The 59,490-nt window shown below is 43.7% G+C and overlaps 1 protein-coding gene across 1 annotated transcript; it reads left to right on the top strand.

Moving 5' to 3' along the window:
* Positions 1 to 1,661: 1,661 nt before the first annotated feature.
* KLHL6 (kelch like family member 6) lies at positions 1,662 to 56,106 on the top strand. Its single transcript, XM_036447212.2, has 7 exons — positions 1,662 to 2,094; positions 21,138 to 21,303; positions 40,491 to 40,940; positions 45,393 to 45,630; positions 50,709 to 50,911; positions 52,666 to 52,879; positions 54,754 to 56,106. The coding sequence occupies exons 1-7, from the start codon at positions 1,802 to 1,804 to the stop codon at positions 55,053 to 55,055; spliced, it is 1,866 nt and encodes a 621-aa protein (XP_036303105.1). The 5' UTR covers positions 1,662 to 1,801; the 3' UTR covers positions 55,056 to 56,106.
* The last annotated feature ends 3,384 nt before the right edge of the window (positions 56,107 to 59,490 follow it).

Here is a 59,490-nt window from a genome sequence, read left to right as displayed (position 1 = left end):
GGGCATAGCTTGTGGGTGTAGCAGAGGTATGGTCAATTTGCATATTATCTTTTTATTAGATAGGATAATGGGAATGTATGCCTATAAAAATATTTTTATTGATTTTAGAGAGGAAAGAAGACGGAGAGAGAGATAGAAACTTTAGTGTTGAGAGAGAATCATTGATCTGTTGCCTCCTGCATGCCTCCTACTGGGGATTGAGCCCAAAACCCGGGCATGTGCCCTTGACCTGAATTGAACCTGGTTTGCAGGCCGATGCTCTATTCACTGAGCCAAACCAGGTAGGGCCAAAGATCCTGATTTTAAGAGTAACTATCTGTGGGAGCGGAGAACTGAGGCACAATCAGGACTCCTGGAGCAGGACAGGGAGAGGATCGAACTCCTGTGGATCAGGAGGCCTGGTAGTGCTCCCCACATCTAGAAGGCGAGTGAGAGTAGGAGTGAGACTGAAAGGCCCCAGGATAGTGCAGCCATGGCAGGCAGGCCTTACAGTTCTCTCCGCGGGAGACTCAGGAGTGAGGGTCAGCATGATGTTGCAGCTCTGAGAGCCTGATGGTGGCGGAGAAAAGAGTGGCCTTGGAGCCCAATGAAACGGGGCCCTGCCACTCCCTGGAGCAGAGCTTCAGTTTCCTTAGCTGTAAAACGAGGAAAGTCCTGTCTACCCGCAGTGGGTTGTTACAAAGATTGAAATACACTAACTTCTAGAGCTGCCCTAGGATACAGTGGAAGTTGAATAATAAAAGGTAGTATTGCCGGGACCGGTTTGGCTCAGTGGATAGAGCATCGGCCTGCGGACTGAAAAGTCCCGGGTTCAATTCCGGTCAAGGGCATGTACCTTGGTTGTGGGCACATCCCCAGTGGGGAGTGTGCAAGAGGCAGCTGGTCGGTGTTTCTCTCTCATCGACGTTTCTAGCTCTCTGTCCCTCTCAATTCCTCTCTGTGTAAAATCAATAAAATATATTAAAAAATAATAATAAAAGGTAGTATTACTATTCAGTGGAGACCTGCAGGGGTAATGGAAATGCTTCATGATTCACTACTATAATAGATGCTTGACCAATAGATGCTGGGTGAGATCAGGCTGATTAGAGACTCGCTAAGGGCAATCCGAAGATTTATCCTGATTGGTCTTCTGAGAGAGAAGACCCTGGGGATGGAGTTTCCGGAGACAACTCCTCTGCCCCGCATATCTAAAACAACAGACATTTTGGAAAGGGGGGAGGGGAATGTTAACATTTGCCATGACATTGTTTTCCCCTGAGCAGGGAAGAAGGCAAAGACTGAAGATGTGCAGTGCCTGATAGGAATGAGAATGCCAGCGATAAGCATGTTTTCCAAGGTTCCCAAGAGACTCTGTGGGGCTCACCGTGGGGTCTTAGACTCCTGGGAGGATGGCGGGTGGAGAACTGCAGAGCGCCCCCTACCCATCTCCTCATGGACAGCTTCAGTTGCAGAAGCACCAGGAGCACCAGATGTAATAACCAGAACCAGAGGCTTCCTGCTTACGGATATGAGGGGGGAGATGGACCAAAATAGCTGAACCACACCAAGAAGCCACCCCTTCCCTCCCGGAGCCCCTTCCTACACACCCCGTTCTAAGTAACGTCCACCCTCCCTGTGAATATCCGCAGAAAGAAGAAGAATAGACATTCTTGGCGTTTGTAGTAACAGGATGAGAAAGTGCGAGACTTCCTGTTATGCGTGTGTGACAGCTGGTGATAAGTGCAGGGCCCTTACACAGGAAATCCGCTCAGCTTCTGCAATGTGACCTGCCTGAAACTTGGGCGCTTCTCCAGTCTGGATGTTGATGGCAGGACAAAGGGGCATCTGGGCTATGGGTGACGTGGTGGAGAAGAGTTTGGAAGAGCCACTGGCACCTCCTGCGGACGAACCCTCCCAGAAGAGGGGAGACCTGGTGGAAATCTTAAACGGTGATAAGGCAAAATTTGACGACACGGGACTCTCCTTGATTCTGCAGAACGGCCTGGAGACCCTCCGCGTGGAGAACGCTCTGACAGATGTCATCTTGTGTGTGGACATCCAGGAATTCTCCTGCCACCGCGTGGTGCTTGCTGCGGCCAGCAACTATTTCAGGTCAGCCCGCCTCAGGCCGGGGTCACGTTGGGGCGTGAGTTATCGGGAATCTCTGTGTCCATGCGAGAGCCCAGCCTAACGAGTTGGCTGTTGAAGTTATGGCTTGTCTATCTAGGTAGGCTTGTGTGTCTAGTCAAGATATAAGAACGAAAGCCATCCAACCTTAGATTTTTAGAACGTAAGCCATGTTAAAAGAGATTAGTGTTACTTCAAAGCAATGTTTATCTATTTTGGTAAACCTTCTGTGTGATATGTCCTTGTTCCCGAGGATGGAAAATTACCGAAGTCATGGGGATTTCCCACCCGCTTTGGTCTGACGAGTATGTTGGAAACATGATGTTGTATTTTTCACCAGTGGAGGTAGAAAAAAGGATAGGGCCCCTCTTGTGCAGTTTTCAAATGACTTGCTGAAAATCAGGGATTTCTGTGTGTGCTGAGGGGGTGGGTGGGAAGGGAGAGCTGTTGCAAAGGTGCTTTAGGAGAGAGAGGCTCCTACTTACAACCAAGTCGGAGGCCTGGGCTGCATGCCACTCTGCCCCTTCCTGACCATGGGACTTCATGCAAGTCACTCACTGCTCCAAGTTTCTGTTTTGTTGTCTGCAGGATGGGATTGTTGTGATAATCTGAGACACACTCGCCTAGTGTATAGTAGATGCTCACTGTAACTGTGGAGATTTGTCACCTCCTTCTGCTTGGTGGAACTAAGAACCAATTATTGAGTGGCTACCATAAGCAGATGCCTAGGGTAGGAATGGGGGAGAATCAGGAACCCAGTGGATCCACCTGATCCAGATTAATGTAGTCACGATGGGAACAGGTCCCCCAAGGAAATATGGATGAAGAGCTATTTTGGGGGATTTGAAAAAGAAATAGCCTTATAAATATTCTCAAAGAGATTGTCCTTCACTCTTGTTTCTGGCTGAGGAAATGAAAAACCATTTACCTTTGTACATATCATCAAAGTGCTTTCTTTAAAAAAATTTTTTTTGAGATGCTTAAGAGAATATTTTTCGTTGGAATTCAAAGAACAGGGTGAGGAGGTTGTTGTGGAACTGATTAAACCCCATCTGCAGACAAGGCAAGAGGAGGGCTGGGCTTGTGGGAAGTGGTGCTTGCTAAGTGCCAGACAGACAGCCACCTGATTTTATTTTTGCAGCAGCACCATGAAGGCGGCTGATGTGCCCTCTTACCGAGGAGGAAATGGCAACCCAGTTATTACATATCTGGCCGTTGTTGGAGCAGGATTGGGCACGTTCTGGAAATACTTGTTTTTACTCCAGCACAAACTGCTACTAAGTTTTGGGCTTCATTCCACAGGAAGCATATAAAAAGTAAAGCATAGGCCCGGCGGTAACGATGGGTTGACATGATAAACACATCACTTACTCCATCAATATTGACCACATGCTTTCACATGGATCACAACCTCATTGCGAAGTGAATGAAAGCTAGCTTAGCTCTGTGGCCCCAGGACTCACTTTGAGAATGTTTCTTTCTCTTTTGAGCGCTGGAAAACGCTATCATAAAATGTATACCCGATTGGCAGTTCCTGCCAGCTGTGGCACAGGACTGCTGGCTGTGTGTTCTTGAGTACATCGGTGGCTTCTCTGATCCTTGGGATTCTCATCCTAAACCAAGGGTGTGTGTGTGCTCAGTCCTCCCCATCCTTCTGTGTAGGCTGCTTAGGGAAGAAGAGACTCTGCCAGTCCCCTGAGGAGGTGAAGGCAAGGAGAAGCTGGAGGTGCCCACATGGCACTTCTGCCTGTGGTTGGAGAGTCTCTTCCAAAGCTGCCTGGTCATGAAGGGAAATCCCTTCTACTCTTTTCTTCATTGCAGGGCCTTGATTCTGACCTTGGTATTTCCAAGATGGTTGTCCTCTTCTCCTGAACACATTAATCCTGGAGACAGACTCCTTTTGCTGGTTCTTCTAGTAACAACTTCTGCTGTTCAGCATTCATTTCGGGCCAGGCCCCGGTGCCCCCTACACTGTCCCACAAGGACCTGGGGAGGGAGGGAATGTCGCCCTTGCGTACAGATGAGGAACCAAGGCCTGGGTCTCAGTTAACAAAGCGCCAAGAGGGATCTGAACCTGGACCCACGCTAACTCTGACATTGCCTCACTGCCCGTTTGCTTTGTTTCTAAGATTTTGAAAGGGGTGGAGCGCCAAGTTCCCTCTATGCTCCGCCTTTGAAAGGGCAGAGTGTTTGCTTTGTATGAGAGGCACCGACAGCCCTCGGAGCTGAGGTGGGCCTGGAAGCTGCTTGTAAAATTATGTGTGTGTGTGTGTGTGTGTGTGTTTAAATAAAGCTTTATTCATTGAGAACATAAATATGTTCCCTGAGTGATGGAACCATAATTTATTTAATCAGTCACCTACTGACAGGCATTTGGGTTGTTTTCAATCCCTTGCTTTTACAAACAGTATTGTAATGAATAACCTTAGACACATGTCATTTCACTGGCACTCAAGAGTGACTGGGGTACGTTTCTAGAGGAGGGTTTGCTGAATCAACGAGAAATTCATCTGCACTCATAGTGGCTATTACCCGGTTCTATCGTTTTATACTCCCCACAGTCTTGCCAAAAGAGGATGGCCTCAAACTTGGATTTCCCCCCCTCAGTTTGGTTGATGAGAAACAGTAGCTTCAATGTAGCTTTAATTTGCATTTCTCTTATTTTAAAGAAGTTCTTTTTCTGTGAATTGTCTCTTCATAGCCTTTCAAAGGTTCACATATTTTTTAAAGTTAAAATTTATTTTTATCAAAGTATTACATGCAAGTAGTTATCAGAGCTAAATAGTACTTAAAGGCTTATCATAAAAAAAACAAAAATTTATCTTCACCTCCTTTACCCCAGTATTTTCACAAATATGTCCACCACGCCCCACCATTTTCAACATTTATCTGTTTATTTTGATAGCAAATTTACATTTCTACCAAATATGCTTATATTGCTCTTTCTTGATTTATCAGCGTTAGATGTTTATGAATTCCTAGTATGTCTAATAAGAACTTAGCACTTATACTTAATTCTTTTACCATACACTTTACTTCTCTATAATCTCTTAATATAATATTATCACCTTTTTTGATAAATTTGTAATTAAGAGTTTACATTATGTCCTTAAAAACATTGTTTTCTGTTGAGCCAAATTGTGTGATATGATTACATTTTCTTTCTTGCAAATCTTTTGCTTTTCCTGAAGTTAACAATTCACTTTTTCCATTTGCTTTGGGGATGTCATTTGTTCACAGCCTCTCCATAATAATCTTTCACGTGGTCCAATGAACCAGAAAACCCACCAGTCCCATTTCCCTCCAGAATCTTCCTCACTTCCATCACCCTATACATGTTTTCTGGGCCCGCTGCCCAACTGTTATCTAACTGCATATGAAAACCATGGCAGCAGCCGAAACTGGTTTGGCTCAGTGGATAGAGCATCGATCTGCGGATTGAAAGGTCATGGGTTCGATTCTGGTCAAGGGCATGTACCTTGGTTGCGTGCATATCCCCAATAGGGGGTGTGCAAGAGACAGCTGATCGATGACTCTCTCTCATCAATGTTTCTAACTCTCTGTATCTCTCCCTTCCTCTCTGTAAAAAATCAATAAAATATATTTAAAAAAAGAAAAGAAAAAGAAAACCATGGCGGCAGTAAACAAAGACGAAGTAGTTCCCTTCGAGAGCCTATTCAAAAGTTTCAAGTGGAATGAGGAAGTTGGGAAAATATGTAGAGTTGAGACTGAGAAAAGGGTGAGGGTGAACAAAGCTTTGAAAGTAGCTCATAACATACCTTAAATGTCAGAGAGCCAAATGCCAAGGAGTTCAAGTATGTTCGGGCCACCTTCCAAAGGGTCTCCGTTCAGACCAGGGGTTCTCTCCACTTGGTGGGAGAGGAACTCACTGATGACTATGACACACTCCATACATGATGTTGACCTGTGAGAGCAACCATGTCATGATTCCCAGAGTGGACAGAGGGAGGGGAGTCCTGGTGATAAAAAGAGGGGTCCTTAGGCTTACTGAAGACTGGCTTCTCTTACATAACTATAAAAGCTTCTAGGCTGAGTCAATAGTAAGCTCCTTTGTTGCAGTCAATGTTGAAATCCCTGCCTGGGCTTGGTCCCTGCCTTGTACCTCAGTACTTGTCTCCGGGTTTGGTTCCCTGAGGATATGATGAGGGGACTTTGACTACTTGCTACAAAAATCAAACATGAGGCTAGGACTGGGGAGGGTATTGTGGACACAATCTATTAATCATTATTATATATTAACCAATTACTGGATGGCAGGAAGTGAGAGATTATTCTTTTTAAAAAATATATATTTTATTGATTTTTTTTTTTTTTTACAGAGAGGAAGTGAGAGGGATAGAGAGTTAGAAACATTGATCAGCTGCCTCCTGCATGCCTCCTACTGGGGATGTGCCTGCAACCAAGGTACCGTACATATCCTTGACCAGAATCGAACCCGGAACCCTTCAGTCCACAGGCTGAAGCTCTATTCACTGAGCCAAACCGGTTTCGGCGAGTTTAGATGTTGTAATCCTTTGGTTTTTTCCTCTATAATATGTAAGGTGTCTAAAAAGGAGCCAGCAAGTGTAGGTGATAGAATTAATGTAAAGGAAAACAAGAATGAGTTAAGGCCTTCTGGGTCTGGATTAAAAACCTCGATAATGGCAAAAGTGTTGAGAATTGCTACTGCCACAATTGGTATGCCTGGCAAACTCCAGTGAACTACTGTTTGTACTTTTAGCATTGGGCTCTGTATTTTATATTTTTAATATTTTCTTTTTGGCAGAACCACTAAGGTGGTTATATGTAAGTTCTATAGATCTATGATCCTTGATCTGCCTTCCAATCCCCAAAAAGGTCTTCTCAGTGGGGTTGCAGCCCCAGGGTGGAAGTGCAATCAGGTCCTTTGAATTTTCAATAAAATGTCATCTCCATCCCTGGTGTTTAGGGCATGTGAATCTTCTTTCAATTAAGACCAGAAAATCTAGTTTTCTCTTTATTTTTTTTATAATTTTTTTTTTAAAATTTTTATTTCAGAGAGGAAGAGAGAGGGAGTGATAGAAACATCAATGATGAAAGAGTATCATTGATCAGCTGCCTCCTGTACACTCCCCACTGGGGATTCAGCCCACAACTCAGGCAGGTGTCCTTGACCGAAATTGAACCCGGGACCCTTCAGTCTGCAAGCTTATGCTCTACCCACTGAACAAACTAGCCAGAGCAGTCTTCTCTTTTGAATAATGTTTCATGCAGCTCTCCACTAAAACACAACAGAGAAATACTTTTGTCATGAGTATATCAAGTTCTGAGCTTTATCCCTGCATCAAGGGCATGGATATGTACCATCCCTGCATGAAAAATGTCTTTACAGAATTAGATTCTAATATAGTAAACATCAAACAGTCCTTGGGAAAAGCTGGCCCAGTGCAGTTCTGTGCTTTTTGTAAAACTGCCTTGGAGCTCAACAAGATCACATTGTTCAATACTCTATATTAGTCAGCATTCTTTTGGTTGTAAGTGATAGGAACTCAACTTAAATCAGCTCAGGCAAAAGAGGAAGATATCTGGCCACATAACCAAATCATATGAAGAGCCAGGAGGCAGCGAAGCCCAGGGGGAAGAGGAACCAGGGCCTTGAATGCAGTCAAGGGCTTTCTCTCCACCTTCATTCAGCTTCTCTTTCAGGTGGCGTTTCTCAGATGGATCTGCCACATGTTTGGGAGTTTGCCTGTTGGCAGCTCTGAAACTTTGATTCCAGAGAGAAACTGGAGGGCTAGCTTCAGTTTTAAACCCCAGAGAAAGACTCTGATTGGCCCAGCTCCATTCAATTACCCAATCTTAGACCAATCACTGTGCCAGGGAGATGGGGCACAATGATCAGTCCAGCTTGATTCAAGAGTCCACCTTTGGCCAAAGACTTGAGGGTGTGTGTGTGCACCCTTTGAACCAGAATATTACCCAGAAGGGGAAGGCATTGGACAAAAGGAAAACAAATGTTCTTTACAGAGGGATAGCAAACCCTGGTTTATTTTCTTTTATTAGTCAATTTATTATACTTTTATTTTGCTTTGGCTATCAGGAAGCTCATTGCATTGGCACTTTTTTTTTTTTAAGTCTAGGTTTCAGTGTTATATTCTCCTCCAACTTTAATTACTTATTTTTTATCTTTTAAAAAATATCTTTATTGATTTCAGAGAGGAAGGGAGTAGGAGAGAGAGATAGAAACATCAATGATGAGAGAAAATCATTGATCGGCTGCCTCCTGCATGACTGGGGATCAGGCCTGTAACCTGGGCATATGCCCTGACTGGGAATTGAGCTGTGACCTCCTAGTTCATAGGTCAATGCTTGACCACTAAGCCACCATGGCTGGGCCTTATTTCTTTTTTTTCCTAAAATATATTTTATTGATTTTTTTACAGAGAGTAAGGGAGAGAGTTAAAAAACACTGATTAGAGAGAAACATCCATTAGCTGCTTCCTGCAAACCTACTGGGAATGTGCCCACAACCAAGGTACATGCCCTTAACTGGAATCGAACTTGGGACCCTTTAGTCTGCAGGCCAACGCTTTATCTACTGAGCCAAACCAGTTAGGGCTGGGCCTTATTTCTTATCTTATTGTTTTGTATTTTATCATATTTCTGCTGCTTTACTATAAGCCACCTTACATTCTTTTGGAGAAGCTATTTCTGTAAACAGATAAGTCTCCCTTACTTTGAAGGAATATTATTTAGGCAACCTATATGTTCTAAACCAGCTAAGGGTAAGCATTCTTTTATTACATTAAACTTTTTCATGGAAACCTGAAAAAAGCCACAATAATTAAAGAAGTGTTGATACTCTATGACTTTAAAACACAATCAACCCTAGTGAAGATCTGGGGAGGTGGGTGAGCATGGACTGGAAGGAGTTAGGGTAAAGGGGGAAATGGGAGATATCTATAATACTATCAACAATAAAAATATATTAAAAGAAGAAACAAACCCCCAATCAACCCAAAAATTGCATCATAGCTCTTTCTGGTGGGCTATAAGATTAACCACCAGCAGGTTTACATATAATGATTTAGGTCCAGGGACAAGTAAGAGCTGACTGGCATTCTAGAGATCATGATGGGCGCTAGCTGGTTTGGCTCAGTGGATAGAGTGTTGGCTTGCGAACTGAAGGGTCCCAGGTTCGATTCTGGTAAAGGGCACATGCTTGGGTTATGGGCTTGATCCCCAGTTGGGGGCGTGCAGGAGGCAGCCAATTGATAATTCTCTCTCATCATTGATGTTTCTATCTCTTTCTCCTTTCCTCTCTGAAAACAATAAAAATGGTGTTTTTTGTTTTTGTTAGTTTGTTGTGTGTGTTTTTTTTTTTTTTTTTTTTTAAAAGAGATCAGGATGTGTTTTATGTAGAGTAAGTTCAGCCTTATAAGGAGCTGGATATCAAGGGCATTTTGGTGTTAGGGAATTAAGGGAGGGACAGATGTCCAGTGAATAATTCCTGGAAGGTGTGGTTAATGAATATAACACACACACACATACACACACAAGACAAAGAGAATGGAGATTAGGAAATTTAGCAAAGTTCTAGGTAACTGGCAGTATCCTCAAAGCTCAGGATAGCAGACTGGGTTGGCAGAAGATGTCTATCTCATTAACAAATTAACTGGAGATGGAGGGGAAGGGGATTCTTAGTAATTGCTATGAAAATCTACACTCTTTCCAGACTTCTTCAGTATACCACCAGTGATTTGGCCTTTAATTGAGTAATAATGGGTCATTTACACTGAATGGAGAGATTACTATGATCTCTGAATGCATAATAATCTGACCACTCAGTGTATATCCTATATAATAAAAGAAAAGGCTAATATGCAATTGTTCCTTTGACCAGGAGTTCAACCAGCAGGCAGGCCGGCCAGCTGCCCATGTCCACCCCACGCCCTAGCCAGGCTGGTCGGACCTCACCCATGCACAAATTCATGCACCAGGCTTTATACACACACACACACACACACACACACACACACACACACACACACACAGACTGGCCAAATTATTATGCATTGATCATAACAATCTGACCACTTAGTGTATATAACTTCTCACCTATCTTAAGGTGCAAATGTCTAGGTGGAGGGAGTGGCACAAAATATTAAGCTTTCAGTAGTAGTGCTGAGTGGGGTTAGTGAAATTCCATTTATCTATCCATTGATGTATTCATTTAATTGACATGAATCTGTTAAGTGCCTACTCTATGCCAGGTAATGAGTCTACAAAGATGAATGAGTTATGGTTTCTGCTTGACCTTGAAATCATAGTCACTTAGTGGAGAAAGACAGGTATAAATTAGCGTTTCAGTCAAAGGTGATAAGTGCTATGATGAAGCTTTACTTATTAAATCAGACTGGAGAGAAAGCAGTCAGAGAAGTCTTCCTGAAAGAGGTAATAGCTGAATGGAGTGTTAGGGGATGAATAGGCATTGGCCAGAAGAGACCAAATAAAGTAGAGAAGGCAGGCAGCATTCCAGGCGAAAGAATACTCATCTGGGAAGATATCATGCAATGTGAGCATGGGAACCAGAGCAGAAGAGCAGGGCTGGAGTAAAGGATATGTCTGGACCAATAAAGCTGAAGAATGGGCAGGGTCAGACCTTGAAAGATTTTATTGGGTCAAGATGAAGTGTTTGAAATGTATCTTATAGGCAGTGGGAAGCCTTGGGAGGGTTTATAAGCAGGAAAGTGATCTGAGATCTCGGTTAAAATTATTAAAAGTTCTGTCTGGTAGAACCAATTAGAAATAGAAACATTATGGTGCAAGGCTTGGTGAGTGTAGCAGGCCCCCGCCTGGGCACCTCTGAATGTAGGCCAACCTTGGTGGCTGCTTTTTCACCTCTGGCTTTAAAATTCCTCCCTAGCTGTAACCAGTTTGGCTCAGTGGATAGAGTGTTGGTCTGTGGACTGAAGGGTCCCAGGTTAGATTCCGGTCAAGGGCATGTGCCTTGGTTGTGGGCACATCCCTGGTAGAGGGTGGGCGGGGGGCAGCTGGTCGATGTTTCTCTCTCATCGATGTTTCTGGCTCTCTATCCCTCTCCCTTCCTCTCTGTGGAAAATCAATAAAAAATATTTTTAAAAAATAAAAAATAAAACTCCTCCCTGGCTGGAGGATCTCCTATCTTCCTCCCCCTTTTCTCTGGGTGAAAAACAGGCTTGGCAGTACAGACTGCTCTGTGGTTGCTGGCAGAGGGATAAGTCTGGAATACATGTATCACAATAGGGATAACATCTATGCCTGAGGAAGCGCCAACATTTGCATACTTGGGGGAGAAGACGGACCAGCGCAGGTTCATGCATCCCTGAGTGGTCAGAATCAGGGAATGCTCATAAAAATCTTTAAGCAGAGGTTGGTCTTTGGCTTCTGGATAATGAATGACTGGGAGGTCGTAAGAAATCCAGCATGGGGGCATGGCTGGGGTGAAAAAGACGGTGATAAGGAGCCTCAGGGCAACAGCCTGGCCAGGATGTGGCAGTGGACAGTGAGCACAATGCTGATCCAGCTCCCTGCTTAGTGGGAAGTGAGAATCAGACCAGACATCGCTGAAGAGGCTGTGAGGGAAGTGGCGTTTTGTTAGGGGAAGCCAGGTTTCATCTCCAGCAAGGAGGTAGAAGATGAACAAAAGCAAATTAAAGGTGAAGAACCACCCCATCTATAATAATAAAAGCATAATATGCTAATTAGGTGGGATCTCCTGCTACTAGGGAAGCCTGGGTCCCTCCCTGGGTCCTGGGTGCCAGAGGGAAGCTGGTGCGGTGGGAGGAAGGCCTTAATCTCCCCCCCCCCCCCCCACACACACACACAACCTCATTAAACTCTGTTATTTTAATGGTCTCAAAATTCTGTGACAGGTTTTTGGTCATGTTTCCATTAAAAAGTACTGATTTGAAAAACTAATAACTTAAAAACTGCCACACACACACACACACACACATACACACACACACACACACATGAACCAAATGGTTCACATTATTCCAGGAAGGCCTACCCTTGCACGAATTTCATGCATCAGGCCTCTAGTGTTTTATAATGTAAAATCTCAGGCAGGAGAGCTTGGGATAAACATCCTGGGCCTGGGGTACCAGTTTTGAGAATTACTAGGTAATACAGTTCTCCACACATATGCTTCGTTCCTGGTCACTCTGTCTTGGAGCTCCTCATTACTTATTCTCATGGTAGTTAGAGGAGAAATGTGTGATTGGAGAGTGTGGGGTAAAATAAAAAAATCCTCTTGGCCTACTTGAAGTACAGGATTGCACTGTATGTGCAGATGGGTGCACCTATCCATCCATCCATCCATCCATCCATCCATCCATCCATCCATCCATCCAACAAACATTAAGTGTGTACTGTGGCCCAGTAAATAAGAATTAAGAGAGAAATAAAATACAACCCTGCCCTTCAGATGCTTTATAATCTAATAGAAGAGGAGACATATTAAAAAATAGACTCAAGAGAACGTACATAGAAAAACCTATCTGGAGCCCAAGGGTGTTGATGTAACAGAGGCATACGATGGGAGGGGAAGGGGACAGACAAGACTGTGAACGGCCTTCTATGCCAGCATTGAGAGTATTTTAACATTTCTTTTCCTGGCACTTTTTAGACAATCTTCTTTGGCATTTAGGCCCATTTGTTGTTCAGGGTTTCTCCTGTCAGGTGTACCAGTCAGGATTCTGCATTCCAAATGGCAGATATACTCAGACCAAACTGATTTAAGAATAAAAACAATTATTTGCTCACCTAATTTAAATGTCCAGGAGTATTGATTTCAGGCCTAATTGGATCCTTGTACTCAAATAATGTCACCGGACTCAGTTTCTCTCTGAAGATCTTGGCTCTACTTCCCTCTGTGTTGAAGTAGACCCTCTCCCAGGGAGGGTCCCCACACATGGAGGCAGAAAGAGATTCAGCAGCTCTAGACTTTTATTCCTCCCAGCTCAGCGATTCCAGTGGGAAGAGACCTTCTCTTTCCCAATTAATTCCAGAGAAAGTTCTAAAATGGGCCTCACTTGGACCAATTTTTTCCTGTGCCAAAACATGACTCAATCACTTTTCTTTTTAAAAATATTTTTATTGATTTTCCACAGAGAGAAAGGTTGAGGAATAGAGAGCCAGAAACGTCGATGAGAGAGAAACATCGAACAGCCGCCTCCTGCACATCCCTACTAGGGATGTGCCTGCAACCAATGTACATGCCCTTGACCAGAATAGAACCTGGGACCTTTCAGTCCACAGACCGACGCTCTATCCACTGAGCCAAACCAGTTTCGACTGACTCAATCACTTTGGCTTGGGAGGCATAATATGTGACTTGGACCGTGCTCATCCCTGGTCTAAGAAATGGTACCAGCTCCATCTAGACTCCCCAGACTGATGTTGGAAGAGGGACAGTTCCCAAAGGAAAATCTGAGTGCTCCTACTAAACAATGGGGAAAAATGTTGGGCAGGCAAAATAAGAGGTGCCCATTATTTCTGCGGCTGAATCATTGTGGAATCCTAACCTCAAGCTTTGTTGTGATTGATGTTCTATCCTGGGTTTGCAGGACAGAACAAGCCCTGCTTTCTCTCATAAACTTGGATGGGCCGAGTTACATGACATGCTGAGGTTTCTGCAATAGGCCAGTGGGTGAGAGGGACTCTGGTTCTATAGGAACATGGCTGGAGTTCTGGTCCCCACAAGGTGCCTGAGCAGTGTCCTTAAAGCAGTGTTTTTCAACCTTTTTTGGGCAAAGGCACACTTGTTTCATGAAAAAAATCACGAGGCACACCACCATTAGAAAATGTTAAAAAATTTAACTCTGTGCCTATATTGACTATATATAAAGTACTTCTCTTGAATAGGAATCAAATAAACACAAAGAAAGTATTTTATAATTACTTTATTATGAAATATTAAGTAAACAAAATAGTGAAAAATTATAAAATTCTTGTCTTGTCTGCACCTATGGCACACCAGGCAACATCTCGCGGCACACTAGTGTGCCGCGGAACAGCGGTTGAAAAACGCTGCCTTAAAGGATGGTGAAGTTGGGCAAGGAGCTTGGCAGAAGGCACTTTTAAAAAATATATATATATATTTTTATTGATTTTTCACAGAGAGGAAGGGAGAGGGATAGAAAGCTAGAAACATCTCCTAGATCAGCTGCTTCCTGCACACCCCCTACTGGGGATGTGCCCACAACCAAGTATATGCCCTTGACCGGAATCGAACCTGGGACCTTTCAGTCCGCAGGCTGATGCTCTATCCACTGAGCCAAATTGGTTTTGGCAGAAGGCAGTTCTTTTGAGGTCTGATGGTGTTCAGAGTCAGGCGACGGCAGCTTTGGAGTTCCAGCTCCTCTCTCAGTTTGGAACAAAGACTCAGCCGGCAGCAGGGATTGATTCAAGGAGCTGCCTTCAGGTCTTGGAGAGAGATGGCAGAGTGCTGTTAGTCATGTCTCTGGTGTAGGAAAGAGAGATGGCCATGAACCCCTAAGTGCTTTTCTGAAAGCATCCTCCAAGGGTGTGGAATTTGCATGTGCACAGGCAGTAAGAACAGATAATTGCACATTATTACTAGTAAGGCTTTGCCATGTCATCCTGTTTCAGAATGAGCTCTCATGAACAATGTTACTTGACTTTAAGCTGCAGGGGTTCTATCTATGCAGCCAAACTAGAGAAAGACTTAAGAGGCCAGGACAAGGTCTGCTTCCATCTGAATCTCCTTACTCCCTCCTCCCTACAATTTGTGATGCAGCCCCAGGCCTGGTGAAATTTTAGAAGTGAATCTCAGAAGACAAAAGGGACAATCCACCGGGAGGCAGGGCTTTCAAGGGCCTGTCTGCTTCCTGTCCACTGTTCCCTTGCACCTGGACCTTTGTCTAATACCCTCATTCTCAGGGTGAGCCAAGGGGCCCTTGTGTTGGGAAGTGAGGTGATCTCTCTGTAGGGCAATGGTTCTTAAATTTTGGTTTGCAAACAAATTATGAGTGAGATTTTGGTGAGCTTAATACAATTCATAGTCCTAGCTTTCAGATTAGAGGTGCTGGGATCATAGACAATGATGTCAGTGCACTGTAGGTCACCTTTGCATCTGCTGACTCCTTGCTTTCTTTCTTGGCAGTGAAAACCCTTTCGATCGTTTTTTCACATTAGGTTTATATCCAATAATCCTTTCTTTTTTATATATATATATTATTGTTTTTTTTTACAGAGAGGAAGAGAGAGGGTCAGAGAGTTAGAAACATGGATGAGAGAGAATCATTGATCAGCTGCCTCTTGCACACTCCCTACTGGGGATGTGCCTGCAACCAAGGTACGTGCCCTTGACCGGAATCGAACCTGGGACCTTTCAGTTCACAGGCCCACGCTCTATCTGCTGAGTCAAACCAGTTTTGGCCAATAATCCTTTCTTAATGATAGTGTTCATTAAGCAGCACATTAATTCAATTTTTTTAATTAAAAAATTTTAACCATTTGTATACATAAGGACACACATTCCTTAAAAAAATAATTTTAGCATTTAACAGGGTTTTATTATTTATTTATTTTATTATTATTTTTTAAAAATATATTTTTATTGATTTTTTTTACAGAGAGGAAGAGAGAGGGATAGAGAGTTAGAAACATCAATTCAGCTGCCTTCTGCACACCTCCTACTGGGGATGTGCCCGCAACCAAGGTACATGTCCTTGACCAGAATCGAACCGGGGATCCTTCAGTCTACAGGCCGACGCTCTATCTACTGAGCCAAACCAGTTTTGGCAGGACACATATTCTTAAGTAGAATTTGACTCAGTTTGCAAACAATGTTACAGCCACTCCAACCCAGGATATGTCCCTGATGCAGAGGAGTTAGTTCCCCAGGATGGTAAAGGGCTTGGAGCAGGCGTCTTCAAACTACGGCCCACAGGCCACATGCGGCCCGCAGAGGAGTCTGATCCTGCCCGCCAGGTTTTTTGGGCAGTGAGCGCAGCCGAGGTGTTACAGTAGGAATTAGTAGTTCATATAGTCCGGCCCTCCAGCTCTCTGAGGGACCGTGATCTGGCCCCCACTTTAAAAAGTTTGAGGACCCCTGGAACCTTGGAGGAAGAACAAAGCAGGGGCAACGCGGGTGGAGCCAGTCTAGGAATGAGATAGTGGGGGAGGGAATGGAGGTGGGCATTGGTTTTTAGGACTGAGGTGGGGTTAGAAGTACAGGAGGCTGAGAGTTCAGAGACAGGTGTGGAGGCTGGGGGAGCGTGAGCCATAGGGCATTTGGGCTGGGTGAAAAATTCTGGACTGGTGACATTTAGGAACTGCAGGAGCATGGAGAGCTCACCAACGTTGTAAATGGAATGTTCCAGTGTGGGCGTGTCTTCTTCAAGATCCAGGCCTTGGACCTGAGGGTATGATGCAAGTCCTCTGTGGGGATGGAGAACACAGGAGGCAGGCTCCCCCTCAGCCTCATTCTTCAAGGGGTGTTTGCTCACTTTTGGAGGTGCAGATTCCTGACACAATCAAACACCAGGGGCTAGGAAAGACAAGTTAATTCATTTAATCATTCACTTTAAAATATATATATATATTTTATTGATTTCAGAGAGGAAGAGGGAGAGATGGAAATATTAGTGATGAGAGAAAATAATTGATCAGCTGCCTCCTGCACGCCCCATACTGGCGATCGAGCTTGCAACCCCAGCACATGCCCTTGACTGGTATCGAATCCGGGACCCTTCAGTCTGCAGGCTGATGCTCTATCCACTGAGTCAAAGCAGCTAGGGTTATTCATTCACTTCTTAGTTTATTTATTCAGTTATTCATTCCCCCCCCTGAATATTTACTGCATTTCTACTAGGTTACAGGCACTGTTCTAACCCTAGAGCTACAGTAGTGAGCATGGCCATACCCATGTCTTCACTCAGCTTACATTCTAGTGGGAGACAATACTTAAACTAGTTAACAAACAGATATATAATATAACTTCAAGTTAGCACAAGGTTATGAAGAAAAACAAAGGAGATAAAGATGGTAGGGAGTGACTGTTTGGGTGGGGGCAGTGTCAATGAGGGCTACTCTAAGGAGGTGACATCTGGATGAGATAAGAAGTGAGGCCTGCAGAGCTCAGAGGGAAGTGTGGCCCAGGCAGTGTTTGGGGCCCTGGAATGCCTTCATGGCTGTTGTGGGAAATAAGCTCACTCACCCAACCTCTATTTTGGGGTCCGAGCTGACTCAAATATTGGGCAACTGGCTTCCTACTCCAAGACTGTTTCTACTGTAAAATGAGGATTTTAATAGCTACCTCTGTTTTACGAGAGTCTCATGAGAATTGGTCAGTGTCTGGCTAGAAAGTATTTTTTATTGCACACACAAATTTTTTATTTATATCCTGTATAAGCTAAGGGGAAATGGTCAGCAACTAACTCAGCTGTGTTCTCAGAGAGCAAAGCTTGATCTGGTTCACTCAGTGCTGAAACTCAGTTGACCCCTAAAGATGACCTTGAACTCCTGCTGATTTTCTTGGTTTCATGTCCCGTTGAGCTCCAGACGAAGAGCCCAGAGCCCTAGGTTCTGGCCCCCATTTTATTGCTGACAACCTGTGATGTCTTGGGCAATTTACTTAACTTCTACCACAGTCTGTCACCTATAAAATGGGTGTAATATTCAAAGAAAATAATGTTGTTTGCCCTACAAAGTGCTATAAACGTAAATGTAAAAGATTATTGTTATTAAAGGGAAACTTCAGGGTGGCCCACCTTGTCCAGCTTATGCACATTGATGGGGTCCCAGCTTTGCCCACATGTTTCCATGGATCTCCTGGGAGAGTGGCAGAGGCCACAGAGTTTGGTCCATGAGAAATACATAGTTTCTCCTTAGTTTCGCCTTATCTATGTTCGGCCTGATACTTGTGGCCCAGGAGAGTGTATTTACGTGGCAGAAAATCAGTGAAAAAGTCTCAGAGGAGAGCAGAGAAATGCTGTTTGGGAGCTAAAGCAGGCAAGAGAGGGACTATCTTTAGGGCACTTCCTTCCTCTCTCTTCCAGGAACATCTATTGAGGTTCTTGGTGCCCAGCGCCACGCTAATATTTCTAGACCAGTTTGTGTGCAGCCTGTCCCTAACTCTACTCTGGATGGGTGGTGGGCCACTGTGCAGTGACTGACACCCACTTACTGGCCTGGACTTGGGCATCGAGGGTTGCAAGCCAGAATGTGATGGACCCACCGACCCCAAGAGTCCCTCACCAGCCTGCCCAGAATCCTCTCCTCTGGTCCAAAATGCTTTCCCTTAGTGAGTATCGGGTACTTTGGGTACATTATCTGACTTATTCTTTCTAACAACTCTCTGGCATAGGGGCTATTATTAAACTGTGTCACAAAGGAGGAAACTGAGGTTTGCTCACTTGTACAAAGTCACACAGTGAGCTAGCATTAGAGCCTAGACCAGACCACAGCCCCCTCTCCACCTGCTGACAGCCACTCCTGCAGTCTTCTCTCCCCCTCCCGAGGCTCCCAGAGCCCCGTTGCTTGTGCACATGAACACTCACCCACTGAAAACCAGAAGTGCTGAGAATTTACCTCCTCAGCTGAGAATGCCAGCAGGTGCTGGCACAGCACAGTCCATCCAGCTTAACAGCTCCGGAGAGTATTCTTCAGCGGTTCCCTGCAGAATAAAATGACTTTCTAGCCTAGCTTGGTGTGGCTCAGTGGTTGAGCTCGACCCATGAACCAAGAGGTCCCCAGTTCAATTCCCAGTCAGGCACATGCCCAGGTTTTGGGCTCAATCTGTAATTGGGGGGAAGGGATACTTTTAGGAAGCAGCTGATTGACACCTCTCTCTCACTGATGTTTCTATCTCTCCATCCCTCTCCCACTCTCTCTCAAATCAATAAAAACATATTAAAAAATAAGATGACTTTCTATACAACGTTTGTCTTGCTTGTTCTCCTCCTCTTTTCAATCCTACTCCCCTCGTGCCCCTAAAACATCACTAGCTCACAAAGGTTGGCTCCTGGTGAACCCAGTTAGGTATGGGCTGAGCTGGGGCAAAATATTATTTAGTGACCAAGTCCAAGAGAGAATTCAGAAGCTAGGTCTGGGTGACAGCCCCAACAAGAGTCCAGATGACCCCAGTAATTGTGTCACAGGGGGAAGGCTTCCTTTAAGAGCCCTTCAGAGTGCAAGGCACTGAATCAGACAATTTTCATATCTACTCTATTTAATATTAAAACATCTACCTATTAGACTTTTCCAGTTTTCATTGGATTTTTTGAGATTATACAGATTCAATAAAATTCAACTTTGACTAATCTCAAAACCTCACTCTAGGTGAAATATCATTTTGAAATTGCACCTTGGTGGGACTCTGTAATAAGGCCCTTCATTTGACCTCATCCTCACTGCCCACCCTTTCCCACTAAATGTCCTGTTTCTCACATATTCATGTACGTGGCTCTCATGCGGGTGACACTCACTTTGCCCTCTGGCATGATTGCGGATCTGGATGTCTCAGCTCCAGAGTTCATGACTGATGCTCTCTAGCTGCACCATCTAATACTGTAGCCACTAGTCACATCTGGCCACCAAGCATTTGTATCATGGCTCATCTGAATTGAGGTGTGCTTTAAGTATAAAATACATAGGAAGGATTTTGAAGACTTAGTATGAAAAAAAAAAAAGAATGTAAATTATCTCACTAATACTTTAAAATATTTATTGGATGATGAAATGATAATATTTGAGGTATATTAAATAAAGGGTATTAAAATTAATGTTACTTCTTTTTACTTAAAAAAATAAAGTTACTGGAAAATTTAAAATGGCACATGTGGTTCTCATCATGTTTCTAATGGGGTGTGCTGCTCTACAAACTCAAACAGAGGAGGCTGGGAGAGTGAACTTGTCCAGTGCCTCCCGGGAAGACAGGCTGAGCTGGGAAGGAATTGTGTGGTTGCTTTGATGGCAGGGTTCTTTATGGAATCAGGAGGCAGCAAGCTAAGTACTATGTGACATTAAAAGGTGTGTGCTCCTGTAGACAGCTCTGTGCCCCTCTGGCCAAGAGGATTTATGACTGAAGAGAGTGGCCATCAGTTCAAATGACATCACTGCACCTCTGGTTCCAGGCTGGGGCTTGTTAACATTTCAGAATTCACATCTGCTCTTTTTTTCATATGATCATATTCTGTGAGGAGAAAGAGGGAAGGAAAGCCCTAGTTGCTTTGGCTCAGTGGATAGAGCATCCGCCTGCGGACCAAAGGGTCCTTGGTTCGATTCCCATCAAGGGCATGCACCTCAGTTGTAGACTCCTCCCCAGCCCAGGCCCTGGTCGGGGCTCACACAGGAGGCAACCAACTGATGTGTTTCTCTCACATTGATGTTTCTTTCTGTCTTTCCCTCTCTCTTCCATTCTCTCTAAAAAAACCAGTGGAAAAATCATTGGGTGAGGATTAACAACAACAACAAAATAATAATAATAAAGGGGGGGGGGGGAGAAAGAAAGAGGGAAGGAAAGAGAGAAGAGGAGGGAGGAAAGAAGAGCTGGGGATTATTATTGATAAGGATGGAGGAAGAAGGACAGAGGAAACCAGTGAGAGAACATCTCATTAACTAAAATAAAAGGTTCAAAAGTAGGCTAGTCAAGTAACTTAAACTGATGAGTGCTTTCCAGTTTTGGGATGCACATTCCATCACTAGGGCTCCTCTTTGGGACCTTCCCATTTCAGTGATGTGGCACCTGTTCTCATAATTTTAGAGGCTAGGAGCCCAAGATCATGGTGCCAGCCAGCATGGTCTGTCTCTGTGAAGACTCCCATCCTGGCTTATGGATGCCCACTGTGTCACATGGCAGAGAGAGAGTTCTGGTCTCGCTTCCTCTTTTGATAATGACAACAATCCTATCAGATTAGGATTCCTTTCCCATGACTTCGTTCATCTGTTCCACGGGGCAGACAGGTCTGAAGGGAGTCTTTATAGTCCTGGAACCAAGGGTCACAGTGGGGCTCACATTCTCATGTCCCTTCCTTCAGGGCCATGTTCTGCAATGACTTAAAGGAAAAGTATGAGAAGAGGATCATTATCAAAGGAGTCGATGCCGAGACCATGCACACTCTCCTGGACTACACCTACACCAGCAAGGCGCTGATCACCAAGCAGAACGTCCAGCGGGTCCTGGAAGCTGCTAACCTCTTCCAGGTGAGTCAACAAACAGGCTCCTTGCTCTCTTCCGCATGGTTCCCCAGAGACCTGCCTGGACTGGCTTCCCAGGCCTGTACCTGGGACACACATGCATAATTAGCCGGGCCTGTGCTTACTTGAAAGACAGAAGGTGCTTCTTTGGTGAGATGAGGCAGTGACTCCGTAATGCGACGAAACCGGGGGAGCTTGGTGCCTAATACCTACACTTGGTTCCTGACTCCAGGATCAATGACTATAATTTGCAGAAGCCCAGTTGGAGCCAGGGCCTGAAGTCACCAGTTCATATGCTTAACTTCTAAGCCTTAGCACAACTTTTTGTGTGAGGAAAGCAAGGCAAATTGAGGATACATGACGAGGCTGGGATTTGAGCCCTGGGCTCTCTGAGTCTATAGGCCACATGCTTGCCAACACACCAAGCAGCCTCTTGAGGAGGAGTGTGTAGGTTCTGGGGAAAGCAGGACCTGGACTGGTCAGCACTTTGTGGTGGGTGTGAAAGAAGAGCATCTCTCGTGAGGGGTATAAAAGAAGATGAGATAGAGAACCCTCAGAATTAAGTTTCATTGTTGGCATTTGGCTATCTTTGTTTCAATCCAATTATAATAACTATATTTAATTAATAGAATAACTAGACCTATAGATGATGTCAATTGTATCCACAATTATCACAGGGCTCCTATCCCCAGATAACCAACTTTGCCTAGGTCTAAGATTACACTTTGAACTTAGTTCCACTGGATTACAACCGAGTTCATCTCACTGAAAGATGATTTTTTTTCTTCTTTTTCATTCTCACCCAAGGATATTTTCCCATTGATTTTTAGAGAGAATGGAAGAGAGAGGGAAAGACAGAGAGAAACATTGATGTGAGAGAAACACATTGATTGGTTGCCTCCTGCACCCAGGGCCTGGGTGGGAGAGGAGCCTGCAACCAATGTACATGCCCTAGACTGGAAGCAAACCCGGGACCCATTGGCCAGCAGGTCAACGCTCTATCCACCGAGCCAAACCGGCTAGGGCTGAAGATTATTTTTATGATAAATCCAGGGTCAGATCTTATCCATGGTTTGGGACTTTAGGTGGTGACATCCTCTTAGATCATCATTAGCTCAGCCATTGAGGGGAACAGAAAACCAAGTCTGGGAAGGGAAGGAATGAGGAGTCCAGGGTCAAGAACATGGGTAGTGGGATTATCTTGGCTGAGGCTGGGAACTGTGCAGGGTTTATGAAACCAGCAAGGAAGAAAGAGGGGAAAGAGGGAGCAAAATCAGCCATGAAACAGCACTGATGAATTCTGAGGAATGGCTTGCTGCAGTGCAGCCAATTTTATTGTCTCATTTACCTCAGGGAACTTTAAAGATACAGAGAAAAATACTTCCAACAAGGCTGGTCACACCTTACCTGGTGGTTGTGGGGGTGTTTTTCACTCTTTTCTGAGTCCATCTCCATCACAGAAAAGGAAACAGTCAGGTTCCTGAGTGGAGGAGCTGGGGATTAAGAAATTAAAAAGAGAAAGAGACCAAGAGGCAGAAATGGATTCATAAGGCTGGGAGCTAGGTGGGTGCCATTCTCTCTGATGGAGAGGCAGCAAAACGACGACAACCCCTCCCAGTGCATTTATTTTATTCCCAACACCAGGAAGTTATCATAAACCTATTTGCATTCTTAAGTAGGCCCTAGCATGTCTGGATGTACATATCTAGTCCCACCCCTGCCGACACCTGGGCTGATATGAAGGCCAAGCTGACAACATGTCCACCATCTTGGGGAAACATGTTCCCAAGGCATGGCTCTGCCTATGCCTTGAGTTCAGCATACCATAATTAAGGAAAATGTCCATGTGTCTTCCCAGGCGGCCCTCTACAGGTGGTATCTCCAAGTTAGTTACTACTCACACCCCCAGTCCCTCACCTGCTCTCTGTCCATACCTGCTTACACACCCAGGCTTCTGATTGTTAGGAAAATACTTCTCGTTATGTGGAGGAGGAGTTAGCAACTTGACGCTCAGTACCCTCTCCTCATCGCCTCCACCCAACACTCCAACAATCTGACTTGGGGGGAAGTTCCTCCCATGTCATGAAGAGGCCTCTATCTAGTACAGCTGTTATGCTTTTTCTGAACCTTCTATTCAAAGGTAACACCCCCCACACTCTGCAGCACCTCCCCCTAAGTGGCCAATAACCTTTAGTAGAATCACCCCATTCACCTTTATTCAATCCAGCCACAGCCGCCATTGCCATCTTCATGCTAACCTCCTTTCCTAGGGCCCAGCGAGGATTGCTGACATCTAAAGATGGACAGGTAACACTGACAATAATAATAGTAATAGCATTCATGGCTTCAAGTATGACACCAAAATAGATGCTCAATGAATACAAATTTTTTGAGCACTTACTATGGACCTCGAGTGACAAAGTTGGGGCTCGTAACCACGTCCCCTGTTTTCCCACTAGTTGAAGTTAGTTCCTGTATGATGATAGATTTTATTTTTCTCAAATGCAGTTTTTAATAATTTTAAATTGCAATAACATTCAAACTCATTTCAGGAAAATCAGAAATGCATATAAACAAAAGGAATGTAAAATGACCTACAACCCCTCCTATTTTAAGACACTAGGGCAGCTTGCTTGCTTAGGTATCCAACTTCTATCTTAGAGGGTAGACCAATTTTCTGTTAGGTTGCTACCATAACAAATTACCACAAACTGGGTGCCTTAAAACGACAGAAATTTATTTTCTCAGAGTTCTGGAGGCCAGATGTTCAAAATCAATACTCCTTTTGGAGACTCTAGGGGAAGAATCTGTTCTTTGCCTTCTCCAGTTTCTGCTGGCTGCTGGCATCCCTTCATTGTGGCCACACCACTCTGACCTCTGCATTCCTGGTCCCATTGCCTTCTCCTCTTCTGTGTGTCTTCTCTTTTGTGTGTCTATTTTATAAGGATACCCGTGATTGCATTTAGAAGCCACCAGATAAGCTCCTCCTAAGTTCTTCAACTTAATCATACAATTTTGTCATATAAGGCAATAGGGTTTGGGGATTATGACATGCACATATCTTTTTTGGGGGCACCATTCAACCACTAGAGAGGGTTTCTTCAAATATCCTTTTGGTGATTTGGTCCTTGGCTGTTCATCTTTAAGATTGAAGCCTTAACACACTGGTTTGAAGCTCAGTGCACATGAAGCAGGATGGGGTGCTAGAAGACTAAAGAGTTTTACCAGGGTTATCAGGTGACCTGCCAGTTTTTTGTTTTTGTTTTTTAATTGAAGATCCCTAAATGTCACCATCTGTTGGACTGTTCCTAGGATTGTTCATTTCCCCCCAGATAAGGATCTTCATTCTCCTGCCCAGGGGTTATATGATAGCTACATGTGTTCTTGACTGGGTGTGTAAGTGTGGCTGTCTGTGCAAATCTTTACTTAACCTCCTTATGTTAAGTCATGTTTCTGGTGTTCCTGAGTCTGGAACCTCTTTGATGTGGTTTTTCCTGAGGATAAGTCGTCTTGTCCAGGAGTGAGAGGGGGAGTGGTTAGGTGAGAAGAAAAACCAGGAAGCTTCACTTCTTAAACTGACACCATTTTGTCAGTCCCTCCTACCCCTTCTGGCTCCTTGGGACTTTATATTCCTGCCTTTGTGGGTTCTGAGGGACAAATTGGTTCCTCTATCGGTCCTCTCAGCAAAGTCACTCACCAGTCTTCACAGTCTGTGGTTTGGGGTTACTGTGTCTCCTGCTTTCATTGGGGATGGAGTTTATTTATGCTTCTGTTTCTTGTTCTCCTTTCAGTTTTGGGTGGTTTCTCAAGAGGCCATGAGAGCTCTTTAGATTAGGGGTGTCGAACTCAATCAGAGAAGGGGCCAAAATCTAAAATCCAGCCTAAATCACGGGCCGAATGGTTTACTGAACAGTCATAAACTGTCATTGTGATGGAAACGCAGCGGAGTGCAGTGATGACAGCGCGGTGCGGGCCACATTGCAAGGCCTGGCGGGACGGATTTGGCCCGCGGGCCTTGTGTTTGACACATGTGCTTTAGATAGTAAACACTGTAATCTTTCATAATAGCATTGCAAATATTTTCCATTGGTCATTTAACTCATCATTTTAGTTACAGCTTTTTATGTAGAAAAGTTTAAAACTGGTATTGAGTTGATTCTATTGATCATTTGCTTGATGATTTGTGTCATTGGTGTGCATGTTTAAAAAGATCTTTCCCGTTGCATGATTATATACTTAATCACTTATAATTTCATTTAGTTTTGTTTCATTTACAGCTTTGATATTTAAATCTTTTATATAGCTGGAAATTATTTTGGTATAAAGTTGTTTTTTCTTCTTTGTCTTCTTCCTCTTCTTTTCATTTCCTCCCAATTGGTGAGCTTCAGCAGGGAGTTTAGACTTAATGAGCAAGGTGGGAGAGGAGGAAGAGACAAATGAGAGATAAAGCAAGCTCTGTTTATTGTTGATTCCCATTTTCTGGTAATCCTTCACCTCAGATCTTTCCATATCTTGTTCACTTTTCAGGCAAAAAAATGACAAATTTCTCTCTGCGGCCATTTTATTCATTTTCCTATAAGTGTTAATTTTTATGAAAATACAAGAAGCATGCTGTGGGCTTCTGGATATCTAGTTAACCCACTTTCTGATTTCTCTTGCTTCTAGACTTTTCTTTTGAAGTCTCAGCCATAGAAAGCTGGGGATATTTTCATACTTGAGGGTACCGTAAGGGATAGAAGTTCCTAGGTTGTTGAAATAACTTTGTGGTTTTAAAAATTTATTAATTTTTGAATGGATAAAACACATCTCTGTTCCAAATTCAGAAACACAAAAGGGGAGACAGTGAAACATTTCTTCGCTGTTTGCAGTCTCACTGTCCTTTTTATTCCACACACATACCAGTATATATGTGAGGATCACTCTCATTCATGGCCTCCATTTAAAAAAAATACATTTTATTATTTTTTTATAGAGAGAAAGGGAGAAGGATAGAGAGTTAGAAACATCGATGAGAGAGAAATATCAATCAGCTGCCTCCTGCACACTACCTACTGGGTATGTGCCCGTAACCAAGGTACATGCTCTTGACCAGAATCGAACCTGGGATCCTTGAGTCTGCAGGCCAATGTTCTGTCCACTAAGCCAAACCGGTTAGGGAATGGCCTCTATTTTTGAAATACAAATGTTAGCAGACTATATATTTGGTTTTTTTTGTTTGTTTGTTTGTTTTGGCTTCACAGTATATTTTGAAGATTGTTACAGGTCAGAATGTGTAGTGCAACCTCTCCTTGCAATGGCTGTGTAATGCTGCTGGGGTCTCTTTAGACATGAAATATGCTATTATCTGTAATGGTTTCTTATAAGACAGAGTGGCAGAGTGGAAAGAACATGGGTTTCGGTGATAAGAATCTGTGATTAAATTCCTATTTAGTCACTTATTTGCTGTGTGGCTGTAGACAAATTACTCAGATTTTTTAAAGCCTCTTTTTCTCATTTGTAAAATTAGGATGATAAGAATAGATGCCTTATCAGGGAGAGTTATTATGAGGTTTAAATGAGGTGATATTTGTAAAGTACCTGATATGGAATAGATATCATTTGTGAGTTGCTTTTTATCCTTACTTTGGACAGTTTATTTTGCCTTGGATAAAATAAGCTGACACTGAACTATGGAAACATTTCCTTAAGCCATCCCTATATATATTTTCCCCCCTGAATTAGGATGATAAGAAACCATTATTTAAAGTTTTATTTTATCACATTCATATGATACATGACTAATACAATGAGCTGGAATGTGCTGTAGTTTCAGTAACTCTGAATTACAGATAGAGAAAAGTGTGTTAGAGTTGGCATTTTATCTTGTCATTTTAGAACATCCCACAGAAGCTGAAATCAGTGGGAGTCCGATTTTCTTGGTGTTCTCCACCCATCCAGTAGTAAAGGTTTCATTACTTTCGTCCCTTTGATGTGACTCAGCCTCTCCCTCATTTTCTGCTTCTCTTTTCAGGCGTCTTTCTGTCATGCATTGGTTGCTTCTCTCCCATCCAGAAAGAGAGAAGTCTGTTCACCTAGTCCCATGGTCGGCAAACTGCAGCTCGCGAGCCACGTGCAGCTTTTGGCTCCTTGAGTGTGGCCCTTCCACAAAATACCTCGGCCTGGGCGAGTCTATTCTGAAGAGGTGGCGTTAGAAGAAGTTTAAGTTTAAAAAATTTGTCTCTCAAAAGAAATTTCAGTCATTGTACTGTTGATATTTGGCTCTGTTGGCTAACGAGTTTGCCGACCACTGAGATGGTCACCACTTTTGCTGTCTGAAAAGAGCTTTTCATACGAGACAACTTCATGAGTTGCTGATGGTCCTTGGGTCAGGGGCCCACTGGTCCAATCAGCTATGATAGGTGTGGGACAGAATCTTTCTTTTAGAAGGAATCTTTGAGTGTGTCAGTACTGAATGACCTGCCCACTAGAGGAATTTTTCAGTAATCTAACCATAATGTATGGGCCAACTATGGGGAGAAATGTATTTTCTCTAAGTAGCTTTTGCTAAAGGTAAAAGTAAGAGAGGCCCTAAGGGGAAAGGGCAACGTGCCCTGTTCACATTTAAGGCAGGGATTGTGAGACAAACATCACCCAACAAGGTTTCAGGGAAGCAAAGGGCCTCCATGCCTTAACTGGACTTTCAGGCTTATGATTCCCAAATAAGCAAGGTAGACAGAAACTATAGACCTGGGAGAATGACTATAAAAACATTTTCAATTTTGGGGAATTTTGCTATTATACTATTAAAAACTCATTATTAAAAGAGTCCTGGCTGGTGTAGCTCAGTTGGTTGGAATGTCTGTCTTATACACCAAAGGGTTGTGGGTTCAATTCCAGGTCAGGGCACTTACCAGTGTTTCGCTTTGATCCCTGGTTGGGGCACATGTGGGAGGCAGCCGATCCACGTTTCTCTCTCACAATGATCTCTCTCTCTCTCTCTCTCTCTCTCTCTCACTCAAATAAATTAAAATATTATAAAAACACTCAAATAATAAGGGCGTTTGAGCTTATTTGCAGGGCAGCAAGAAGATGTGATGTCAGGGAGACCATACTCAGTCTTGGGTAGAAGGATCCCTAAGATATAGAGCAGCTGGTTAGAAGAAGGAGCTTAGAAGGAAAAGGTGATCAGGCTGAGTCCCAAGGGCCATGTGTAAAAGGAGGGATACTGGAGTGGGAGCCTAGTCACCTGGCCTGGGCCTGAGAAGCCCCATGTAGTGCCTCCACAACGCCCGCTGAAGTGGGGACATAATTTTCATCATGGTAGCAGTTTGTGGAGACTTTGGTGAAGGTCCTGGCATTGCTTATTTTTCATATTTCTTTTGCTGATGACAGGATGAATGATGGTGAAACCTATATGGATGAGGAAGCCATGTGGTCAGTGGCCCAAGGCCTGTGTTGGCTTCTTGGCTTCCTCGATACTAAGAATACAGTACATAAATATTTGTTGAGTCAATGAATACATGTGTTGCTCTTATTCATTACTAGCTGAAGACGACCTCAGAAACTAATCAAGACCCCAACAAAAATTACCTTACCTCCTTTGAGAGGACACTAAGAAGCCAGTCCTGGCTCTTGAAAATATCATGGGTGAGTAGAGAAGGAAGTAGTCCACAGGCTAATACTAATAATTGCTTCATTTTTAAGTATCAACTAAGTGTCAAACACCTAGCAAAAAGTAGGTCCCATTAATGTAAGATACAGATGAACTTCTCTTGTCATTGACAGGGACATCTAGATTTATTAACATTGGAATAGTCAGTTAATTCAGACAAGAAACCAGTCCAACTATTTCTTAACCATCATCAAGATAGAATCAACCTGCTGCCTATCTGATACACCCTCTCCCACACACACTTTGTCAACCAATGTGGCTACTGTGAGTGTTGAACAATCAGGGTTAATCTCTTCAGTCCACATAGCAGAGACAACTATTTTTTTAAAGGCTTTTTTATTGTATACTTTTTCTTTGCATAAGCCAGAATACTTCTCTCTTTAAAAAAAAAAATAAATATATATATATATATATATATATATATATATATATATATATATATAATTGATTTTTTACAGAGAGGAAGAGAGATAGAGAGTTAGAAACATCGATGAGAGAGAGACATCAAACAGCTGCCTCTTGCACACCCCCCACTGGGGATGTGCCCGCAACCAAGGTACATGCCCTTGACCGGAATCGAACCCGGGACTCTTCAGTCTGCAGGCCGACGCTCTATCCACTGAGCCAAACCGGTTTCAGCATGACAACTATTTTGACTATACTATCTTATTTAACCTGCGGTAAGTATTTTTACCTCAGATCTATGGAGGAGGGAAATAAGATTCAGCAATATTAAGTAAATGCTCCAGGTTTCATGGCCAGCGAGATAAGAGCTGAGTGAACTCCTGCCTGCTGATGTGGATAGCCTGTGTGCTCTCCATTACATAAACCAGGATCCTGAAAGCAGTGGGGCCTTCGGAGAGGGCTGCCCAATGGGAACCAGTGGTGCTCGGTGGGAGTGTGTCAGGAGGCAGGACTGGCACAGCTGCTGCCCTTCAGGCCCTGTCCCTCTGGGGAACCTTGGACAGTTAGGATGACCAGGTGTCCGTCCCCACACTGAGCCTGCTGCTGCCCACAGTGTCTTTGTGAACTTTGCATTTCTGTGTGTGATCTCAATGTTTGCTTCTTTTTATTTTTAGGTATAACTTACATTAAATAAAATACAGACATCTAAGTGTACAGTTTGATGATTTCTTTACACGTGTGTACAATCATGTAACACCCCCCTCCCCCCATCTAGAACGTTTTCAAATTTCATATTGTTCTTGAGTTCTAATTAGTACAGAGGGACCAACTCTTAGGCTACAAAACTCAGGAATGCAGGGGAAAAAAAAGGTGTGATTTAACCTATTATTTTTCTAACATTGAAATTTAATCTTTTAATCCTGAGCTTCCCCTTATACCAGCAGCAGAAATTGTAGTTTACTTAATGACATCTCTCTTCTGGAAAATTCAATCAGTTCAGGGTTCGGGTCGCTTCTGTATTTCCGGGGGCATTTACATAGTGGCAGGATAGCACAGAAAGAGGCATTTGACCCAGGCGTACCATGGCCATTTCTATTACTGGCCCACGCTGGAGTATCTGTGTTCCCATCAGTCTCTGGTCATTGACCCCTTCCCCATTGGCATCAACAGGAAGTCCTTAGTCCCACCTGGTTCTGGCCTTCAGTCCTTATTGATCACTTGGTATTCTCTTTGTCCCTTTGTAAGGCTTCTATGGGTCTGCCAATCCTCTCAGCTACTTCTGAGCCCATCTCAGAGACACCCAAGGAACTTCCATTTACTCTCCTGTGCTAATCTGAAGCGACTACCATAGACCTCCTTCGTCTAGAAACAGCACACTCCAGTTCCTCTTCTGCTGCAGCTATGTGGTCCTGCTGCATTTCTGATTTCATCTCAGCAGTGGGGATTACATTCTTTTATCCTGAGATCCACTACCTTTAGGGGGCTTTCAGCATCCCCCTAACTCTGGAATTTTGGCCTGCGTTGGGAGACAGGATATCATGTCAGGGACCCACACCTGTTTCTCATTTTATTACTAGACTCTTTCTCCCCTCTCATCCAGGACTGGGAATTGTTAACTCCTTCTATGTGGGAAAAGCTGACTTACATTATCTTTTACACTTCTACTTCTACTGTTTTGGCATAAAGTTTATAACTTAGGATTCTGGCTTTTGAAACTCAAAGGGCCCAGATATTGCCACTAATTGATGTTTCAAACTATTTTTATAGTATAAGTTCTGAAAGTGTATTCGAAACTCAAAGTGGAAGTTGTCTTCTGTTGTCTACCCCACCATCCTTCCCGGGTAAGTAAGCCTGGGATGCCTGGTTGCTGCCCATTGGTGGTGGAATTCGGGAAGTGGGATGAGGGAATTTTAGTTGTAATGAAAATCCATGTTGTTACAACCTTGGGCATTGACTCCTTTTCTTTTTCTCTGATTCCTATTCTGGGTCAAGTCACCTCTGTAGTTGCCTTAGTCCCTTGGCACCAGCCTTACCTTAGTGAGTGGACCATTTGTAAGTCTTAGCTTCTGCCTTTCCTACCTACACTATACAGCTTCCAGGAACCACAGGCCTCTCAGCCAAGTCTAGACCACGGATTGAAAGTCTTAAGGGAGCAGAGGGCATCTATGACAGAGGCTGAGGTGGGTGCACCACCTGAGAAAGAGGGAGAGGTAAAGATAAAGGATGGAAGATAGGATAAGTGGTAATTTATAATTTTTAATTATGAAGATTCCTCTTTAACACCAACACAGAACTGACATGAGATTAACTTTACTTTTAGTATCTGTTGTGTGAGAAGAAAAATGGTGACAACAAATTTACAATGAATTCAGAAACACTTTCAAGTACATTTGAATTTCATTAAAATTCAGCTTATAAAGTCTTCATATACACTGATTTGTTGGGGCTTAAGGATAAGAATATAAATGTCTTTACACACAATTTGGACCAGAAGAGGACTTCAGTTATTTGGAAGTGGATTTGAAGGAACCTCTGGGGAGATGTGGAATTCCATTAATGAACCCTTTGTGGAGAGCATAAAGGGAAGCAGAGGAGGAGTGGTGAAGAGGGCAGTGGTGCATTCTCTTTGAGGCAGACACTTCTCATGGGAACTGCAGCCATCTCTCAAGTGGTTTTCTTTGATTGTATTTTTAGTCTCCTTGTTTGAGGGTCAGGTGCCTGGCTGTAACCTTAGGCTCACATGTTCCCCAAACAGGAAGTTGGTTGTCTGTTGCCATTAGCTGTCATTGCTCAGCTTTAATAAACAAGTTCATGTGCCACTGGGACAGGCCGAGACAGAAAATACACCCTAAAGTCTTAAACAATCTTGAATATGAAGAAGCAGAAAAAAAATTTTTTTTTAAACAAATCAATTTCTTGACCCCTTGACTACCCTGTGCATCAGCAGCTTCCCAGCCATTGGTTAGGATCACATGATGCTGCCTTACACACCGAACATTTAAAAGTGTTTATCGAGGCATCTTTTTTGGGGGGGAATCTAGGCAACTTGGAGATCCCCACTCATCGTTGTCCTCATAAGGTCTCTTCAGACTCCCCTGGAATTGTGTTAGCTCAACAATGCAACAGTCACAGGCAGCGTAGTGCCCCTGGTGAAGCTAGCTAGCTGATCTCAGTATCATCTCTACCGCCCACCAGCTGTGTGAACTTGGGCGACTCTCTTAGCTCTGAATCCTCTATTTCAGTCTCTGTACAAATGGTGATACTAATATCTACCTCATTATTACTTGCTAAAATATATTAGGTAAGAAATACAATTTATTCACTAAGTAAAATAATGGATGGGAAAGTCTCTACTGCAGATCTTTGTACATATTAGGCATCTGCAAAATATTTTCTCTCCCTCTCTCTCCTTTCTTCCTTTCCCTTCTTTTGCCAGATTTTGCGCTAGATGATGCTGGAAGTAAAAGCATATAGTACCTTCCCTTGAGATGTTTGACCACAGTACAGGCAGAAACGTAATTGGTGCTCCCCAAGAGGATAGGCGAGTGCCCAGTGAAGCACAGAGGAGGGAGGAATTGACTCCAGGTTGGGAGAAACGATGAAGGAAGAGTGGCTTCTGAGAAGGAACTTCATGAAGAAGTGGGATTTCTCCTCACTCCCCCGTCCCCCACTTCCCTTTCCTTCTATTCTCCTTCTTTCTTCTTAGACAAGTATTGACCCAGCATTAACAATGCCCAGAGGCAGGGAAGCACGGTCTGTGTAAGACTCTCTGGTCCTCTCTCAGCCTGGCTCTCCCTCCTGTGTCGGCTTTGTGCTCAGGTGGAGGGATACTAGAGAGCAACTCACAGTGTCTCCTGCAAACTTGGTTCCCAGAAAAGCAGCACCTGTGCAAACAAGTGTTTGTGTGGGGTTCAGAGACCAGCTGAAGCCCACCCACTGGCCCTGGATTTAACCCTGAATGAAGAACACACTCTGTGTAGACAAGGTGATGGTTATGCTACTCACTTCTTCCTTCTTGAGGTAATCTTAAAGGTTCCCTCCTTTTAAGGGGGAAGCTAGTCTGAGTCCTTTTTTGTGGGTGTGGGGTCCTGGAATCAAACTTGCCCAGTTGAGGAGAACAGGATTTTAGCAACTGGTGATGAGAGAGAAGCTGGTTGGGGCCGAGGGACTGGCAAAGGCACTGGGATAGGTAAGCTTAGGGATGTTTGGAGAAGTGAGTGGACAGGTCTGAGTGTGGAGGGGTTCCAGCAGGGAGAGTCTGGGGGACAGCTCAGAGCCAGAGTGTGTACAGCTGGAGAGGTAGAGGTAGGACTTGCTTCAGTCTCAGGCAGTGGGATCCCTGGACATTTATCACAGCAGTAACTTTACTCCTGTGTGATGATTTGATTACTGCTCCCGTCTCCCACTGGCCTGTCAGCTTCGGTGAGCACTGGTGTCTCTTTCCACTCACTTCTATACCCCCAGCACCAGCTGAGAGCCCAGCACCTAGATGCTCAGTACACATTTGGGAAATGGACACGTGGGTGAATGATGCATGCGTGGTTGTGAGTGGGGGGAGGCACATTTAGATCAAAGCTTCTTACAAATGTGAACTTAGGCATTTGATTCAATTCTCCTTCCTGGTCTCCTTCTTTGCTCATCAATAGTCATCAAGCAGGGGCAGGAACTGGCATCTTGCTGGCCAGCCCTTCCCGAATGTGGGCAGATTAGATCAGCTGAGCCCTCCGGAGGGGTGTGCCAATTGATGATGTTTGGCACCTGCAAAGCTGCCGTCCTGTGCACACACTAGTTGACTGGAGGCAGCTTGAAATAATGTAAAAACGTGCATTTCTGGAACCAGATAAGACAGTTTCAAATTTTAGCTCCACTTGTTATTAATTACAAATATCTCAGGAAATGACTTAACTTCTCTGAGCCTGTTTTCCTCATCTATAAAACAGGAATGGTAATAACTATCTATTGTACTTTATAGTGTTGTTGTGAGGGTGAATGATCTAGTTACTATAAAGGGGTTGGCACATTGTAGGTTCTCTTTATGTTATTTATTTTTTATTTTATTTTATTTTATTATCTCAATGTGTACTTAAGAATTGCAAGACAGTATTAATTTCTGATTTTAAAAGCAGCTTCCTGCTCAGTGTAGGAAACCTGGTGTATACAGAAAAGTCTAAAAAAACAAATGGGTAACTTCCCAAAGTTGCATTTGCAATAACCACTGTTCGCATTTTGATGTGTTTCCTCATAGTGTTTCCTCTACTCGTGAGAAAGTTACTTTATTTTAAATAGCGAATTCCTCCTCATGGCACATAATTCCAGGGGGTATAGAAAGGTAAACGGTAAAAAGTAATTCTTCCTCTTTACGCTTAACCCAGCCGCCAGGTCTCCTCCCCAGAGGCAGTCGCTGTTACCAGGCTCTTCGGTGGCCTCTCAGAGCTCATCGACATATTTAGAAAATCGGTTTGGTTTTCACATGGTCTTCTTCTCACGCAAACTCCGGCATGGCGAGCCTGCTGTTTTGCTCCGGAGGCTACCACACAAATGAGTTCCCTCTCAGCCCCCGGCGGCGTCTCTGCGGGCAGGGCCACAGAGCGCCCTGGTTACAAGTTCTGAGGGCTCAGTGAGGCTTGGTCTCCGTTGTGTATTTTTACTCTTTGAACTGAAAAATCTGCGAACAACTGAACAGGTGTTAGGATTCTCAGTCTCAACCGTTTCCACAGTTGCTCATGCGAGAAGCAGATCTGCAGGTGGTTGGGACCAGCAGACGGGGGTTGGAGGCAGAATCAGGCCTTCTTCAAGGTGGCATGGACCCTCCGTCAGCGCTTAATAAACGGACAATTCAGCAGGCGTCTTCAAACTACGGCCCGCGGGCCACATGCGGCCCGCAGAGGAATCTGATCCGGCCCGCCAGGTTTTTTGGGCAGTGAGCGCAGCCGAGGTGTTACAGTAGGAATTAGTAGTTCATATAGTCCGGCCCTCCAGCTCTCTGAGGGACCGAGATCTGGCCCCCACTTTAAAAAGTTTGAGGACCCCTGGACAATTGGAAAGTGTGATGTGATGTGGAAAGACAATATTTTTTTTGTAATTGGAAATGATCCAAACAACCAGGGATGTGTATCCTTAGATTGCTCTGGAGTGAAGGGCAAAACCTAAATCAATAGAGTCCACTCTACATCCTGTGCCCACCCCCACCCTTCTGGCCCACAGCCCTGCCACCCCCAGGTCCTGCCACTAGAGCTGTCTTCTCAGCAGGCCTGCCTGTCTATCCTCTCACCTATCTTCAGACCAGCCCTCCCTGGGTGCTTCCCTTTTTCCAATCTTCTGCTACTTGATCAACTCAAGAACACAGAGAACTTGACCTTAGAAGGAGCCTAGTGGACAGGAGGAGAGATAGGAGTTTGGACTTGTTCAAAGTAAGCAACAGAGAGCAATGAATAGGAATGAACTGATACATTTGAGACACTTCATTTGTAAAATGAATATTAAAATAACAACGCATATGACAGTGCTCTGTAAGCTGTTAAAGGCTATATATACACATGGGGCTCATATTATGAGGATGATGATAATTGAAAAATAAGACACAAAAGCCAATCAATGTTACAAATTAATTTTCATTGCAATGGTGTTACTTATTCATGTTGGAAGATCTCAAAAGTACATAAATAGCTCTGGCCAGCATTGCTTAGTGGTTAGAGTGCTGGTCTGCACGCCAGAGGGTGGGGGGTTCAATTCCTAATTAAGGTCACATACCTGGGTTGCAGGTTCAATCCCTGTCTGGAGTCGGGGTGAGTGTGGGAGGCAACCAATTGATGTGTCTCTCACACATTGATGTTTCTCTCCGCCACCCCTCTCCCTTTCACTTCCACTCTAAAAATCAATGGAAAAAATATCCTCACTGTTTGGATGAGGATTAAAAAAATAAAATAAAAAGTATATAAATAAACAAAATTTAAAAATTATCATAGTCTTATTAACAAGAAGGGTGCCTTATATTATTTATATAGCACATTTGCTGTCCATTGCTATGGAACCATTTTCTGTAGGATGATTACTATTTCCTTGACAACAAATTTTGCCACAAGACTTACCCTGGTCAGCTCAGTGCGAGTGGGTATGAATGGCCTACACTACCTCTGAGCAAAAGTGCTAAGAGCCATCCTTTTTCTCCTGTCACAAGACTGGCATACTTTAGTTAAGGACTTTTGCAAAGTCCTGGGTCTTGGAATGAAGAGCCCAGAGAAGGACATGTAATATGAGTGAGAAATAGCATGTATTGTTGTAAGTTCCTGATATTTGGGGGTCATTTCTTACTGCAGCATAATATCTGATACACAGAGAGATTGATAACTGTCAATATTATCTTTCAGTCTTTTTTTTTTTTTTTTTTGCCTGTATTCTATACATCTTTTCTTGATCAGAGTTAGGATCATAATGTACATGTGATTTTGTGAAGTGCTTTTTTATTTTATCTGCAAGAATTTCAGTAATTATCTCAAAAAGGAAAGATGCTTCTTTAAACATAGCCTTACCATTATCACACTTAAAATTATAATAATTGCTTCATATCATCAAATATTAGTCACTGCACAATTTCTGACTTTTAAAATTATTTTGTTTAAAATCTGGGGTCCAAATAAGATCCCTATTTTGCCAAAGTTTGATGTATTTCTTAGATCTCTTTTCATCCTTAGGCTCTTCCTCCCCTCCCCACTCTCCCCTTGTGATATATTTGATGAAGAAACTGTAGAGTTTCCCACGGTCTGGATTTTGCTGATCTTCCCATGGTGTCATTTGACATGTTCCTCTTTCCCCTGTATGTTAGTTGTATATGGATTTTCACTTATGTGGGAGGTCAGCGCCCCATCTCCCTGCATTGTTCAAGGGTCAACTGTATTTCCTTTAAGAAAATATTTTTATTGATTTCAGAGAAGAAGGAAGAGAGAGAGAGATGGAAACAACAATGATGACAGAGAATCATCTACCGGCTGCCTCCTGCCTGCCCCCCACTGGGGACCAAGCCCACGACCGTGGCATGTGCCCTTCATGGGAATCGATCCTGGCTCCCCCCCCCCTCCCCCCCTCCCCCGTCTCCCCCTCTACCCCCAAGTCCGCAGGCTGATACTCCATCCATCGAGCATCGAGCCAAACTGGCTAGGGCTGTATTTCCTTTAAAAAAAAATTTTTTTTTAAATATATTTTTTATTATTGATTTCAGAGATGAAGGGATGGGGCGGGGGGGGGGGACATCACTGTAGAGAAAGAATCACTGATTAGCTGCCACCTGAACAACTCCAACTAAGGATCAAGCCCACAACCCAGACATGAGGCCTGACTGGGAATTGAATGGCAACCTTCTGGTCCATAGGTCGATGCTCAACCACTGAGCCACCCCGGCCAGGCAGTATTTTTTCTTTTCTTTTCTTTTCTTTTCTTTTCTTTTCTTTTCTTTTCTTTTCTTTTCTTTTCTTTTCTTTTCTTTTCTTTTCTTTCTTTTCTTTCTTTTCTTTTCTTTCTTAATTTGAAGTCTTTATTGTTGAAAGTATTATATCTGGCTCCTTTTTCTCCCATCGACCTCTCCCTGGCCGCTCCTGCGCTGCAGCACATGCCCTCCCCTCCCTAGCGTCTGTGCCCATTGGTTATGCTTATCTGGATGCAAACAAGTTCTTTGGCTGATCTCTTACCCTCCCCACTTCCATCCTCCCCTGCCTTCTGTCTGAGGTTTGGTGTCTGTTCAATGCTTCTCTGTCTCTGGATCTATTTTTGTTCATCAGTTTATGTTGTTCATTATATTCCACAAATGAATGAGATCATGTGATGTTTATCTTTCTCTGACTGGTTTATTTCGCTTAGCATAATGTTCTCCAGGTACATCCATGCTGTTGCAAATGGTAAGAGTACTTTCTTTTTTACAGCAGCATGGAATTCCATTGTGTAGATGTACCATAGTTTTTTTTTTAATCCACTCATCTGCTGAGGGGCATTTAGGCTGTTTCCAAATCTTTAGGAATATTGTGCTGCTATGAACATAGGGTTGCATATAGCTTTTCTGATTGGTGTTTTGATTTATTGGTATATATTCCTAGAAGTGGGATTATTGGGTCAAAGGGAAGTTCCATTTTTAACTTTTTGAGGAGACTCCATACTGTCCACCAGCAGTGCAAGGCAGTGCAAGGATACGTTAATCAATTGCCTCTTGCACACACCCGGACCAGCACCAAGAAAAAGGGTTCCTTTTTCTCTGCATTCTCGCCAGCACTTGTACTTCATTGTTGATTTGTTGATAGTAGCCATTCTGACAGGTGTGAAATGGTACTTCATTGTTGTTTTGATTTATATCTCTTGGATAATTAACGACTTTAAACATTTTTTTCATATGCCTCTTGGCCTTCTGTATATCTACTTTCAAAAAGTGTCTATTTAGGTCCTTTGTCCATTTTTTGATTGGATTGTTTATCTTCCTTTTGTTAAGTTGTATGAGTTCCCTATCAATTTTGGAAATTAAACCCTTATTGGATGTAACATTGGCAAATATGTTCTCCCATACAATGGGCTTCGTATTGTTTTGTTGATGTTTTCTTTTGCTGTGCAGAAGCTTTTTATTTTGATGTAGTCCCATTTGTTTATTTTCTCCTTAGTTTCCATTGCCATAGGAGCTGTATCGGTAAAGATATTGCTATGACATATGTCTGATATTTTTGCTGCCTATAAATTTTCTAAGATTTTTATGGTTTCCTGTCTTACATTTCAGTTCTTTATCCATTTTTAGTTTATTTTTGTGAATGGTGTAAGTTGGTGGTCTAGTTTCATTTTTTTTTTTATATATATATCTGTCCAATTTTCCCAGCACCATTTATTGAAGAGACTGTCTTGTCTCATTGTATTCTCTTGCCTCATTTGTCAAATATTAATTGAGCATAATGGCTTGGGTCAATTTCTGGGTTCTCTGTTCTGTTCCATTTGTTTATATGTGTTTTCTTATGCCAGTACCAGGCAGTTTTGAGAACAGTGGCTTTGTAATATAGCTTGATATCTAGTATTGTGATCCCTCCAACACTGTTCTTCTTTCTCAGGATTGCTGCAGCCATTCAGGGTCTTTTTTAAAAAAAGTTTTTATTCCATGTAAATTTTTTTTGTTTTGTTTTGTTTTTAAATATATATATTTTATTGATTTTTTTACAGAGAGGGATAGAGAGTTAGAAACATCGATGAGAGAGAATCATTGATCAGCTGCCTCTTGCATAACCCCTACTGGGTATGTGCCTGCAACCAAGGTACATGGTCTTGACCGTAATCAAACCTGGGACCTTTCAGTCCGCAGACCGACCCTCTATCCACTGAGCCAAACCGGTTTAGGCTCCATGTAAATTTTTGGAGAGTTTGTCCTAGAGTCTGTGAAATATGCTGTTGGCATTTTAATAGGGATTGTATCGCTTTGGGTAGGATGAACATTTTAATGATGATTTTAATGATGTTGAAATCATGAACAGAGTATATTCTTCCACTTGATTTTAGAGAAAGAGGAAGAGGGAGATAAAGAGAAGGATACATTAATCAGTTGCCTCTTGCACACACCCGGACCAGGAACAAGACTGCAATCCGGGAGTGAACCCTAACCCAGAACCAACCAGTGACCTTTAGGTGCACAGGGCGATCGATCCTCAACCAACTGAGCCGCACCGGCCAGGGCTCAACTCTATTTCCTGTAGTTGCTGATCAAAACTAGAGGCTCAATCAGATTCCATGAACAGATTTTAAAACTAATCAGATTCCATGACCAGATTTTAAAACCATAAAAATGTTTTATGCCATTTAATATTCTTCTATACCATGTTTTCTAAATGACCATAGAGCCATCAAAAATAGGAATGTAGCCGAAACCAGGTTGGCTCAGTGGATAGAGTGTGGGCTTGTGGAGTGAAGGGTCCCAGGTTCGATTCCGGTCAAGGACATGTACCTTGGTTGTAGGCACATCCCCTGTAGGGAGTGGGCAGGAGGCAGCTGATCGATGTTTCTCTCATCGATATTTTTGACTCTCTGTCCCTCTCTCTTCCTCTTTGTAAAAAAATCAATAAAAATATTTTTTTAAAATAGGAATGTATTCTTATCTATTTAGCTAGTCCCTTATTGTTCTCTTTAGTTCCTGCGGATGGTGGATGCCTGTGCCAGCTTCCTCACCGAAGCCTTGAACCCAGAAAACTGTGTCGGGATACTGAGGCTGGCGGACACGCACTCCTTGGACAGCCTAAAGAAACAGGTCCAGAGTTACATCATCCAAAACTTTGTGCAGATCCTGAACGCCGAGGAGTTCCTGGAACTTCCCGTGGACACTCTGTACCACATCCTGAAGAGCGACGACCTGTATGTGACGGAGGAGGCTCAGGTGTTCGAGACGGTGATGAGCTGGGTCCGGCACAAGCAGTCGGAGCGGCTCTGCCTGCTGCCCTACATCCTGGAGTTCGTGCGCCTGCCGCTGCTGGACCCCTGGTACTTCGTGGAGACGGTGGAGGCAGATCCTCTCATCAGGCAGTGCCCGGAGGTCTTCCCGCTGCTCCAGGAAGCCAGGATGTACCACCTGTCAGGCAATGAGGTGAGATGGGAGATGCTGCCGTTAGCCAGCTACGTGAAGGAGTGAGTGGGCCTCACAGAGAGCAGGGGAGGCCGGCCGGCTGGCATATCCTTAGAGCAAGGAGATGCTACATGACAGTTTGAGTCAGGCAGTTCCAGAAGCCCTGGATCTCTGATCTGTAAAATGGGGATGATAATGCCTCATGGGCAGCTGCTGAGGGGATTAGGTGAGAGACAGAAACCACCCAGCACCAAGCCTGGCACGTCCCTTCTCTTCCCAGCTGTGGCAGGGCGGGAGGGCAGTGGGGGTGACACACACGTGGACAGAGCATGCCCTGTCCAGCCGCCCTTCCACAGGGTGCTGCTTTCTTCCTGCCCACTCCGGGGACTCCGATGTTTCTTTAGTTCAGCCTCTCGTTATTTCCTTCCTGAATTTATGAAAGTTCCTCAAAACCCACCTTCCTGCTCCAGTTCGGCCTCCCTCCAGTTCATTCATCAGCCGGATGATCTAAAACGGGAGCCTGGTCATTTCTCTCCCAAGCTTACCCTCTTCACTGGTTCCTCACCCCTTTCGGGATAAAGCCCACACTTCCTGCCCGAGCTCCCAGTCTGGCCCTGCCCCCTTCCCCTCCTGCCTGCTTCTCTAGTGCCATCTCCAGCCCCTTTCTTCTGCTACAGCCCAAAGACACTGCTTCTAATTCCCCAAAGCAGGCCTGCTTTCTCTGCCTCCAGCTAATGCAGGCGATGTCCAGATGCCTTTTCCCTCTTCTTCTAGTCAGCTTGTGCTCCTGCTTCAAAATCTGGTTCAAGCATCATCTTCTTCAGCGGCTTCTCTCATTCTCAGCCCCTGATGCATTGCAGTATTTTAACACTGGCTGCTCCATGTTAACCATTGAATTCCTCATCTGTAAATACCTCCAGGTTGGGAGCTTGTTATGGTAGAAAGTATGTTGTATTGGAATTTTTATCTCCAGACTTTAAGAGATTCCCTGGTATATTGTAAGTGATTGATAAAGGTTTGTTGTATGAATAAACGGAGACCAAAACAGTGAATGTGCACCTCATTTGAATCTACCTGGTTCTTCTTAACAATTGAAGAAATAGTTTATTCATTTCTGTATAAAGACAATACTAGGTTTAGTGGAGGTGGATAAGCAGTCAAGAAGTAATGAAACAGGGACTGTTAGGTTTATATACACGAAACCCACACATATCCCACAATACTTTTGGGTTTGGCTACCAAGCCTTCTTCATTAGGCCATTGGTAGATATCTGAGTAAAGAGTGGCTTAGGAATGATCTGTGTGAAGCCCCCCAGCAGCCTCCTCCTTTTCCCATGTGTCCTTTCTAGTTCTGTGTTGTCCTCAGATTCATTGCCACTCATTCACTCTGCAAATATATTTTTAAATGTTTGGTAGTTTTACCAGTGATGCTATTAGATCAGGAGGTGTGTGTGTGGTCTTTAATTATAAATTGTATTTCTTTAATAGATATAGGGCTATTCAGGTTATCTATTTCTTCTAGAATGAGCTTTAATAGTTTGTATTTTTTAAAGAACTTTTCCATTTCATAGAAGCTACTGAATATGTTGGTTTAATGTTGTTCACAATATTCCCTTATTATCTGTAGAATCTGTAGTGATGTCATACACATCTCCCATTCCAGATAGTGGTGATTTGTGTTTCCTCTTTTTTTTCTTGATCAGGTTGCTTGAGGTTTGTCAATTGTATTGATTTTCTCAAAAAACAAGCTTCTGGTTTAATTTTATTTTTCTCTATTGCTTTTGTGTTTTCTATTTAACTTATTTCTAATCTAATCTTGATTATTTCGTCTTTTGCTTCCTTTGGGTTTAATTTTCTCTTCTTTTTTTCGTTCCTTAGGTAGATTTGGAGGTCATTGATTTGAGACCTTTTCTCCTTAATATTGTCATTAGTACTATAAATTTCCCCCCAAGTACTACTTTAACAGCATCCCATATATTTTAATACGCTAGGCCTTCATATATATATATATATATATATATATATATATATATATATATATATATATAAAACAAATAAATCCTCAACAGTAACAAATGCCAGAAATGGCACCAGGCACTACAAAAAAAAAATCTCTGCCTTGCTAAATGTCTGTCTTTCAGAGAATAGAGGACAGTAAGCAAATAAAGGGTGGTGAGTAGACTGATGGAGGGAGTGTAGGCAATCACATGGGTCAGGTCCCGTGCTGGGTATGTGGGTCGCTGGCAGGTGGCTCAGCACTGGGAATCAAAACCCTCATACACTTGGACAAGTGTCAGTTTCTGCAGCTGTATTCAGCGAAGCGTTTAAAGTTCAGAGTCTTGATCAACTGTATTTCCAAAATTCTGGCTATTTCTGTTTCTGCTTCCCATTCGTTTAGTCTCTGAAATGCAGGTGATGAAGGCATTCTTTTGATATAAAATATCTCTACTATGTCTTCTGCAAAATTGCTGCTACAAAACACCTGCTCTGCCTTTTGTATTTGAAATGGGGTGAGGGTGGGGAATGGGAGCATAAACTTTGGGTTGAGGAGGAGAGAGAATTCTGATAGCTGGGAAAGTCTCCAGGGGCAGAAATTTGGGCTTGCAGGCGGGAGAATCTCGGCTTTCACTTCGCACAACTTACCTACAGCGTGACCTTGGGCTACTTAACTGCCCTAGAGCTCAGGCCCAACCTGTAACCCGGAGATGATAATGCCGACCAGCTTCTAGCGTTGTTTTGAGATATGATCAGATAATGAATTAGATGTGCTGAGCACAGCGTCTGGCACATGGTAAATGCCCCACAAACGAAGACTGTTCTTACTCTCACTCAGTTTGTTTTTGATGCCCTATCTCCCACAAGCAGACATTTTCTTCGTCTTAGGCTAAAATCTCTCTTTTCACTGTGTCCTAGGTTTTTGCTGCCTTCATTGCCCCCAATCCAGCCCAAAGCACTTTTTCATTTCCATTGCAGGCTGCGTAACTGAACCTACCCACCACTGTGATCCCTGGCTTGCGGTCTCATTGCTGGTTGGTTCCTGAAACCCCCTGTCTGCTCACTGCTTGAATGATCTTGGTTTTGTTCCTGGTGACAGTAGTGCACGCTCGAAGGCTATGCCTGGAACTCACTTCACCTTCCTTTCCCAAACTTTAACCCTCCTTGTCCTATCACTATCTCTCCTTCTTAATGTTGTCCCTCCTCCAAGTTCATGAAGATGATGACAGTGGGACATTTTAAAACCCTAAAAGCAAATGCCAGTGTGTATTTAACTTAGAAATGGTAAGCTGGTACCTTCCTTGGGAGAGGTCTTTTGGGACAGAAAAGTTGCCCCTCTCTTTCATTTCCTCCTAAATTTCCACCTTGATCTATGCCGAGGTCTGATGGCATAGAAGTGATTATAGGCATTTACGGAGATTGTATTGCTTCTCCATGGTCACAAGGCCATAGGTGGTGGACCCAAACTCAGGTGTCTTTGACTTCAGATGTCTGCTCTTTCAGCTGAGTTCAGATACCCAAGGTGTGGCTCTCTTTGCTTGTTCAAGGCTCTGAAGGGTCATATGCTTGAGGTTGAGACCCAGTCCTCCAACCTGCTTGGGCATACCCTGCTCCCACTGTCAGGACCTCTCTTTCAGAAGAAGTGTGGTAGTGAACAAAAGTCTGGGCTGTCATCAAGATATTGGAACAAGGCAGGGGTGGAAGGTGGCCAGAAATGGAATTCTAGGATTCAAGGCTTCATATCAGGTAGGAAGGGAGAAGCAAGAAGTGCATTTGATGGTAAACAGACCTGGAGTTCTTTAAGGGGAAAAAAAAATATATATATCAATATATATCAATATATATCAATATATATCAATATATATCAATATATATCAATATATATCAATATATATCAATATATATCAATATATATCAACATATATCAACATATATCAACATATATCAACATATATATATATATATATATATATATATATATATATATATATATATAAATTGATTTTTTTTACAGAGAGGAAGAGAGGGATAGAGAGTTAGAAACATCAATGAGAGAGAAACATCGATCAGCTGCATCCCGTACACCTCCCACCGGGGATGTGCCTTGACCGCAATCCAACCCAGGACCTTTCAGTCTGCAGGCCGACGCTCTATCCACTGAGCCAAACCGGGTTCAGCAAGACCTGGAGTTCTCAAAATGGCACCAAAAGCAATTAACAGATAACCTTTATTCAGTACCTAGTATATACCAGATTCTGGGCCAAACACACTATGTATATGATCTCAGTGAATCCTCACAGCACACCTGGTGGTAGTTACCACTATGCCCTCTAATATACAGAGGATGAAACGGAGGCTCAGCGAGGTGCTGTCACCTGGTCACACCATGGCAGGGTGGGGCACTGGGTCCTGCTCTGCTGGCTCCATCACCGGAGCTCTGAAGCCCTGTGTCACCCTGTACTCCCCTTGATTTTCCAGATAATATCAGAGCGCACCAAGCCCAGGATGCACGAGTTCCAGTCTGAGGTGTTCATGATCATCGGTGGCTGCACGAAGGATGAGCGGTTTGTGGCGGAGGTAACCTGCCTGGACCCCCTGAGGCGCAGCCGCCTGGAGGTGGCCAAGCTCCCGATGACGGAGCATGAGCTGGAGAGTGAGAATAAGAAGTGGGTGGAGTTTGCATGCGTGACATTAAAAAATGAGGTCTACATCTCAGGTAAGCAGGAGTCACGTGATGCCAAAGCATGTCCGCATTGGCACTACACATTTTCCTGAGTGAGGGCAGGCAGCCATCCTAGAAGAATTATTGTAAATGGCAACGATCTAGCTCTGTCTGGGTCAGGATATGGAAACCAGCAGCTCAGGTGGTCTTATCTTGGAAAGCACATTTTTTATTTGATGAGCACTAACCTGTGAGCAATATTGTGCTGGGATCTGGGGAGCAGGAAGAGAAACAGGAAAGAGATACTAGAATTTATTTGGTGTCTGCTATAGGCATAGTACACTAAGCTTGGCACTGGGAATACAGTAATGAATGAAAATGTCTGCTCTTCTCCAAGACCTGATCCTTCACGTTTATTAGGTCATACTTTTAGACACCCCCAAAGCATCCAGTATTTTTTTTTTTCATTTCTGACTTTTAAGTAGTTTGATCAATTATTTATAATGATTTATGCCTATCAACCACTAATCCTTAAATTATCTGACAGTCAGAACTATTCCCAACACCTAACACTGTGCCTGGCCACCATAGTAAATGCTCAATTTATTGAAAGACATATTTTCTACCATCTTTCCTGCATAGTAGATGAATTTATAATTTGGGAGCATTTAATCATATGTTTCTCACATTAACTCTATAAGATAGGTGACTTAAATCTCCAGGTAACAGGTGGAGAAAATGGAAACTCAAAAAGGTGATGGAATGCACCTAAGGACACACACTGGCAAATTCAATCCAGGCAGGATTCCAACCCAGGTTCTCTGAGACCCATGCTTTCCCCCAAAACAACTCAGCTCTTCTTGGGGCCCCATAGGAGGAGACAAGTATCCCTTCTCTTCTCTAGAAGGTGCTCTCTAATCTGTACTTATTTGGGGAAAAGCTGCTTCCCAGAGATGGTTTCCTCCAAAATCAAGGTCAGGTCACTTCTTCTTGGGATATATTAATATCATAGATGAGGCTATAGCTTTCTTTTATCTTGTAGAAATACGTTTTAATTGTTGTGGAAGATTCAAATAATATAGAGTATGAAGTAAAATATGTCAGTTTCTCTGTCATTAAAACCCTATATTTTACGTTTAAAACAGTTTTGTATTGCTTTAGAGTAAATAATGCCAGCTTCAGTAACTAATTCTAAATCTCAGTGAATTACCACAACAGGATATGGGGTTGCTCTGCTCAGTCACTAAGGGACCCAGGCTCCTTCCATCTCGTGATGCTGTTGTTTTGCATATGTGGTCTTCATTTTGAGAGGAGAGAGAAAAATGAATGAGTTGAGTGTGAACGAGCTGAGAACAGCCTTAGTCTGGATTCACAATTCTAATCATAGTCTATTGGCAAGAATGAGCCACATGACCTCCCTGCCCCCTACCCACTGCAGGTAGGCTGGGAAATGAGGTTTAACTGTGTGTCCAGAAGGAAAAGATGGAGTTTATAATTATAGTCAGTCTTTGCTACATCCACTGCACGTTATTCTACAACTTGTCCTTCTCTTAAATGTGTCATTGTCTTTTTTAAAAATGATACAAGCAATACATGAAAGCATGCTTGTTATCCCAATATGTAAAAATCCAGGGGCTGTCACGACCAAAACAACTGGACAGATGACCGAAAAGCAGGCTGTGTGGGGTGACAAGGCTGGCAGGGGGTTAGTGAGGGATGATCAAACAACTGAATAAGCAGGCTGTATGGGGCAATCAGGCTGGCAGGGGGGTTAATGAGGGACGACCAAATGACTGAATAGCAGGCTGCATGGGGTGTTCAGGTCAGCAGGGAGGGGTGGTTGGGGGCAACCAGGCCAGCAGAGGGGGCAATTAGGGGTCATCAGGCCAACAGGCAGAGGCAGTTAGGGGTGATCAGGCTGGCAGGTGGGGGGCAATTAGGGGCAATCAGGCAGGCAAGCAGGTGAGCAGTTAGGAACCAGCAGTTTTGGATTTTGAGAGGGATTGGGCCTAAACCGGCAGTCAGACATCCCCCAAGGGGTTCCGGATTGGAGAGTGTGCAGGCTGAGCTGAGGGGATTCCCTTTGCCCTGTGCACAAATTTCATGCACTGGGCCTTAGTACACCATAAAATCAACAGAAACATCGCTTCAATTTACAATACATTTTCCATCTCATTGCAGGTGGAAATAATGGATCTATTGTTGGTATAATGGATCTATCATACGTTTTAAGTGATATAATTCATGTAAAGCACAGCACAATCCCAAGCACATGGTGAGACCTCAACAGTGTTAGCCATCATTAGCGTCATTTCATTATCATTATTCCTTTTACCAGCTGCAGGACAGTTTATTGAATAAATGAGCCATGACTGTTTTCAGCTTTTATTTTTTTCTACTAAAAAATATTGCACATATGTTTATGAACTTGTGCTGCTATTTGGAGAGATTCCTAGAAGTAGTCATAAGATGTGAGGATTTGGAATGCTTGTAGATATTGCTAAATTGTCCTCCAGAAAGTTTGTACCAATTTACAGTTCAACCAAATAACAGTGGCCGTTTCAACATCCATTTTATATTAATTTTTATTATCCATCAATTACACTTTTAATAGGTTAGAATGTTTAAATTTACACACTTGGATCATTAATGAGGTTGAGTATATTTAATAGCTAACTGTATTTATTTTACAAATTATGTGTTTACACTCTTTGTTTTTCTGTTGGTGGTTTGTCTTTTTTTTTTTTTTAATTAAGTTTTTGGAGTTCTTATCATATACCTTTTGCTATTTGTATTGCGAGTACTTTCTCCCAGGCTGTGTTGTTTTCTAACATTGATTTAGATTTTATATAGTAACTTTATTATATGATTCTGGGTTTCAAATACCACCTGAAGATCCTTAATATGTTCTATATTTTCTTCAGTTACTTTTAAAGCTTTTACATTTGAGGTTTATTTTAAGGGTAATGTGGAATAGGGATCTACCTTAATTTTTCTATAAAAGTGTTCTAAGACCATTTATTGAATGATCTCTACATCTTTTAGCTGTTCTGTACTCTGGCTGTTATTCATCAGTGTGTGGTCTGATGCAGCACCATGTTGTTTGTGTAATAGCTGTGGAGTATATACAATAGTTTGATATTCACTGTGGAAAGCCTTCTCTTCATTTTTCTTTGTCACAAGTTCCTTAGAAGTCTTTCCAAATGTATTCTTCCAAGTGAAATTTAGAATTCAAGTTCCCTGAAAATTCCTGAAGGCGCTGGATAAGTGGATTTATCTGGAGACGGTTGATGTTTTCTTATCTATGCACACGATACGCCTGCCCCAGTTAATTGGGTCTTCTTTTATGAAGTAAAATTCATAGAGTCCTTTTCTTTTTAAATAAAATTTGCATGCATTTCTTTGAAAGTTTATAGTTATTTAGTAAGTTTTGACACTACCTACATGGGACCAATATCACAGAGTTTTAAGTAAATAGAGATCTCTAAAAGGCACACAACCAAAAGAAAAATGATTAAACTCAACAAACTAAAAATTCACAGGAGAGGAAAAAACTCAGTCTCCCTAATAGCCAGGGAGAACCAAACTGGCACTATTTTTCTCCATTAGGCTATAAAACAACAACAAAGAAAGCACCCCAAAACAACCTCAAAACCCCCTCCTTACATCCACTGTGGGTGGGGCGTGGGGAAAGGAGCTTTAGAGGGATCTTTGGCAGCACCTATAAAAAGTCAAGATATGTACAGCCTTGACCTAGGAAACCCACTTTTGGGCTCCATCCTAGAGAAACACTCACCCATGCATGACATGGAGCATCATCAGTGACATTCATTGCCGCAGTAGGGCAGGTTAACAAGTCTGAAAAGTACATATTTTTTCGTTAAGTAGTTGAGTTGGCACTCTGTGCTGATGGGGAATTGGAAATATAAATTTGTTCAAGTATTTGATTAAAGACACCGAAAAAGACAGTTCTCTGTTTTGTTCTCTTTTCCTAATTAAATTATGTATTTTCTGTTTAATAAGAGAGTTGTTTTGAAAAAATTATTTGCCATCTCACTCTCATGTTTTCTATTGGGAGCATCTCATTCTTTTATAGTGAAAAATTGTTTAAAAACAGGTCAACCCCACTTATATTTGTTGTACAGTTATAAATCCAGATAATTAAAAAAAAATTTTTTTTTATTGATTTGTTTAGAGAGGGAGGGAGAGGGATAGAGAAATAGAAACATCAATGGATGAGAGAGAAACATTGCAGGTGGGCTTGGAAATGCAGTTTAACTGTGTGCCAGGAGGCTGCCTCCTGCATGTACCTTATAGGGATCGAGACTGCAACCCAGGGGTGTGCCCTGACCAGGAATCAACCAGTGACTTCTTGGTTCATCGGTCGGTGGTCAACCACTGAGCCAACCAGCTAGGCAACTCCGGGGACTTTAAAATATTTATTGGGTTTGCATTCTTAAAAACAAGCAAATAGAACATAAGCTGCTTTTTAATATGTCTGCTGGTCAAGGAAGGCCCTGCACAGGCCACAGCTTGCTGCTGCTGCTTCTTCTTCTTCTTCTTCTTTTTCTTCTTCTTCTTCTTCTTTTTAAAAAATATATTTTATTGATTTTTTACAAAGACGAAGGGAGAGGGATAGAGAGTTAGAAACATTGATCAGCCGCCTCCTGCACACCCCCTACTGGGGATGTGCCCGCAATCAAGGTACATGCCCTTGACCGGAATCGAATCTGGGACCTTTCAGTCCGCAGGCCGACGCTCTATCCACTGAGCAAAACCGGTTTCAGCACAGCTTGCTTCTTAGCTTCACAAACACGGAGTCCAGGCTCCTGCTGAGGGTGGAGGAGGACATGGTCCGGCCTCCCTGAAGCCCACCTCTTCCCTGAGCTCTCATGGCACAGAGATGCCACATGGCTCGTCTGGAGAATTGTTCACCCCAGCCTCACACTGTCTCCTTTTGTTCCTCTGTGTTGGTTCTGCCTCCCCAAATAGGCCACACACCCCTTCAGGATTTCTCTTTTCTTAGGAGGGCTGGCCTGGGGATTCAGCACTTATGGATCTGCGGGAAATTATGGGAGGGGCTGTATTCCTGACACATCTGGTGGTTTCTTAAACGCCTGCATCTCTTCTAGGCGGCAAAGAAACACAGCACGATGTTTGGAAATATAACTCTTCAATCAACAAATGGATCCAAATAGAGTATTTGAACATAGGCCGCTGGAGGCATAAGATGGTGGTGTTGGGTGGCAAGGTCTATGTGATCGGCGGTTTTGATGGCTTGCAGAGGATCAACAACGTGGAGACCTACGACCCCTTCCACAATTGCTGGTCAGAGGTATCGAAGATTGTTTCTATGGGTAACGCTGATTGTATTATTACTGCAAAGCCTAAGAAAGGGTATGTGTCAATGTTGGTATATGGCTTTCTGATCACTCGGCTCAGAACATTTTTGGTGGCTGTGAGCTTCCCGCATCATAGAAATCATTGCTTTAGCATTGCTGATCAGGTCACAGCTTTGTGTTCACCTGCCCTATCCTGGCCAGAACCCCAGATGTGGGGGGAAGAGGGGGTGGGGAGGCTGGATCCTACACTGGGTGCATATCTTGGCCCATAGTCTCCGTGCCCTCAGATGCCATCTATCCTTGTCTTCTCCACAAGGGATACCCAAGGATCCCTTTAACACAGTTTTGCTGAATGCGGTCATTTGGTAGTGCTTATAAATCAGCCCTTGTTTATTTGCTTACTAGTGAATCATCTTTTATATACTTGCGTGCAAGAGTTTAACAAGTTTCACAATACAAACTGAGGTATATATCCTGCTCAGGCAAAGGTAAGGCATTGCTAATCAGTGGGTGCAAAGGATACACTCTGGAGATCTGCTGTATGATACTGTGCTATAGATAATTTATTATCTATAGCAAGAACCAGTGTTACGACCCTTCAGCCAAATAATAACTCTCAAAAATGGGTTAAGAAAGAAAGAGACAAGAGGCAGAAATAGATCCAAAAGCTGAGTGCAGGGTGGAGGCTGTCACTCTGATGGAGGGACAGTCACACTCACAGGCAATACAGTACATTTATTTATCCTCCAAAATACAAAGGGGTTTCACTGGGAAAATTTAGGATCAAAGGAGCTTGGGTGGGCCAAAGTCCTATTCATTCCCTCTTTCCCGGTGCTAGACTGAATTTACATCTCAAAGCCCTCTTCCAACACCTGGACTGATAACACCCCCTGCCTTCTTGGGGGGTTGTAACCGCTGACAAGACTCTGCTAGTGCCCGGGCTCAGCTGATAAGAATTAAAAGAATGTCCATGTGCCTTCCCAGAGGGCCCTCTACAGTAAAGCATGGTCACTGTAGGCACAGCACAGGTAGCCAGGTCCTCCTGGCATCCAACCTGTCAACCTGAAGAGTGGCAAATAGGGAACCCTTAATGTTTCATGGGGAGGGGGTGTACCAAGACCTTCTCAGTTTGGTAAGCCCTGTTACTTGGCACTGGTGGGTTGGCCCATGGCTCAAGAGGATCATGTCAATGAGCAAGCAGCTCTTGTGCAGCACCTTTAGTGCCCTGGGGTTCACAGAGTGGAAGCACAAGACTGGCTTAATCCCCAAATCTGCATGTTGCCCCAGAGTGGGAGTGTCTGTTTACCTGTGGCCATCTGAAACCCGTTTCCCAATTTTTCCTTCCTGGATATTATAAACACCAAGGACAATGCCTGGCATATCGTGAATAATGTTAAGTGAATAAACACATGAATGAATATGACCATGCACGTTTGAAAAAGCATTTCTCTCCAATACTTTTTGAGTGGAAACATTTATTCCTGTCACTACCCCTCCTCACCTGAGAACCAAAATCTGGAAGAAACAGGCTGGAAACACCTAACGCCTGCTAGAGTCTGGAGGGAGGGTGGGATATATGTGCTTTGACCCGCTCTGTGTTTCAAGGGGAGTCAGGGCTACAGGCCTTGTGACCTCAGGCAGAGGACGCCCAGGCTTGTGTGCCCTGGCTCCGGGCCTGTGTCCTGGGAACCAGTACAGCAAGCTGGGGACTGACGGCTTCTCCCCGGCCTGCGTCTCCTCTCCACAGGCCGCGCCCCTCCTCGTCCACGTCAGTTCCTTCGCGGCCACCAGCCACAAGAAGAAGCTCTACGTGATCGGGGGAGGGCCCAACGGGAAACTGGCCACGGACAAGACCCAGTGTTACGACCCTTCGGCCAATAAGTGGAGTTTGAAGTCGCCCATGCCCGTGGAGGCTAAATGCATCAATGCCGTGAGCTTCCGGGACCGCATCTATGTCGTCGGTAAGTGAGCAAAGGGCTTCTTATGTAGCCAAGGTTCCCCACCCATGAAGCCATGCAGGCAGATCGGAGGGAGCCCTCCTGGGAACTCACAAATTTCTTGGTTGAAAAGGAAGGGAAGATGGGATTGGTCCAGGCTTTGGTGGGATTTCCCCTGAAGTCCTCGAGGCAGAAAACTGCCCACATGTAGGAGACATACAAAGCAAATCATCCCTAGGACTCAGGGAGGAGTTAGACGTTGCTGCAGAAACATGTGCAGATATGGAAATGTGCACAGTATGATAAGGGCCCAATAAGTAATAGCTATCATTATTTTGCCTTTTGTGTTCACGGGAACTTTACTCTCCCTACGTGCTTTGGGGGCTCTGAAAAGCTGCAGTTTGCCCAAAGGAAAGCCTGGCCAGCCAGACCACAGTTGGCATGTAATGTTAAGGATAATGGATCTCAGTCCTGACTACTCATTAGCATCACTTTGGAGCTTATTACAAAAGTATGGGCGGCTGGGCCTCACTTCGGACCAATGAAATCAGAATGGGAAAGAGGGGATGCTGGCCAACAGTTGCAAGTGTTTTGTTTTGTTTTTTTAAATATATTTTTATTGATTTCAGAGAGGAAGGAAGAGGGAGAGAGAGAGAGAGAGAAACATCCATGAGAGAGACTCATGGATTGGCTGCCTCCTGCAAGTCCTCCACTGAAGATCGAGCCCACAACCCGGGCATGTGCCCTAGACCGGAATCGAACCTGGGACCTTTCCGATGCTCTATCCACTCGGGCAAACTGGCCAGGGCAGTTGCAAATATTTTTAACGTAACAGGTGACTTCAATGTGCAGCAAGGATTGAGAACTACCGATAAAGGGGATGCCAAAAATAAACAACGTAAGCAAATAAGAGATCACCAGACAAGTAAATATGGAAAGAGATGAAGGAAAAACCCCCTCTCTTACTTGGTTGAGGTTTCATGTGTGTTTATGGTCAGGCTCATGACTACTTAAGGCCTAATCTGGAGACAAGTACCTTGAACGGTGGCCTAGGCCGCACTCGGTTCAAAGAGGGGCTACGCCTGTGGTTACTGTCACGTACTGACGGCTTCTATGCACCAGGCAGGGACTTCGTGCTCACTGTCCTTCTGACGTCTTATCATCACGTGCTCGTGGTTACAGATCAAAAGGGGGCAGAGCTGGAGTTGTGAGCAGAGTCTGCCTGATGCACCACGTGGTATTTCTTCCAGGGAGCAGTCTCGGGGTACATTTTGGCGGCCGGGGAAGCCAAGTGCCCCTGGGAACCTGATGAGCCCTAGCTGCAGAATTTTTATTTTATTTTATTTTATTGATTATGGTATCACATAATTGTCCTCATCCCCCATTCCCATCCCCAAACCCCTCCCCACATAACCCCCATCGCCCTGTTGTCCATGGCTACTGGCTAGGCCCATATGCATACACACAAGTCCTTTGGTTGATCTCTCCCCCTTACCCCTACCCTCCCCCACTTTCCCTCTGAGGTTTGAGAGTCTGATCGCTGTTTTTCTTTCTCTGGGTCTGTTTTTGTCCATCAGTGTATGTTGTTCATTATTTCCTCTAGATGTGTGAGATCATGTGATCCAAGAAATACCTTGTAAGAACTGAAACTGAGACGAGCCATAACGGTTATGCCGAGAGGCAAATGAATCTGTAGTGAGTTCCTTTTCTGGCTGCAGAATTTAGAGGACAGTGGGAAGGGTCTGCATCCAGCGCTTAGGAAGTTTTTAGAAAGCCGTGCACCTCCTTTCTCTAGGCAAGGTGGTGTAGGCTTACCTAATCAGAAGGATTAGGTCCGAGGAGAGGAAAGCCAGCACTAAGGGTGCGAGGCCCACCGTGTCCCCTCCCTCGGCCCGCAGGTGGGGCCATGCGGGCGCTGTACGCCTACAGCCCCCTGGAGGACGCCTGGAGCCTGGTGACCCAGCTCAGCCACGAGCGGGCCAGCTGCGGCATCGCGCCCTGCAACAACCGGCTCTACATCACCGGCGGCCGCGACGAGAAGAACGAGGTCATCGCCACGGTGCTGTGCTGGGACCCCGAGGCGCAGAAACTGACCGAGGAGTGCGTGCTGCCCCGCGGGGTGTCGCACCACGGCAGCGTCACCATCAGGAAGTCCTACACCCACATCCGCAGGATCGTGCCCGGCGCCGTGTCCGTCTGACGGCGGGAGGCGGAGTCACCCAGGGAGCTGGGCGGGGCCTCCCGGAGCCCTCTGCACCCTTCCCTCAGGCCCCGCCCACTCCAGGCAGGGGGCGGGGCTTAGGTCGGACCTCAGGGAATTACTGTGGCTCCCTCCCCTTGGGGGCTCCTGGGAAGTCACAGCTTTGGGACCCTGGAGAGCGAAACTAGGAATGTTTGCGGGACCTACCTCAGGCGAGCAGAAGAGCAATAGGTCACATTCAGGACACACCTGCCCGGGCCGGGGTCTGGGCCAGAGCCTTTGTAGATCAAGCCACTGAACCATCATACAGACCTGGTGGCTGGTTTTTTAAAAATCACTTTTACAAGCGAGCAAACCGAGTTCCAGGGAGGCGAAGTGACTTGTCCCAGGTCACTCAAATTGCAAGTCGCAAAACCAAGCGTCTAAACCCAGGTCTTTCAATGTCCAAGTCGGTGCCCTTTCTGCCATACTGGCTCTCTCAGAGCAGGAGACCAGAAACAAAAACAAGGTGCCCCAAACTGACAAGTTTGCAAAAGGATTCACTAACCAAGGCAGGGAAATAAGGATATTTCTCTTTTCTTTTCCTTTCCTTTTATTTTCTCCCGCTTCTCCCCGCCCCCCTCCCCTACTGAAACCAGCTGGAATCCCTGGTGTGGGAGCCTTGGGCTCCTTGTCAGGAGCATCTCAGAGGCTGTCTCACCTGGCAGGTCTGGGGAGGAGGATCTGGGAAGGCCTGTTTGCTTTGAAATATATATATATATATATATATATAAAAATTGTGTTCTGTTCTCCCATCAAGAGCTTCTATTTATTTATTTTTATTTTATTTTTATGATCATAGGAGGCCCATTTTTGGACTAATACTGTCATCACCAGACAGAATTGTACCTTCAGCATGGTCCAGTGCCCTGGCCCCTTAATGTCTAGCTGTTGTATTGCCATGGAGAAAGGAGGTTCATAGAGACTCAAATCTCTGTTTCAAAAATATGTGACTATCCTAATAGACTGCTGGCCTCTGCAGGAATCAGGAATCACCAGCTCCTCCTCCTCCTTCTTTATTCTCACCTGAAGGTATGCTTTTTTTTTTTTTAAACATATTTTATTGATTTTTTTTTTTTTTTTACAGAGAGGAAGAGAGAGGGATAGAGAGTTAAAAATATCGATGAGGATCATCCATTAGCTGCCTCTTGCACACCCCCTACTGGGGATGTGCCCACAACCAAGGTACGTGCCCTTGACTGGAATCAAACCTGGGACCGGCAACTGAGCCAAACCGGTTTCAACTGAAGGTATACTTTGACTGATTTTAGAGAGAGGGGAAGAGAGAAACATCAATCAGTTGCTTCCCGTATGCACCCCAATCTGGAATTAAATTTGAAACCTCAGTATGTACCCTATACCTTTTGTGTATGAATCAACAACCTTTTTGATGTATCGGATGACACTCCAACTCACCCACCAACTTTTCTTGATGGCGTACACTCCATTTTTTAGATAGTGATTTGGGTCCATGTCCCTGAGATCCCACCCTCCTGTAACCTTAATTTTCAGGGTCCTTTTAAGTCCTTCTGTTCAAGGGCGGAGGAGGCGGCTGGAACGGTTTTGTTGAAGTCCTTCTGTTTGCTTTTTGGATCTGCTTGGCACAATTTTGATTCAAAGAACAGAGTCAATCCTCCGCTCTAAGCACCAGAACTTTCAAATGAGCTCATTGGAAATTCATCCTAATCCCCAAGTTGGGGGAACAGATTAAGAAGAGATCCTGTTTCACACGCTGTATTTAAACAACAACAATGGTAACAACATAGTAACTGCATTACCCAATGTGCTTTATTTTCATCATATGATTTCAAAGCTCTTCATAGAGTTTTATTTCATGTCAGATGTGGCATACATATTGTGCTTGTACTTCTTGGCAGTTTGAAATTTGATAGTGGATTTAATTTTCATAGAAAAGTTATGGCTAGAAGGAGCTAAAATTCAAAGCAGGTAAAAAAGACTTGGAAAATTACAATATTTGTTTCTGCTTAGATTATTGGTGATAATATAAATGCATGTTGGTGTGTGCAAAGCTCTGTGCCTTAGGGTCACATGTGATAGTTTATCTCCCTCCTATGAAAGTAAGATGGGAAAATACAAGCATATTTGTGGAAATTTAGAACACACATATCACTTATGAGCCCTAATAACCTTAAGAAAGCTCTCAATTTCAGTTCATCAAACACTCAAGGAGTTCTTTATATTTGTCAAACCTGAGGAAACCACTAACTAAGACAGATGGCTACTATGAAGACACTGAATAAACAGGTAAATAGGCCACTTGAAAATATTAGAATTTTTTTCCACCAAATTAGCAAAGAGAGAGGAAGAGAAAGAGAGAAAGAGGAAGAGAGAGAGAGAGAGAGAGAGAGAGAGAGAGAGAGAGATGTATGTAAAGTTACGAAGCTACATCCAAGTCTTTATTGTCCTTCCGAGTGGCATCTCTGAAAAGCTGTGCACTTACGTCAACGATGAGGCCACTGCTTACGCATTTGTCTTTCTTTGACATTGCCTTCAGAAACTATTTCTGCGCTATAATCATATTCCAAAAATGGTATCAGGGAAGAACTTCCAAAGAGGATATCCAATGGCAGCATCACACCACACATGAAGAGCCACCTCAGAAAGAGAACAGTCCTTTAAGAAGAGAAGCCAGCACATTTTGAGCGTACCGGTGCTAGGAAAGTGAAGATGTAGGACCTCTGTGCTCTAAACCTGGTTCTAAATGCAGGACCCAAGTTTCAGGACTAGTTCAGAACACCCACATGAAGACAAGGAAAGAATTCTATATAATGTTTATATCATCAGGTTTGCAAGTGACTTGGGGTAGAAATCTCAGGTGCCTGGCTCCCAAGAATTAGGGATTCTCGATAATGGCATGGGTCAATGGGCAGATATATCCATTAAGATGACCCAGCGTTCTGCACTTGGAGCTGCCAGTCTGTAGCTTTTAGGGAAAGGAAAAAGTTCAAGTCCTTTTTTAGAAACATGGTAAGGATAAATGTCTAGGCCCTAGCCAGGGATAGAAGTTCTTAAGATCTAATTTTCATTCTCAAATAAACAAGTATCCAGTGTGTTGCAAGTTTACTGTCATAATCCATACCACCAGCAGGAGAATGAGGCAGAATGGTGCCCTGTGAATCACAGCAGACTGGATCTTGAGGCAGGTCCTGTGTGAGGACAGAGCACCTCCGGATGGGAGGAAGAGGATGAGCAGGAGGAGTCAGGTCTGAGAAAAATGGTATGAGGGTCCCTGGAGTTTGGGAGCCTGACTCCATCCTCAAGAAGGGAAAGAGATGAATCAGGAGGGGCTCTAGCCAAGGGGGTCCCAGGAAGGAATCCACTTCTTAGAAATGAGTCACAAGTTAAAGCAGGACCAGCAACCAGCCATATGGGCTCTGGGGCCTCTGAGCTGCTTGGCTGGGTCCCCCACCTGATTGGACCTAGAGAGAAGGAGGCCCAGAAGCTCAGCTGGGACTTGAAGGGCAGGTTAATGGACCCCAGTTGACAAAGCTGGTCTAAAATGGGCATGGAGCTAAGCTCACCCAATCATCAACAGGTAACTGTTCTCTTAGCTTTCATCACATTCTGCTGTCAATGACTTCACCACCAACCCACACCCACGCCTTGAACCCAAAGCAATCTATGCTCTCAGGGAAATACAAATACCCTTCGCTTATAGCTGTGGAAAGTGTAGCTTTCCTATTTATAAAAGTCTTCAAGGTACTGTTGTTACTTACTTTTCCTACTTGATTTTGAAAATAGAAAAATACTCAATAGAATTTTCAAAGTGGTTAAACACCACTGGGATTTCTTATATAAAGTTCTAACTTGGGATTGCAAAATAATTTTGTCTCTTAATATCTGACCTAGATGTTGTAATAAAGCTCATAACATGAAGAGCCAATCTTCATGAAAATTCACAAATATTTCAAACATGTCTCAGCAAAACTAGTTTTGAAAAGTTGGATTTTCATATTCATAGGTAAAAATAGCCCACACTTAGTTAACCAAATCCTTTAAGTATTTTGGTTTTATAGGTTTGTATTTTTTTTAAATGATAAAATTAAGGATATTGTTTTTGGTAAATACACAAATAAAGTTTTTATTTATTCAATAAAATGTGTTTGGAATGGCTAAGAATATGTTGTACACAATTACGAGGTGAATTTTTTGGGTGAGTTTTGGTTGACATGAATAAGTGGCATCTGAATAGAAATTAATTTAGGATATGGAAATTTAAAACATTTCAGTTGGTTCAAGAGGATTTAAATAAATTCATAGGATCAGCTCAATCAGATTTGGTTTATAGAATGGCAAAAAGTAGATAGCGCTCCTCCCCTGAGCCTTTCATCGCTTCTCTGAACAAGCTTCACCAATCTGTGCAAACTGTGATTCT

Source organism: Pipistrellus kuhlii, unplaced genomic scaffold (genome assembly GCF_014108245.1).
Source record: "Pipistrellus kuhlii isolate mPipKuh1 unplaced genomic scaffold, mPipKuh1.p scaffold_m20_p_2, whole genome shotgun sequence".
Lineage (NCBI taxonomy): Eukaryota > Metazoa > Chordata > Mammalia > Chiroptera > Vespertilionidae > Pipistrellus > Pipistrellus kuhlii.
Note: the sequence above shows the minus strand (reverse complement) of the source record. Positions and strands in the feature narration are given on the sequence as shown.

Coding starts and splice junctions, on each gene's coding strand:
- KLHL6 (XM_036447212.2), top strand. CDS start 1,802: ATGTTGATGGCAGGACAAAGGGGCATCTGGGCTATGGGTGACGTGGTG. Junction 45,631..50,708: donor AAATGAGGTCTACATCTCAG/GTAAGCAGGAGT, acceptor CATCTCTTCTAG/GCGGCAAAGAAACACAGCAC. Junction 52,880..54,753: donor GGACCGCATCTATGTCGTCG/GTAAGTGAGCAA, acceptor CTCGGCCCGCAG/GTGGGGCCATGCGGGCGCTG.